Raw genomic sequence first — 72,089 nt, forward strand, 5'->3', positions numbered from 1 at the left:
AAATGGATTGGATGGACGGATTTGCAGTGGCCGGGTTGACAATTATTTTCTTAGATGCTATATCAGTTAAAATATGTTCATTCGGTCGTTTACGACATTCGGAAGATGAATTAAATAAAGAGGGATCAGGGATATTGTTAAAAATCCCAGGATCGGGGGGATCAGGAGGTCGATCGACCTCCATATTGAATTAAAAAAAAACTTATTTCTAAACTAAAATAAATTTAAGTATACTAAAAATAATAAATAACTAACTACAAATACTTACAACAACCAGTAATGAGAGTAAAATACAATGATTATAAAAAACAGACTATTTTTACAGTACATTAACGAAAGAAATAAAAATAAAACACCAAAATCTCTCTAATACGTGTGTTAGCCAAAACCACTAAGGCGCGAAAACGCGGTCTTATACCTCTATAAAAGTTTGATAGCTTCACCGAGTGCAAGTCACTCCAAAACAAACACATGCAATTCGCACAGTAAAATTTCAAAGCTGTCAAATGTCAAGACATTCAAGTTTTCCCAATTTGAAAGAAAAGTAAATAAAAAATATCTATACTTTGGATATAGCGAATAACTTACTATTTTCTGTAAGGGTTGATGGTTGGGTATATGTGATGTAAATAGAAAATCTTTTTATTTATTTGTATTTAAAAATACTGTTTCAAAAATTTCTTAATTGATATTCAAAAGATAATAAACGACTCGGTAGCTATCAAGAAAATTGTCAAAAAAAAAAATGCCAAAATTGACAGCTAGATGGATCTTTGAAGAATCTGGAAAAATAACCTTTTATAAATAAAAAGCTGTAGCCTAACTTTATGGAAACTACTTTATGTGGGATATTTAAAAAGACTTAAAGTGAAAAATGCACACAGCGAGTGCTTTAGTGAGGAACACAGTTCTCTTTAACCCTGCTTTAAGACCGACTTCTCAAATAGCTCGGAATGTTACAAAAATTGCATCACATTTGCGCCGCAGGCCGGTAGAAAAGACGTTAATTAACAATATTAGGTCCTATGCAACAGCAAATGCTCGGATATGTAGTTACAATAATGATTTTCTGCTCATTAAATCAGTTAGTATTAACATATTATCGTAAAACAATTTTTATGTCATTTCTTCTTTTAAAGATATCTTTATAAGAGTATTTTATATGAAACATTGTTTTTTATTTATAATAAACGTTAACTCAGTATTTTTTTTATATATTTATATGATTCCGTGCACAAAACCGTTTTAAAAATGTTAAAAGAAATACTTTTTATATGTAACTCCTATGACTCCAGGTTAACAGCCGGAGACAATATTCAACTGGCAATAAAAATGACACAGATGAAGAGGAGCCGATAGTTGATGCGAAAGAAGAGACTCCTCTGTTCTCCAGTCAACTGCCAGCCACTGTGGCAGTTCCAGAAGTGTGGCCACAAGTGCCAGTAATAGCTATAAATAGGAATCCTGTCTTCCCAAAGTTTATTAAGTTGATAGAGGTGAGTGTCCTCTGATCATATATGAGTGTATATATATGTGTATAAAGCATAGTACTAAATTTTTTGTATTATATGAAAAATTAGGGCCAAAGTATTAAATGTTGGATAAGTTGCTAAAACACTAGCTATATTCATTAGTCTAAGAATTACGAAAGGGCATTCTTACAAACAGTACAAAGTAAGCTAAAGCTGAGAATCTTGCTACTTGAAAGTAAATTGGTAGTCAGAAATGATCTTCCACACACTAAGAATGAGTAGCATTCAGTGAAACTCAAATATTATTAAAAGGAATGAAGTTAGTGGCTTTATAAAGGAACATTTGGGTATTTTGTACATTTTCTGTATTATTATTATTATTTAAGAAACTGGTAATTCTTTTTCTGGTGAGTTTTTTTTCTGCTGGTCTTCTTTACATTCATCTTCATTCCTTTTCTTACCACAAGCTCCACTCATAGCAGTTACCATCTCCTGCAACTCCTCGGCCGAAGATGCAAGTAATAGTTGGTCATCAGCATAGAGAAGACATTTGATGAGTAACTCATTCATTCTCAACCCACTTTCATTCTCTTTTAAATGTGTCAAAAAATTGTCCATGAACAGATTAAACAGCCACGGTGATGCTTCACATCCCTGTCTAACACCTTTTTCGATATTAAACCATTCAGTGTATGCCCCGTTTATCCTCACACAAGCACTAGAATCCCTATAAAGAGATTGTAATGCTCGTATGAGAATACTGCTCACACCATTCACGGACAAAGCTGACGACAATTTATTCCTCATCACTCTATCATAGGCCTTTTCTAAAGCCACGAACGCGCAATAGACTTTTTGTTTTTAGCCAAACACTTTTCGGCTATGCACCGCAAAGAAAAGACCTGATCCGTACACCCCATTCCCTTCCTAAATCCCGCTTGTGCATCCCATACTTTTTTGTATATTTCATTCACACCCCTCTCAATCAACACTTTTACATACAATTTACCGACACGAACGCCTCCTCAGCGTCATTGGTAAATTGTATGATAATTGTATAAAAAAAAAATATATAACTTTTTCAGTAAATATTATTTTACAGATCTCAAACCCAGCTCTAATAGATTTAATACGACGGAAGGTGAAACTAAACCAGCCATATGTCGGTATATTTCTACGGAAGAAGGAAGATGACAAATCGGACGTTGTTTCAAATTTGGATGATTTACATCAAGTGGGAGTGTTTGCACAAATACATGAAATGCAAGACATGGATTATAGGTTACGTCTTGTCGTCATGGCTCACAGGAGGATAAAGATCACGGGGCAGTTCATTGAAGAAGAAATCGAGACTGGTCCAGCGGGTAAGCTTAGAATTTTGATATAGTACTGTGACAAATTCCTATTTTTTTTTTGGGTCATCCCATTAATCAATCGATGATGTTTTTAAGCAACTTTTGATCAAAAATCCCCTTGGTTATATGTGGTGGGGGTTAAGACTACTATATCCCACCCATAGCTTCACGAGTTCTTTTTATGAATTATGACTATGATAGAAAATTTATAAAAAAAAAATAATCATATTATGATTTAATTTCTAAGATTTTTTAAAGGTTTATTTATAAAATATAAGTTGCATAATGATATTTAAATTAGATTTAAGTTGTTGTTATGTTTTCTACTTTATTGATCAGTTCTCTGAATTATATTTTAAAATCATTAACTCTTTGTGTATCCAAATATCACAAAACTAGTTTTATTGAATACAATTTTAAATACATTAAACATATTGATAGCTTAAATGTACACTATAGTAAAAAAAAAAAAAAAAAAAACAAAATAATTTCTGCTCGAATTTTTGATTTTAAATGAATTTAACCTTACTTGCAAATAATCTGACAACATTGCAAATATTTCGATAACATTGCAAATATTTCGATACACACTTGTTGGCTTGTATTTAAAAAAAAAACTTGCAGCTTCAATTCTGAAATATATTTACAAAAAAATTTCAGAAATGAAGCTCAAGTTTCCTATATTTAACGTCGAATTTAACGTTACCCGTGAAGAATCTGACGCCGAGAGACGGAGGAGGAAACATCGCAATACGAGACGACAGCAACAACGTAACGACTCCGATTCAGAAACGGAAAAGGAAACAAAGAAACAACCTCCCGATCAAGTCATGATGGTGAAAGTTGAAAATGTCATGCACGAGAAGTTTCAACACAACGAGGAGGTCAAGGCTTTGACGCAAGAAGTTATCAAAACTATACGGGATATCATCAATATGAATCCTTTGTACAGGTAATAAATATATAAATAAATATCATATAACATACACACACAGTACGTCTGTTCCTATGGTAAGCAACTTAATGCTTGTGTTACAGGTAACAGCGGACTGTTATAACTATATACATATTTTTTTTTTGATAAATATACATAGAAATAATACATATATAAATATGTAAATGCAAATATTATATTATACCCAGACTCAGGCGGGAATCGAATCCGCAACCCGCGGCACAGAAAGCAGGGCACTACAAACTGCGCCAACGGGCTAGTCTAACAAACAAAAGTACGAATTTAAATTACATTGACAAGTAACGAAATGAGAAATCAAATACGTATTATTAAGGATGACTCAAAAATCATCGGATCTAGAACAAATTTAAATACATAGTTTACGATTAAATAAAGAATCATCACAATCGGTAGTAAATACTATGAGGTAACACAAAAAAAAAAAGAAAAATATAGTCGAATTAAGAACCTCTGTTTTTTGAAGTTGTTTAAAAACTAATTGTTAAATATTGTTACAAAAACGGCTGCACCAATTTGATCTGAATTTTTTCCTTTTTTAATACAAGGTTCTTACGAAATAAAACAGAAACAATTATTTGAACTTCAGGAGGTTGTCTGTTTGCAACACACAACAACGTCCGTCGGGCCAGCTATTACAGTTATATTTAACTAGCTGTGCCTGTGGTTTCAGCCACGTTAATTTGAGGATAAAATCTACTAAAATATGTAGCCTATATACTTTTTTTTTATGTCACTAGGTCGGCAAACAAGCATACGGCTCACCTGATGGTAAGCGATTACCGTAGCTTATAGACGCCTGCAATACCAGAAGCATCGCAAGCGCTTTGCCGACCCAATCCCCAATCCCCCCAGGAGCTCTGGTCACCTTACTCACCAACAGGAACACAATACTGCTTGAAAACAGTATTATTTTTCTGTGATCTTCTGTAAGGCCTTATAGCCTTTCTTGGTAATTGGGCTATCTAACACAAAAAGAGCTTTTTAATTTGAGCCAGTAGTTCCTGACTTCACACTTTCAAACAAAAATTCACTCTTCAGCTTTATAATGTTTAGTATACATGTTTTTAATAACTATTATTTTTTGTCAGGGAGTCCCTTCACCACATGTTGGCTCAAGGGCAGCGTGTGGTGGACAACCCGGTGTACCTGAGTGATCTGGGAGCCGCCCTGACCGGAGCGGAGCCCCACGAGTTGCAGGCTGTTCTTGAGGAAATGGATGTAAGTCTTGAACCCATCGGTTCCTGGGAAGTACATTCAAGTCTCGTTGCTATATTGAGAAACGATTGGTTTTTCTTATGAAGCATTAAAAGAACGAAACATGTCTTTAATTGTTTAAAAGTACTCTCAAGGTACACAACGAATCGTTCTCAGAATATAGGAACTACAGCATTAAAGTAGAAAGACATGCACATTTGTCATCGCACTTATTTTGGCCTGTAATCTAAATTTGGACGTAACGCGACAGCAATTTTTGATCACTGGCATGGACCAAGAATCCTGGTTTGTGAGAACGGGCAAGACTCCTCTGTGTTAAGGCTTTGTTCTCTGCTCATGATTTGCCTTTGACTTGTTTGCATTGTAGGCAATAAATGGACAATTCTTTCGAAAGCCCCAAATACATCTTTCAAATCCTATTAGCTACTTGGCAATATGATAATTTATTTGTTTATTCATAAGTCAACATCAAGTAGTACAATAACAAATACAAAATTTACAGAGTAGACATCGGTTTTTAGATAATTGCCTACTTTTATGATCTTAAATTACTAAGAATATCGTCAACATCGAAATAAGTCAAATTAAAAATTATCCATTTAGCATACAGTAACATGTACAGTACATGTTTTTCGCATTTTATCTGACGTTTCGGATACTTTACAGAATCCATAGTCACGGGAGAACCATGGAGTCCTAAGTAGTAGTCCTAGTGTAGATATAATCCCAAAAAGTAGTTTTATTGTAATGAGTGGAATACTCATAAACATTAGAAAACAATACCTGGCAATAGTTTGACGGAGAACTCTCTTCCTATTGGTCCGTTGAGTGTCGAACGTTTTTAAGTATTTGTCAATGTCAATATTTCTTAAATACAGATACCAAAACGTCTGATGATGTCGCTGTCGCTCCTGAAGAAAGAATACGAATTGTCGAAACTGCAACAGAAGATCGGTAAGGAGGTTGAAGAGAAAGTGAAGCAGCAACACAGGAAGTACATCCTTCACGAGCAGCTTAAGGTAAGCCAATTGATCTTGACATCAGTTTTATTGAAGTATTTAAAATTAAAAGAAAAAGTAATGGAAAATATTAACAGCTAACAGCTATTTACATTAAAAGATATCTTGAAATTGAAATAGTTTTGGAAGAACAACAAAGAAAACATAATATGAATGGTATTGAAGATTTTGTTGATGAAGTATATTTTATTAAACTACTACTACTACAACTAGCCCGTTGGCGCAGTTCGTAGTGACCCTGCTTTCTACTCCGAGGGTCGTGGGTTTGATATGATATTCGATAAGTTTCTTTATTGAAAAAAAAAAAGTATATGTAGCTATACCAGTCGGCTGTTAGCTATAACACAAACATTAAGTTGCTTACTTTAGGAACAGACGACTGTGTATGTATTGTGTAGATATTTATTTATGTATTAAAGGCTATCCCGATCAAAATATATGTATTTGTTTAAAAAACACCATATTGATCTGTATCATTAAAAATACATGTACCGAAAGAACTACTAACTACCATGAAAAAGTATGGCAAAGACTATTATAAGATTCATAAACCAAAAAAAAAATATTAAGAAAATGAATTTGTAATTCCATTCTCAAATTAAATAATTTCCTGCAGGTGATAAAAAAAGAGCTAGGTCTAGAAAAAGACGATAAAGACGCGATAGGAGAGAAGTTTCGCGAAAGGCTCGCAGATAAGCAAGTACCGCAGGCCGTGCAGACTGTCATAGACGAGGAACTGAACAAGTTGAACTTCCTGGAGAGCCACAGCTCGGAGTTCAAGTGAGTGCAGGTCTTTCTGGAATTTTAGACTGTCTGGTATTTTTATTAGATATAGAAATTAAATTACGTTTAAAAATAATAATTTGAGCTGAGCTTAAGTAAGTTAAATTATACGAAATGTAAATGAAATTGCATTATATCAATATTGTCTCAGGAATACATCATTTCATTCTAAAGATGTTAAAAGTTAAAAGTGACGAACTGTTGAATGTGCGCTTGCTTTAAGCTAACTTCACCATTACACAATAACGATACTCGCAAGTATGACGTATTTTCGACCCTGAAAACAACGTGTTAGAGACGACCGTGATACAATATTTCCTGGAAAAACTCGTAGAACAGTTCATTGATTGTTTGTTAATGGTTATTAAACTAGTATTTTGTAGGCCACAGCAGGAGATATCCTGCTCGAAATCTGGAGCAGTCCGACTGTGGTAGTACTTCGACCTTACAGAAGATCACAGCTAAATAATACTGCTTTCAGGCAGGGTTTGTTTCCTGTGGTGAGTTAGGTGACCAGAGCTCCTGGAGGTGATTGAGGATAGGGTCTGCAATTCACTTGCGATGCTTCTGGTGTTGCAGGCGTCTATAAGCTACGGTAATCGCTTACCATCATCTGAGCCGTACGCTTGTTTGCTGACCTAGTTATATAAAAATAAGACATCATGTTGCTTCATTGAAGGTCTTGATAGATTGGATGTTATCATTGATTATTGAAAAATAATTAAGAGAAGAATGTGGAAACGTTAATCTTTCACTAAACATTTTCTAATTCCATATACCATATTGTTATGTATTTGTATGTATTTATGTATGTATGTATGTATGTGTGTATGTATATATATGTATATGTATGTATGTATAAATGTAAGGTATGATATGTCTGTGTGTATGTATTTATACTTATAAGTTTGTAATACATTACAGTTATTCAACTATTTTCTCAATATTGTTATTTCTTGCACTGTGTCCCCCGCTATATGACACTCTCTCTCATGACCATTGGTTGACTGGAAGAGATCTCTTCTAGGGATAAGTCCACCTTTGCCATCAACTATATATGTAATTTTCTGTATATTCTGTTCTTAAGTGCAATAAAGTATATAATTATACCTCCCTATACAAAAGAAATTTTGTAGTTTCTTTTAAACACGCTTTTCAGCAGTCATTGGTTGATTTGAGAGATTAGAAAGCTAAACGGGTTTCGTTTGCAGCTGTAAAAACTCTCAAATACTTCAAATTTGTTCTTAATAACAGTGTAACACGCTGCTACCTCGACTGGCTAACCTCACTACCCTGGGGTGTAACTTCCGAAGAGAACCTCAAACTCGAAGATGCCCAAGTTATACTGGACGAAGATCACTACGGTATGGAAGATATCAAGAAGCGGATATTGGAGTTCATAGCTGTATCTCAGCTAAAAGGCAGCACGCAGGGCAAGATTCTCTGCTTCCATGGACCTCCTGGTGTTGGAAAAACTAGTATAGGTAAGAGAAAAACAATTTAAACTTAAACCGAATATAAAAATCATATCAAAAATTTCGCTCTAGCGGGTACATCGTTCCATAGCTTAATTGGCTGCCGACACGGTCAGTTGGAGACGCGGGTTCGAACCTCGCTGGAGCGGTCAATTTTTGATATGATATTCAAAAATGTAACACAAAAATAAAATCGTAGATATTAGAAAAACAATTTAGAAAAAACGAGTGTACTTTAGACCACGCTGCTGAAGTAAAACTTCTGCACATAGGCCTACATCGATATACGAAACGTAACTGGATATGAGAGAAAGGAAATGTGCGCTCACACCGCTCTCTCGCTTCGCCCGATCACACTTTTCGTAACGCCCTCGTCTCGCATTCACCAGCTTACTCAAACGTATAGGAATCATCAGGGACATTGAGTTCAAGGTGAAAGTGGGGATCACTCTGATAGTTTTGTTGAATTTAAATGTAAATTTAAAAATAAATATAATATAGTATTTAGTACTCGTTGAATATTTATATCCATGAAATGTTGAAGTCAAGTTGAAGGCCAGCTTCTATCTGTACTGATAATTATTCTCAAGACCACTTTACCACAATTCCACCCCTAACAACGTTTTTTACTTACAAAACTCGATTGTAAAGTTTTTGTTTTTTTAAAGACAAATTTTAAATCAAATTTTCTGAATTTAAATTATGTTAGGCTCGTTTTTAAGTAATTTAATTGTTTCCAATTTTGAGTTAAAGCTAAAAAAAAAAACTGGTAAATTTTGTTCTAAATGTCTAAATTTGGAGATGACTATCTCCAGAATTATGATTATTTATACTGATCATTGAAATCAAACAGAACAATTCTTAAAGAAACAAATTATACAACTAATTAAATTGTCTTATAATTGTTAAGCATTTTCTTATCTTTCCATATTATTTCTGTTTCCATACTTTAAACTACAAATTTTTAATTCTTTATTTCAGCCCGTTCAATTGCAAGAGCCCTCAATAGACAGTACTTTAGGTTCTCAGTGGGAGGGATGACAGACGTGGCTGAGATAAAGGGCCACAGACGGACATACGTAGGGGCTATGCCTGGGAAACTAGTGCAGTGCTTGAAGAAAACTGGCACCGAGAACCCTCTAGTACTTATCGATGAGGTGGATAAGATTGGCAAGTAAGTTGGGCAAGGTTTTGACCAAATTTTTTTTACAGAAAGACCAATTTATATTCCTCTTTTATAACCATAAAGGAAGAGGTTCTTTCTCAAAAAGAAGACAGATAACACAGCACGCCAATTTTCTCGACCATTATCAAAATCATATATTATTGTTACATTGAAATTTTCCTGTATAATTTAATTCTTAGCTTGCTTGATTGCTTGCTTTTGCACGTCGTTAATTTGCTCTCAACTAATAAAAACTGTTAATCATAGAGGTGTCCATGGTGATCCATCGTCAGCTCTGCTAGAACTTCTGGATCCAGAACAGAACGCCAATTTCTTGGACCATTATCTCGATGTACCCGTGGATTTATCTCGCGTGCTCTTCATCTGTACTGCCAACGTTGTGGATATGATCCCCGAACCACTGAGAGACAGAATGGAGCTTATTGACATGTCTGGTAAGTTGATCATTTGAAATAATTGAATTTGTGCGTTAGTTATGGGGTGTATAATTTGTTACCTAATGGGGCAGATTGTGGCATATCATAACTAAATAATAAAACATAAATAAGTCGTAACTTATGCTCATATATCTATTGGTCGATTTAAAAACAATCATTCTGTCCCTTTTGCACCCGGCTAATCTTATAAGCATGACAGAGAGAGACAGACCTAATTTAAGTAATGGGATTTGGGCTTTAGTCGTGGGGTATAAGAGATTCCTCGATAAATATCTTGATTTATTGGTCGATATGCCAGAGATAGGTTCATTTTAACTAATGGAATCAGAACTTTAGTTTTGGGCCAGAAGATATTCTTTAACAAATATTTTGACTTACTAGTGGATTTTAAAAAATCAGTCTATCCCTTTCGCACGCGGCTAATCTTATAAATATGACAGGAATTCCTTAACAAATATTTTGATTTATTAGTGGATTTTAAAAAATCTGTCTGTCCCTTTCGCACGCGGCTAATCTTATAAATATGACAGGGATAGTTTTGCTTGGACTCCTTTGTTGGGTTTGGTATTATGAAATGTAAATATGGTTGTCTGACATATTACACAAGCTTACCTGCAGAACTTCGTACATACGTTTTCTTTTATCCTGACAATAACGAACACAAAAAATGTATTATCCAAATTGATCCAGTCATTCGCAGGTTATGCGCGTACATACAATTCATTGTTATTTGTCTAGATCCATCGCTTCAGCCTGTAATATCCCACTACTGGGCATAGGTCTCTTTCCCCATGTAGGAGAAGGATCAGAGCTTAATCCACCACGCTGCTCCAATGCGGGTTGGCGGATATATTCCCTACTATGAGTAACGATCGCTATCAGGTGTACGTACTGACCGGAACCGGTGCCGACGGCTTAACGTGCTCTCCGAGGCACGGTGGGGAGACCCACAAAGACTGTACAAACACCCAGACCACGGCAAACACCTGTATGGCCAATACAAATGTTTGTCATGTGCGGGGATCGAACCCGCAACAGCCAGCGCATCAGGCACAATCTATAGCTGTGACCGTTGCGCCAACGCGGCGTAGATTATCCATAATGATATACAAATATTCAACAGAAATTTGTCCAAATCGTTGGTTTTCGACAAATTTAGTTATCTGGTTGTCATTTTCAAGTTTTTATTAGTCATTGTATCTATTAACACAGCGTTGTTTGCAATTATACCAGCAATTACTCGTGAAACAAATGTATGAATGTTATTGATAATTTTTATGGTATGCAATTTTTTTCCAGGTTACGTAGCAGAAGAGAAGCTAGCGATAGCCCAACAGTACTTAGTACCCACAGCTCGTAAGAATAGTGGACTATCAGAGGAACAATTAGAACTGACTCCGGAGTCTCTTCACGCACTTATCAAGTCTTACTGCAGAGAAAGTGGAGTCAGGAATCTGCAAAAGCATATAGAAAAGGTAATGTTATTATAGTTTTTAACCGACTTAAAAAAATTATGTTCTCGGTTCGTGATTCTGGTGTACCGATTTTGATGATTCTTTCTTTAAATAGAAAGCTCTTGCTTCTATTGTAATCCTATTAAAATTGTTCGAGAATTGACGAGTACTGTTTGTTATATATATATATATATATATATATATATATATAACTAGGTCGGCAAACAAGCGTACGGCTCAGATTACCGTAGCTTATAGACGCCTGCAACACCAGAAGCATCGCAAGCGCGTTGCCGACCCAATCTCCAATCCATGAGCTCCGGTCACCTTAATCACCAATAGGAGCACAACACTGCTTGAAAACAGTATTATTTTGCTGTGATCTTCTGTAAGGTCGAGGTACTACCCCAGTCGGGCTGCTCCATATTTTGAGCAGGAAATCCCTGCTGTACCCTACCTCAGTTATCCCTAATAATAAGTTTTTAAGTGTCGTTTTTTCGAGTTTCTACGTTGTATTAGTTGTCGATGTAATTAATTTTTTTTTCGTATGAGAGCAAACACAATTATATGAACAATTTTCTTAATTCTTTCGTAATTGGTTCGAATGTTCATTTCACTTGTTGTTGTCGTGCTTTCAACGCTTATGAAGGCATTTAGCGATTCATTTTTATTTATATAGAAACTTGCTGACCCCGCAAACGTTGTTTTGCCATATATGTTATTAACCCCCCTTTAATCCCCACCCCCCCATTATAACTTAGCGGTATAAAAAATAGATGTTGGCCGAATCTCAATCTAAAAATCGATCCAGCCATATCAGAAGAGTGTTGTAGCTAACGTTGTGTTATAGAAATTTTATATATAAGATAATTGTATTGCAGGTAGCGCGCAAAGTAGCGTACAAGATAGTAAAACAAGAAGCGGACAAGATGGTGGTGACTGATGAAAACCTGTCGGAACTTGTTGGGAAGCCGACGTTCAAACACGACCGCATGTATGACGTCACTCCCCATGGAGTCATCATGGGTCTCGCCTGGACTGCCATGGGTAAGATACATTATTGAGGTTGTGCACAGCGGAAAATATCCTGCTTAAACTCTGGAACAGCCCGACTGGGGATGTACCTCGACCTTACAGAAGATCACAGCTAAATAATACTATATCAAGTAGTGTTGTACATCCTCTCACCATCTAACGATCGTACGCTTATTTGCCACCTTAACAGTATAAAAAAAAAGCTTAAAATGATTTCTAAATTATGCTAGTGACCAAAAAAAAAACGAGTGTGCTTTAGATCACTCGACTGAAGTACAACTTACGAAACGTAACTCTCTCTTTCTATTTTCATTAACTTATATCTTCCTCTCAACTTCCATTCCCGCTCGATCACACTTTTCGTAACGCTCTCGTCACGCATTCACCAGCTCATTTCCCAAGTCATGGCGTGCGTAGAGAAGTTTTACTTCAAAAGACCCACAGACGCAAGACTTGAAACAAATATTATGTACTCGTATATAATATAAAAGTGTGATCTGATCGGGAATCACATCTACCATCGACACGTATATTGATAACTCGGCGGACTTGTGGATAATTAGCCATTCCTTCTAAACAATACAAAATTTTAATCAATTTTAATACCAAAAAATAATACTAAAACAAAAATAATTCCTCACAGGTGGCAGCACACTCTACATCGAGACAGCAGTAAGGAATCCCATGAAGGAAGACAAGCCATCAGTTGGTTCCCTGGAGCTGACGGGCCACCTCGGAGATGTCATGAAGGAATCCGCTCGCATAGCCCTCACAGTTGCGAGGAACTACCTCGCTAAACACTACCCTGACAACAACTTCTTGAACACCAGGTGACTGACTCTCTAACTTGCCGACCACTCTTTCCGGTTAGTCCTTGTGGGTCTCCCCACCTTGCCTCGGAGAGCACGTTAAGCCGTCGGCACCGGTTCCGATCGGTACGTACACCGGATAGTGGTCGTTACTCATAGTAGGGAATATATCCGCCAACCCACAAACCGGCAGTGGAGCTGCGTGGTGGATTAAGCTCTGATCCTTCTCCTTCATGGGGAAAGAGGCCTATGCCACTAAGATTTTACAGGCTGAATGTTTATGTCTATTCTTTGACGATTAGCAGGAAAGTGGACATAGGGTGCCAATCAAACCACCAATTGCAAATTCATGCGACGCGAATTCATAAGATTACATAATGAAAGAACTTTGACAAGGAGATGTCTATTGACTACTATATGTAAAGATGCCTGATGATGGTCCAATAAAGGATCGAAACGTCGCATGAATTTGCAATTGGTGGTTTGATTGGCACCCTATGTCCACTTTCCTGCTAATCGTCAAAGAATACTTATAACAAATGGACACAACGATAAATAATGTTTATGTCTATGTTTCATATATCCCACAGCCACCTCCACCTCCACGTCCCCGAGGGCGCCACCCCCAAGGACGGTCCCTCCGCTGGAGTCACCATCGCCAGTGCGCTGCTGTCACTAGCGTTGCGGAGACCAGCTCGAGGCCGACTGGCGATGACGGGGGAACTGTCTCTCACTGGGCGAGTGTTGCCTGTCGGTGGCATCAAGGAGAAGATTATCGCGGTGAGATACCAATTCCTCTCAGTCTTATTTGTCTTATTGTCGTACTAACTCATTTTCTGTACCACTCTCGCTCTGTTTTACTCTTACACTGCTTCTCAAACATTTTCATTCTAAGATACACTCACTCACAGACACCTCTATACTCTCAGGCTTAGAATCACTCTCAGACACCTCTATACTCTCAGGCTTAGAATCACTCTCCGACTCCAACCAGCCTCTCAGATTTTCCACCACTCAAATATCACTCAATACTCTCACTCTAACATCCCACTTAGTTTCAATCTAAATCTCAGTTACACCCTCAGTCTCAGACCTATACTTTCTAGCTATCCATCTCACTCTTAAAGTCATCCTACACTATCTCACTCTCAGACATTCTCTTACTCTTATAGTTCCTCTATCACAGTCTCCCCTCACTCTCAAACTTACCCTAATTCTCAGATTCCATCTCACTCTCAATTGGTTAAGTTTTTAAATTTTTCATTTTATCTTCTTTCTTTTACAGGCCAAAAGAGTGGGTGTGAATTGCGTGATATTACCAGAAGAGAACCGTCGAGATTTTGATGATCTACCCTCATTTATCAAAAATGACATTGACGTACACTTTGTCACCGAATACGAAGATGTTTTCAAGATAACCTTCGAGGATCAAAAGGTCTAGACTTGTCAATAACGAAACCTAGATGTAGTCAGGCATTTATGATTATAATATTTTTTTGTGTATGAAATATTGGTTGAATTTGTATGTAGAGTTGTTTTTTGTGTGGTATTTATTTAGATATGGTAATATTGTTTAAGTAATGTAATTAGTTGATCAATATAAATAAATGTGAAATGCTAAATGTGTAGCTAAGCTCAAAGTTCGACGGCTAGAACAATTCGTCTTTTTTGAAAGTAATAAACTATTACTGCTGTTTCTAAAAATAATCACTACACGAAGATAATAATAATAATACACTTCATTGTACACCAAAAACATAAATAATAAATTACAAAGAAAGATTTTAACAATATATGACATAATATAATAAGATAATATTTTTCTTAGTTATTTTTTTTTAGTTATTTTTTTTAACATTACAATAATTCAAGTTAAAGATTCTTTTACATCTACGGGACATAGCGCGATTGTTATTATAAAACTCGATATCGAGTGCTAATAAAAGCCTTAAAATCTTAAAAAATTAAGTTGAAAGTTATCGCTTAGTGTTTATTGAGGTCTCAAAAAATCAATTTTAATAATTTACAAATCAATAAATAATTTTTAAAAAATGTATAAATTACAATCGTTATCAATTTAATAAAAAGATTTAAACCCGGTTCCGTATGTATAACGAACCGTTTATTTTTAAACACAATGTCATCAAAATATAACAGTGTAAGCAAAACGAAGCGTTTTATGAATTTAGAAACCGAATGTTTAGCCTTCAATCATTATAGTTTATACAGGTAGTGTAAATACAATGACATACTGCCTTTGTAGGTTAAAGAATTATATTTCCTTATCTTATAGATGTAAACTATTAATTAAAATATAGATAATTTGTAGTTATTATTATATGTAAGTTTATTAGTTGTATGAATGCTGTGTAAAGGTATACATTTTTATAATTTACGTTCATTTAATCTATATTTTTTTTCAATCATATATGCAAGATCCTTTATGTTGCTATAATTATTGAAGAACGGGATTATTTTCATTTTGCGGAGCACGATATTTCGACATTAGCTAAATGAAAATAAAAAAAGGTAAATATCCCGTTTTTTAATAATTTTAGCAATATAAATAACCATGTAAATTTAAAATCTTATCCTTTATTTTGTTAACACTATACATATGTAAAAAACACAACCTAATAATTAATCACTTACAGTTAATTGCTGTACGAATCATGTTCGCATGGAGTGGTGCAAGTGCATTTTTACCCGAAATTAAGTTGTCTAAATTGTTCAACTTTATATTAAAAGAAATATGTAATGTAAGCTGATATACACGTATTTTACATATTTTTTATTGAGTGTATGAGGGCCTGTATGAGAACGGAAAATCAATAAAGATTTTTATTCACCACAGCCTTATATATTTTTATTAACGAATTATAACAACACACCACAGACTAAAAAATAAAAATTGAGTTAAAGTTAAAATGTCATCATGGTTACTTGTCGATGTAATTGAAGTCGGTTTTTTTTCGTTGGCCAGCAAACACAATTATGAAACTTGATGCACGATGTTGAGCGATGCATTGAATTATATTCTCGATATTCTGTTAATTATATATAAGTATGTGAAACATTGTCATAATTGAATTTAAAAAAAATGTTTCAATTTTTTTTATTTCATTTTAACACCTAAAATATTCTTCGTATTATTCTTGTAATTATCTCACAATCATTTATATACGACCCCTTTTTTAAGGTAAAAAAAAAATTCGGAGTTCTTTTAGACTAGCCTGAAAAAACTACTAACTAAATTCTTGTGTCAGCCCTAAGTTAACTTTACAATCTAAGCTCAGCGACGATTAAGGGAGCATCCATTAATTACGTGAGCTATTTTTCGTTAGTTTAGACCCCCCCCCTCAGGTGAGATTTGCCCAGACCCCCTCTCCCCTTACGTGAAATTGACGCTGAATATAATAGACATTGACGGAAATAATAAAATTCAAATCAAAAACTAAATGATTGTAATAACCATGAGATTTTAGCGGGCAAAATGAACACTCAAAAGATTTTTTTCAATATATACAATATTTTATATTATTTGAAGTTGATGTGAGATTTTCGATTATCTCCCTCGGTTTAAATGAGATTTGGTGATATTTTAATTGGACCCCTCCCCCCTATTCTGAGCTGACGTACTTAATGGATGTCCCCTGATACGCCAATGTGGCGGTTAGTACGAGAAAGTGGGGCAATAGGGTTGGTGGATTATTAGAATATTTTTTATATTTCTATTAACATGAGTCATTCATTCATTACAGCCTATACAGTCCACTGCTGGACATAGGCCTCCACAAGTTCACGCCAAAAATAACGTGAACTCATGTGTTTTGCCCATAGTCACCACGCTGGGCAGGCGGGTTGGTGACCGCAGGGCTGGCTTTGTCGCACCGAAGACGCTGCTGCCCGTCTTCGGCCTGTGTATTTCAAAGCCAGCAGTTGGATGGTTATCCCGCCATCGGTCGGCTTCTTAAGTTCCAAGGTGGTTGTGGAACCTTGTTATCCCTTAGTCGCCTCTTACGACACCCACGGGAAGAGAGGGGGTGACTAAATTCTTTAGTGCCGTAGCCACACAGCACACCACACCATTAGCCACATTAACATGAGTAATGCAATAATATTTAATAAAAATATGTTGCAGGAGAGAATTGGTGGATTGCAATAAACAAAATTTAACTTCAAGACTGAAGATCATCTCGTCAGTGATGCTCCAATAAGGCTCAAGTTTTGTTTCAACAAATTTTATTTTAATAATAAATATCTATGTTAACATTTGTCTTTAATTCTAAAATACGATTTACAACATTATACGATATTACAATATTTACTAAATAATATTAATTACTAATAATAATTATGTGAAATTTCATTTTTTCAAAAGTTTTCTGCCATCTTCAAGAAGTTGCAGTAACACAGGGTAAACTTCGTCATATGTAGCTATTTGATTCTGTCGAATATGATTCTGGTATCTTTGTAAAGAACCAGCAACAAACTCTAGTCTGTCTCTCTCGTTTTTATGAGAATCAAGCCACTGAATCAATCTCTGTATATTCCAACCGGCACATGTATGCGGAGCTAACAATTGTTGACCACCGTGAGCGAATAAAAACATCATTACCAAAGAGTGTGGCAAGGCAGCTCCCTCATGCTGACTTTTTGCAATTTCTTGAGGAGTCTTTTCTAAAAGCAGATATAACGCCTTTAATTGGCGATAATGATCGCCCAACTCTGAAATGTCGTTCACCAAAGGCGATAAAGAAATCTCCAAGTGTTTACAGTCAGCCTGAAGTTTTGCTCGGCCATACTTGCTCAAAGGTCTGACGTTACACACATGTTGGATAAATCTCTCGATACAGGATTTAGAAATGTCTATGCAACATTGGTTAAGAGCTAATTTGTCATGGAACATGGAGAGATATATCTCTTTACATCTAGACACAAAGTGTTGCAACTCTTTCATATACGGAGAGCATGACATGTTCTTGGTATTTGGTTCATCTGCTTTTATTAAATCAGGTTCGTCATGCATTGTCACGAGAATCAAATAGAGAGAGTTCTTGATGGATTCAGTGAAAACATTTAGAACTGGTAAACTTGAAATGTCTTTTAAACTGTTCTGGACTATTTGGACGCTCTCTTGTGGTAGCATTGAATTCATATTCGCAAGGACCCGTTTTATTTGTGATGAAAAGTAATGCAGTGCATTGCAAAGATCGGCGTTCTTTTGTTGTGAGCTTGTCGGTGCCTCAATTATTTGTGCAACATCATTTTCCATTGAGAGCCTCTGTTCAGCCTCAACGTTCATTTGTTTTATGCTCTTAGCTACACTGTTAGCTAAACTTATACTCAGCTGCTTATCTCCAAGTGAAATACTTAGAGCTTCGGTTATGATTCTAATTGCATTATCAATTTGGTCCATTGTTGGCACTTGGTTCAAATGCCACATACTTCTGACAGGTTCTAGAAGCTTACCTAAGGACTTGGACAAGAAGGAATTCTCCCACTTTGTTAAGCAGGTTCGATTCATTTCTAAATTTTTACATTTTAATTTGGAGAGGAGATCATTGAAACACTTAAGAAGTTTCGGGAAATCAATTTCAACAGACTGGTTTACTGTAGATGAACTTTTCTCCAATTCATTGCTAAAAATCATTGACAGCTCGTTCCAGAAGTTTCTAGCAATATTCTTGAAGTTGCCGATAGCATGAAGTTCATTCACAACATTTTGTAACATAATAACTTTCATACAACTGTTATAAATATCATTTTTGAAAAGTTTGTCAATGTTGTCCCAAAGTTTAATTTTAAAGTCTTGTGCATTCATTATGTTTGCTTTGCCGGGTGCAGCACGGCCAGAGCTTGATTTTTTAATTTCTATAGACACCATCTGTACATTTAGAGCATTAGCTATCCCTTTCCTCAAATCTTTTAGTATTAAATTTACTGTATTCTTTATTTGCTCCTCAGTGCATTGTAAGTTGTGGAATACCTTAAAACATTGGAGAAGTTTTGTTTTATCACCAACTAACAGACTGGATTGTAATAGTTCTGTGGAGTTCTTTAATAATTCTTTTTTCTGTTGATCAACTTGTGTTAACACGTCTTCAAGTACTGTTATTCCTTCAAAATCGTAATCCCCTATCAATTCATTGAGTTCAAATAAAATCATAGCTTTCTTTGCCGGATTATCTTTGACTGAACTAAGTTTATTCCATAGATTAAGTATTTTAGCTGTGTGTCTAAGTAAATTACATGTGATTTGAACCCGTTCAAGCATCACTGTTTGATTTTCTAACTCGTAAAAAGGATTGTGTACACGTTCTTTGATTTTATCAGCCCTCTGTAGTAAAACTTGTACTTGGGATCGTACCGATGCTAACATAGTTTCAAGATCGGAGATATTACTTGCCTGAGTTAAGAGATCATTGTGTTTGGCAAGAACTTGCGTTTCCAAGCTTTTCGTTAACTTGTCGATTCCTTGTGTGAGCTTGGCGACTTGTTCAGTGACTGATAAGTTTTCGCCAACTAGCGGTTTGACTGAATCCACTAGGAACTTGCTATAAAAGTCATCATTCTCTATTTCTATACAGACGTCCTTGGCATCCATTGTGGAGAACAACTATTTCTTTGTTTATCTGTTTACTTTCAAATTATAATTGTATTTAATTTTCTAAGCGGCGAAGTATAAAAACATTGAAAAGGAACATCACTTCTGCAATGAGTAACGTCATCTTTCATGTCATCTTGACAGTTGACAATTTTGTATGAACTGTCATAGATAAAATATGGGAACTGCTAAATTGACTTTAGCCATAGAGCTAACACTGTTTATAATCAGAATATTAACCTGTTGTAGACCGGACACCCCCAAGCGAGAGCTCTAGTAGTCTCTCGCGGGGTTAAATTCAACCCCAGCACCACCCAGCACTCAGTCTACCGCATCGCCCGCACGGCACTGACCTCGCATTCCCCGCGTAATATGATTCGATAAGCGAAAAACTAATCAAAATTGAAGATCAACAATGCAACGATAAAACTAAAAACAATATTTTTGGGCAGTAATATCCAGAGGGAGAGAAAGTAGGATATTTTTTTGAAAGCAAAACTATACATATTTTCTCTTTCTTTCTTCTAAACGGTTAGAATAATGGCAACATTTATTTTAACAGGTTTTTGTTTTAATTTCCACTGAACTTAAATTTGACCGAAATGAATTACGTGTACACATCTAAATTCTGTGTAAGGACCTGAGCTCAAAAAGGAAAAAGGATTTGAGTTTAATCCACCACGCTCCTCGACTGTGAGTTGATGGATAATTTCTTACATGATGTATGAATAGCGATCGCTATTCAGTGTATGTGATAATAACAGGATTGAAGGCTTTATGTGCTCTCCAAAGCATGACGCGGAGAGCCATAATGACATACACTCAGTCCAGAAACACATATTTGTACAAATTCAAATAGCGTGGACAGGAATTGAATCAGCGCCCACTGTTGCTTTCGCACATGTTCTTCAGAACTTTAGTTGTTAATCTATTGATCCTTATGGTTTTGTGAAAACTAATTATTACAACTTGGAAAATTTAAAAAAACACCCAAAGGTCAATTGGGATTAATAGCATTTTATTTGTTCCCAAGATTCTGTGTAGTGAAAACAACACGTTTTTCATTTTTTTATACATACAATTGTTATTTAAAAAATTATAATAAAATGGCACTTAAATATTAAGGAAATTAAAAAAAAACAACATTTTTTGCCAATTTTATTTATGTCGATTAGCACAGACGACTGTTGTGCCGCTTTCACAGATATTTAATTATAATAAAATTACCTACTATTTCAAACAATTGTGCAGTAGCATCAGACATGGTATAAATTGGAAAAGTTGATAAATGAAAACTAATATTAATATTAATAGTTGTACATATTTCGTAAAATTCATCGTAACAAAACTATAAATATAATCACTTAATTCATCTTTCAATGGCATATAATTATTAGGCTGACATCCCATTAGCAGCTTCTAAATGATCCAGTGTAACACATCACTAAACTAAGGTACACAATATTTATTATAACTTAAACCTATAAAAAAAAACTGACAAACCGTAAAATTAAATGTTTGTAGAAAAATTCGTTTGTTTTCATTGTACCTATTTTCTATGTGATTATACGTATTTGTATGGCGACCAAGTCGACCGAGATGTACGTAATTAGATTAATAGGAGTTTACTCCTTAAGAAACGATATAAACTTCGAGGTATTACATAAAAAAATATAAGGAGTGAGATCGTGTGAAAAAGTGACACGACTTGCCTTGATAGTAACGTTTTACCGCGTAACGTTATCTTATTTAAGGAGCAAGCTCCAGCGCGTATCAGAGCTGACACGCACACTTTTTTTTCTATTAAAATTATATTTGATTTAAAAAATTGTTATTAATTAAAAAAAAAAAATCTTACCATATTTTCATGGCATGTACTTTGCTTTTTTATTAAAATAATATAAGTGTGGTGTATAGTGTAAGATATTCTGTTTAACTATATAATTATGATAGAAACCACTGTATACTGCGTTGGCTTCCTTTGTAAATAAATAAATAAATATTAATAAATTTTAATTTTGTTGGCATGGAGCCGTAAACAAAACATTGATGGAGTACAAGATAGTCATATATGGGGCTGTGCGCTTTTTTTTATATAATTTTGATAGCTATGTTTTCTATTAATTTTTTAAAACTGTTACCTATATAGATTTATTTATTAATATCTAAATAAAATCATAGTTTGATACTACGTAAAGCGGAAGAACATATTTTAAAATCATTCAGTTTCATACTCGCTACTCGTCTTCAAACAGACATTTAGGTCAGACAATACATGAGTTTGGTTAAATAAAACCATAGTTTGACATACCTTTGCTTATATTGGAAGTATAATGTAAGTCATCAAATTATAGTATGGCTAGACAATAAATAGAACCGCGCAAAAAAAAAATACATTTTTTTACTTTTCCTGTAGAACAAGCAAAGCCTGTACCTACGTGTAGCTGTTACATCATTAACTTAATAGATAATTAAAAAAAAAATCATTTTAAAAACAATTTTATTTCTATTTTTTTAACTATAATAATTTTATCTCGTATGATACAAAACTGTATAGATCGATTATATAAAAAATTAAACAGTATATTATAAAACAGTATTATTTGATATTGTCAGATTATATAATTTAACCGTACATTTTTTAACTTTATTTATGATGATACAGAGTAATATGAATCGCTCTAATTAACAAATTGTTTTATTTTTATTAAGACCGGCGCCGGCCATAACAGAAGTAATTGAAACGAAACAACCGCATTATTTTGCGAATACTATTTTCAGAGTAAAGGCAGTTCGACGAATATCTGATACCAGTTAAGAATTTTTCAATTAATAATAGAAAAACAACTTTGAAAGTTTAATGTTGGTATATTTGACGCTTCTTATAAAATGTATGACATTATGAAGGTTAAATTGTATTGAAATTTTATTTCATGGGTATTATCGGAACACATCTTTAGTATGAAATCGCCTTTAAATATTACATAAAAATGGCAACACAGTGGTTTATATATCTATAAAATATTTGCATGCCATTTATATAAATATACAAAAAAAAAACTATCTGTTGACTGCAATTTCACAAAACTGAAGCTTGAGGCAGAATTTTCCATAGTTTGTTATTCAAGAATACAACAAAATAAATTATTTTATGAATTAGCATCCAATATTTTCAACGTTAATTTTAATTAATGATATAATTAATCATACCAGTTATGTATGTTTGTTTTATTATATTCTGTCGACATGTAATACTACCAACGTACAAGAAATAATGTACTGAATTTGCTAAATGTACATATATAATTATGTTGTCTCATTTCGTTATCTTTAATACCTGTGTATTCTTCATGCAACTAATATTTGTTGAAAAGTCAATAAAATTTTAATTGGAGATCGTACGTATCGTATTTTAAATGAACTATTTGAAACTAACATATCGAAAAATAGACAAAGGCAGTGAGTTGGTTGTACGAAAATAACCCCGAGCTACCTTAAGTTTACGAAATAACAGAAAACTAGAATTATTTTATGTAGAAGATCGCGCACAACCATCGCTTTAGCACCTACCTCTTTTAAATACAATGATATGAACTTACGGTCAGTTAAAAACACAAAATTGCACCTCTAGTGCAAATATTACGAAGAATTACATTTGTCTTACCATAACTATAAAAACACAGCACTGTTGAGAATTTAAATTTGTTTTTCTATTAATTTTACAGAAGTAAATGTAATAATTTGTATTTAATCATTTTTTTTAATTAGGGTTAGAAACATAGCGTATTTTCAATTTATATTCCTCACATATTAAAATACTAGTATTTTTATAAATAGTATTAAAATTTCACAATTTGCTAAATTATAATTATTTTTAGTAACCAGTGGCAATGTGGCATTGTAAGGTTACTGAATAAAAATAAAAAAAAAAAAACAATATAAAACCATAATATCATAATTTTGACCATAGATAAATAATTTAGAATAGATGAAGATAAAAAAAAAGCATTTAACTCTATTCACTTATTACTCACCTAATAACAGCTGTATTCAGCGCTTAATATTACTAAATTGATATAGCACTATCTAGTAACATATGAAATGAATAGCAGAAGCTTATATCTATTTAAAGTGTCCCCATCTTGAAAAATTCAATTAGTATAAAAATACACGAAAAAAATCTGTTAATCTTAGGTAACATACGGTCCTTTTCAATATTATTATTATTTGTGCAAAATAGTAGCGAGTCTAGTCAAAACACAATCATAACATTATTTAAATTTATTAAAAACAATATAATTATCATTAAATAAAAGACTTATCATTTGATAAGATTGTTTATAACAGTCAAAATAAAAACTGCAATAATTTACGAATAAAAATATGGTTAAAATATTATTTTGTACATTTTCCACTAATGCTGAATTGAATTGTTGCTGAATAACCACTGACCTACTTATAGCAACAAAAACAATGCCATTACATTTAACCTTAAACTCACGTCTTCCATTCTATTTTGTAAGTTAATTAATTTATAACTGAATAATGTAACATTTCTTTGTTTTAATTCCGTACTTTGTTAAGTTTTATTGAAACGGACCGCACGTTATAATTTCTTGAGATTTTTTAAGTTATCATATCATTGTAGTGTGTTATATTTGAATTTGCTATACAATATTTATAATTGTGATATTTTCTATGAACGATGGATAACTTTGTTAGATCAAATAAAATTACGTTATATATACAAATAGGTGTCATTTAGTTACTGCATTTGTCATAAAAAAGTGTGAAATAAAATTTAATCCACAGTCTTATACACAGGTCGTGCAACTACAGTAGTGGGGGTACGTCGGCTTAATGGTTTACGGCCGCCAGAGGCATGACTATCGATGGGTGTGCTGTAAAGCGAAGACAGAATAGCATTCTGTATCTTTTTCTATCAAACGAAAAGCATTTATGTTTTAAAATATAACCAATTACAATGAAACGTCACTCAGTATGACCAATTACAATGAAGCGTCGCTCAACCGGCGTGTGCAGTGCGCACCGCACCACGTGACCATACACACCGATAGCAGTGACCTACGGCGGCGTTGACGCGAACGAAAAGTTATGACATTATCGTACTAATCTCTCACCACTGAAATTGGGCTTAGTTGCATGACCTATATATAAGACCGTGATTTAATCACATAAAAATATTAGTTTTGTTATTACTGTGTTATGAAAAATTAAAATCTTTCTTAACGATAAATGGCACTGGTTTTTACAAGGAAATTAAATGCAGATCTAAACAAGACCATTCTGTATATAATTTTTTTTTAATTATCAACATTTGATAAGGGAGCTATGAAAAGGGAAGCTCCAAAGTCTCGAAGTCAAATTAGAAATATCCATAAAACTTATCTTATATTTAAATAAGTGTACATTTAAAGGGACGCCGGGTGCCTAGTTTGTTCCCTCTCCTATACTTCTTTCCGCGGCTTTCCTTGTCTTTGCGGATTTCTCGAACTAGCGTATAGAAGGCATCGTCTACCCCCATACGGGTTTTCGCTGACGTTTCTACGAACGGTACACCGTAACTCCGCGCCACCTGAAATTTAACGAATTCTTCCTTTAAATAGTTACATACATTTAAAGACAAAAAGCATTTTTTGAATTGTAGATGTTTCATAGTTACGGAGCATCCATTAATTAAGTGAGCTATTTTTCGATCAGTTTAGACCTTACGTGAGTTTGACGATAAAAATATTTTAAACTAAATTTATTTTTATTATTCGGGAAAATGATAAGCCATTCAGGGACACTAGGTATAGTTAATTTAAATTAAATAAAAATTAAAGCAAAACATAAAAAAGAACACTTATAGAATATATATAACTTATCCATGGAGACTGTACTTTTTTGTGTAATATTTTATATTTTTTTAAGTTGAGGTGAGATTTTCGAATATCCCCCAATTATCCCTCGGTTTAAATAAGATTTGGTGAGATTTCATTGGACCTCCTATTCTCAGCTCACGTAATTAACGGATGTCCCCTAAGAAGTTTAATTTCGGAACTGTTTATGTTCTGCTTGTGTGATTCATAATTATACACATCAAATAAAATTGTAACCGACATGTGTAGGTGTATGATATATTTATAAAAAACAGAATAAAACTTAAGTGTATAGAGTTAAGAAAAAAAAAAAAATATCTGTATGTTTATTTATTTGTCAAAATTATATGCACCTTTATTAAATTATATTATAGGTTTCTGTACAGAATTGTATTTAAATCATAAAATAAACTCTACACAATAATTTTTGGGTTAAAAGTTAGCAATACATTATAATCTTTTATAAGAAAAGGCTTTGTACAACAGATGTCTTGAATTAAATCTCAAAACATTCGTTAACAACGAAACCTAAAGTTAATAAAGCAATTTAAATCTGACTAATTTCCTTACTTGCCTTTAATCTAAACTTCCTAGTCATACATTGATAACACACAGAAACAAAGTAATTAATGTTATAATTATTACACTTTGTGTTCAAACAATTGTCGCATTGCAAACAATAAAATTACTGTCCACAGCTGATGCATCTTCAACACTCAACTGATCATGAGTCATTCTCACGATTACATATATTTTATTATTTCCTATATATTTCTAACTCTATTCTAAATCTATTTATATAATATGACATGTTTACTATATATTAAGAATATAAAGCTAAGGAGTTGATTTCTTGATTTATTTATAAATTAAAATAAGAATGTCTGACTCAATGTGAAACTTTTTTACATACAAAATGTCTATATAATAACAAAAAATGTAAAATACAAAAAGTGTAGTTGATACTTGTAGACGTAGAAATGTTTAACAGTTATATTTTATTTATACTTCACATTATTTATTTTAAATAGAAAACAGAAAACAATAAACTCAATTGAGAAACTAAAGATTTTGGGTTCACAACTGCAAATAGAAATATGCCATAAATGGTGTGGAATTCCACGGTGAAAAAGAATGTACTATAAGTTTTTATTCTTTGGATGCCGATTAAGCTTTGAACATTCTCCAACATTGAGAAAGAGGCCTATGCCCAGCAGTGGGATGTTATAGGGTGGATCGTATATTAGAAATTACTATTTTATCTCTATCATATTATGTAAAGTTTGTTTTACAAATCACTGATAAGAAATGGTAGGTTTGATTTTTGTATGTTATACTGTGATAAACCTTTCAAGGACAAGTCTTAGATAAATTTACATACTATATATATCTTTTGTATGTATGCCTTCTGTGTGTGTATGAATGTTAATGATTTCTTCCTAAACACTGGACCAACTTTGGTTGCTTTTTTTTTCATTTATTTATTTATTTATTTTATATATTTTTTTGATCCCCAGATGATATAAATTTACAATTTGATGTGATAGTATTGCAAATAGATTCCAGGAGAATTTTTGAGGTTGCTCTGTTTTTTTTCCACTAGTATTTTTGTAAATTTATAATATCATAATTGAGTTATAAAATTATTGTTCTCTATTCTTATATTTATTTAAGTAAAATTAATGATACCATTTTTATAGTTCTAATGAATAATTATATAATTATATTTATATTGGAATGAAGTTCCTTATTTTATACACACAGTTTTATTTCTAAAAGCATAGGTAATAATTTTAATAAGAAAACAAATAACAGTGGAATTAACGTTCAAAAGACTAATTTTTATTGTTTTTAAAATACTTAATTATGTAAACAAAGAAATTTCGATACAAATAAATTTAAACAAATATATGTCCTGTTTTAAATTTCCATGGTTCTTAACATTATTTGAATTGGTTTTATCGGAATTTATACCATGTACCTTTTTATCTTTGAGGCTCCGATATTTCGGCGCAGTTGCAGGCGCCATGGTCACGGAAGAACCTACATACAACCTACCTACGGTACATGGAATAAATCCCGATTTATATTACTTAATTAGTCTAGCGTTAATTTGGACCAATTAATTACAATGTTGACATATATTTTTTTATACTATTGAATATTTGTAGGTAGAATATTGTCTCAATTTTATTAATGTAAATATTTTTTCTAATTAGGTAATTCAAAATTATACCATAAGGTAACCTATAACCTATAACTTTATATATAAATATAATCTTCCTAAAAAAGGTTTAAGGTCCTAAATAGACTTCATCAACCTTTTAAAAACTTATTATAAAGACATATAAACATATAAACTGGTTCATACATTTATATTAGCCCATTGGCACAGTTGGAAATGATCCTGCACACTGATCCAGAGATTACTAGTCCAATTCCTGCCCCAAGTCTGAGTGTAATATTTGTCGTTATATATTTATATATGTATTACTTCTATGTATATTTATAAAAAAAAATTGTTATAACAGTTGACTGTTATCTGTAACCTTATAATAATAGTATTACTTAAAATATTGTATATAAATGTAATTAAAATAAAAAAAAAAATCTTTATTAAGCATTAATAAAAATATATATAAATAATAAGAAGTTGCTATGATTGATTATTATTTTGGATTACTATGGACATTTTTTAAGACAGTAACTCTTGAGTGTTTTGTCAATTCTTCTTTGCAGAATCTACTATAATCGAATCGACTAATTTTATATTGTAAAATAAATATTAAGATTAACAAAATAATTATTTATCTGTACAAAAAAGTCTATAAAGTTAAGCACTGTGTTTTTTTTTTTCACTTTTTTTGTGTTTGTTAACTACTGAGTTTAGGAACATAAGAATGTAATGCAATAAGGCCTAATTTTTATATAAATTTTGTCTTGTCTTAAAACATGGAATGATTAGAAATAAACATACCAACAAAAGGTCTGTATTAAAATATTTTAAAATAAAGTATATACTTGTAATAAAGACTATTACTGTACATGGTTGTTAAAAATTAAATCTAATATCAATTATATCAGTGTTTGCTATAGAGCTCCTCTAAAACCGCTTGACTCGTTTGATTTTTATTAAATTTTTCATTTGTTTGGTAGATCTAAGAATAGGTCATAGGCTAATTTTTAACCTCTAGGTGATAATGGTATCCCTATCCATATGGGAGAAGAATGTTTGCCATATCAGCTAATATATCCCTACTAATATTATAAATGAGAATGTAAGTTTGTTTGGTTACACTTTCACACGAAAACTAATTAACCGATTATCATGAAACTTTGTATACCTATTTTTGGAGGTATGGGAAGTAACATAGGATACTTTTTTTGAAAAAAAATTCAATGCAAGTGAAGCCGTGGGTAAAAGCATTAGCTATATATATATATATAAAATATGTGACAAATTGATGTGTGATAAAGTCCAATTTTTTAAACAATGTAAACAAAAGACTGCAAACAAAACATACACAAACCAAGCAAGGGGTAGATGTCTTTGTTTATTTTACTGAATAGGAGTTTTAGGTAAATAAAGTTGTAACATATATATTCTAGTTCTAGCTAGCATTATAAATAATAATTGTATTTTAAAAGACCTATTCTTACCTATTTACTTTTTATAGATAGTTTTAACTTTTTATTTCTTAATATAGATCTACATAAAACTAATATAATAAATATATAAATATAAAAAAGAGTATTTCTAATAACATACATTTCAGTAACATATTCATACAAAATACTAAAATACCTAGGTAAGGTTGCTTTAATTGCTAGTTTGAGGATAACTTGTGTGACATGCTTAGAGATATCAATAATGAATTATATATTAAATATTAGTAAACAATCATACCTCGCGCGCCTGCGTCATGTCGACGGCCCATGCCTGAAGGTCGCACTTGTTACCTACTAACACCATTGGCACTTCCTCTGCGTCTTTAACTCGCTTGATCTGCTCCCTGTACGAGCCAATGTCCTCGAAACTCTTTGCACTGTTCACCGCGAATACCAACAAGAATCCTTCCCCAGTTCGCATGTACTGGTCTCTCATCGCGGAGTACTCCTCTTGACCTGCCGTGTCCAATATATCCAGGAGGCACGTCTCTCCATCTATCACCACTTGTTTCCTATACGAATCCTCAATTGTAGGGTCGTATTCGTCCACGAAATGATTCTGAATCAGCTGTATAGTTAATGCTGATTTACCAACGCCACCAGCCCCTACCACCACTAGCTTGTATTCGGTCATCTTGCGTCTTGATAGTAGGAATATTTTTCGTAACACCAAACGTCACTGTTACACTAAGAAACAACGCCCCAGACCGACGCGCCACACCTTTGATATTACTCACATCGGCATGGCTGTCACGACCTGTTATGTATGTTATTGCACTCACTGTACCCGTAAAACGGCTAATTAATGTATTATTAGAGTCAAATGCAATAAATAACAATGAGGCAGTTCACTCACCCTTTTACCACAGACTAAGTAGACTATATTTACACGTGACATGACAGAATGAGAAGTTAATTTATTGCGTGAGTTTTCATTTTTAAACTAAATTAATTTTAAATAGTTTTTATCCAGTTATAGTGTAAAATTGTATGAAATAACTTTAGAGTAAAATAGATTACATATTTAATCAATATTAAATAAATAATGGTTTTGTTGAGATACTGTAATCAGTTCTTAGTTCGTAATAGTTCACAATTAAATTTGTAGGTGGCGCTAAATTGTTACAATGAATATTCAAAGTTCAAAACTTCAAAAAAATAAGTCGAAATAAAGCATTGAAATTTACAATTCTAAGTCTGCTTTTACAAACCTAAGGCATTCGGTATTTTCAGCTTAAGAAATCGCGTGTTTTATATAAGGATTTAATTTGAACTTGGATATCTGCGTAGTATGTCAACAGACGATGCGAAGAATGAGGGGGATCCCGAAACTTTGGAGGAAGCGGGTATACTTGAAGCCGATGTTGGTGCGAAATTGTTAGTATTTTTTAACCGACTTCAAAAAAGGAGGAGCTTACTCAATTCGGCCGTATTATATATAAATTTTTCGTGTCATAATGTTAGTTAAAAATACTCCTCCGAAGCGGCTGGACCGATTTTTATGAAATTTTGTGTGCATATCGGGTAGGCCTGAGAATCAGCCAACTTCTATTTTTCATACTGTAAGTTGTAAGGGTAATATAAGGATTAAGGGGTTTAATAACATGTATGGCAAAACAATGGTTGCGGGGTCAGCTAGTTTATATATATATATATATATATTTTATGTATGTTCAATGTTCGGGGATAACTTTGTCGTTTACGAACCGATTTTGTTCATTCCTTTTTTGTTGGAAAGGGATATCCCAAGTGTGGTACCATGATAAGCAAACCAGGAGCTGATGATGGGATTCCAGAGAAATCGAAGGAAATCCTCGGAAATCGTAGTGACGACTAGTGCGTCGGTTAATTTTTTTCGTCTACTCACGTTGTATTACTTGTCGATGTAATTGAAGTCGGTTTTTTTCAACACAATTATAACATCATAACGTGATTTAAGCAGTTTTCATATGCTATATTTACATTTCTTTTTTTAATTGCATTTTTCTGTGGCTTTACTACAATATTAAAATTTAATTTTTCAAATCAAAAATATTAGTATAAACTATCTGTTAACAATATAAACATTAAAATTAAACAACATAAAAAATAACAAAACCTTTTTTTTTCCTAAGATTTTGATAATCCCTATTGGATAACATCTATTGTTAGTGATCCTTTCTATATTTCATATACCTCATTCTAGATGCTATGCAGCTATGCTAATTTTTTGTTTTGCGGACCATTTGGCTCCCCTTTGTGAGTAGTGCCCGGGGCATGATGCTCCTTTGCCCGCCCCTCGCTATGCCACTGATACAGCGGGATATGAGCTTTTGTGCTTGTGTTGTCTATATCCTACTCGGACAGATTCTAAGCAGTTAACTTATATAAATATAAGTATAAGAATATATAATTATGTATATACTAGCTGACTCGGCGAACTTCGTATCGCCTAACACAAACTTTATCGTATGGTATTAAAGTTCAAATTGACTTTTAAGTATTATCACAAATCTTTTGTATGGGAGTATAGAAAAGTGTTGTTTTTAGACTTTTTCAGGAATTTTTTTTTTTTTTTTTTTTTAGAATTTTTCTCTCCGTAAGAACCATCCTCGTACTTCAAGGAATATTTTAAAAAAAGAATTAGCGAAATCGGTCCAACCGTTCTCGAGTTTTGCGCTTAGTAACACATTCAGCGACTCATTTTTATATTATAGATTTGTTTCAGTGACCAACAGCTCGCGGGTATAGATCCCAACTTGAAGATCAACATGGACCCGCAGGCGCACCACCAACTCCGGCCTGAGATGATGTTCATACGCGAAGAGTTGCGGCAGGCGAAAGAGCAGACTTTAGCTGTGAGATTATTAGACTAGTATAAAAAACATTTTAATTTTATATTATAAGAGTGGCAAATAAACGTCCGCCTGATGGTAAACGGCCACTAAAGTCTACAGTACCAGGAGTATCGCAACTACGCTGCCAACTTTAACTTCATAATCCAATTAATTAGTTTGTGAGAAATGGGTCTTGGAGTATGTACTACAGAAATACTTTGTAACGTGATGGTGATCTGGCCGTTCCCATTTTTTAAGTTAAATTTATTTCCTAATCTATTAACGCCTCCTCAGCTACGAGCGTAACTCGTTTGTGACTCCTCTATAGCTACGAGTGTAACTCGTTTGTGACTCCTCTGTAGCTACGAGTGTAACTCGTTTGTGACTCCTCTATAGCTTCGAGTGTAACTCGTTTGTGCTTCATCTATAACTACGAGTTTTATGGTTATAAAATCGTCAACAGATTTTTTTTTAGTTCAATCAATTCTTTAGCAGTCTTTTACTTTATTTTAATTAGTACCGTATAATAAAGAATTGTATTGCCATTTAGAAATGCCAAGGCAGTACAAGCTTAGAAAATCATCATCAAAGGTATTAAAAATCTAATTATATAACAATTTAATACATAAAATAAAATAACACAGTAAAATATATTGATAACATGTTATTTAAACTTTATTAACTTTATAGAAAACCACACAAAAAAATTAACAATAAAAAACCGTAATGACTAGGAAGTAGCATAAAATTCACATTATATACATCGTTATTACTATACTAGTTATATCTCGCCGTTTTCCCGCGTAATTTCAATTTATTGTGAATATTGGGATGAAAAATAGTCAATATGTTAGTCTGAATCAGTAGTACTGATTCAGTACTATATATGTACCAAGTTTCATTGCAATAAGTTTAGTAGCTATTGCGTGAAAGAGTAACATCCATCGATATAAAATTTCGCATTTATAATACTAATAAGAGTAGCAGGGATACTTGTGGTAATATTAAAATAGTTGTATTTGCTCTCAAACGAAAAAAAAAGCCTACTTCAATTACATACATCGACAAGCACCTGATTGATATACCTTTCATACGTACAAAGCGCTTCGAATCATCTTTTTTTAAGCGCACAGCCAAGGAATGGAATTCCCTGCCGGCGTCTGTATTTCCGAGTTCATACAACCCGAACATGTTTAAAGCACGAGTGAACAGGCTTCTTCTGGGCGAACTCGCTCCATCTTCGACCTCATCTGTGCTCTAGAGCTAGACTGGGATCAAGAGTATGCCCATAACATAATATAAAAAAAAAAACAAGCAATACAACGCAAGTAGACGAAAAAATAGTTAAGTAAATACGCAATGTCAAAGATTACCCAAAAAGTAGTTATCAGATCTCGATCAAATTAAATAGGACTACTAAAAAGCAACAGCTTTCGATTAAAACAATAATCATCAAAATCGGTATACCCAGTGAAAAGTTATGCGGTATAACACAACGTATGTTGACGAAAAAATAATCAAGTAAATTTTCGTGATTAGATATAACTCGAAAAGTACTTGTTAGATTTCAATTAAATTTAAACGAGACCACATGACATACCACCTTTCGATAAAAAAAAAATTGAAATCGGTCCATCCACTCAAAAGTTCTAGGGTGACATACAAAAAATACAATCCAATAGCGAACCTCCACATTTTTTGGAAGTCAGTTAAAAATGAAGTGATTTTTTGTTTAATTATAACAAAATCTGTACCTATATGATTGAAAATAGATTAAATGATAGTTTAGTATTCCTGTAACAAATTGAATCGTTCATTGACGTCTTTTGAACTACTGAGTTTATCGAGTTTACACGTGTCTCTTTTGTCGCACAAAGGTATTGGTACTGTATCGGACTTCTGAGAAAAGGAGCTAATAATGCGACAGTCGTCCTTTTAGAAAAGACCTAAATAAATAAAAAGATGTAAGTCCGCCATTACGTGCGTTTCACGTATACAATTTGCACATGCTATTTATAATAGGTAATTGCATTTGTTCACAAACATGGGCGTATCCAGAATTGTGTAAGGATGGGGTATAAACAAATAAATGTAAAAACTCAATAACTCAATAATATATATAATAATAATCAATAAGTAGAAATCTAAAACCGTCAACAATTTATTTACCTTCGCTATCAAAACTATTTCAATCTAACCTAACCGAGTTAGGGTGGGTTAAATGCCCCACCTTGCCCTCTGTGAGTACGCCCGTGCTTGCAACAAAAAAAAAAAATGACCTAAGTTATTATACAATTTACAAAAAAGGAGGTTCTCAATCTATGCATCATAACTTTTTACTGGCAGTACCGATTTTGATGACATTTTTCTAATCGAAAGGATGTGCTTGTCACGTGGTCGCATTTAAATTTGATTGCGATCTGATTAGTACTTTTTGAGTTCCTAATAATGCGTATTTAATTGAATATTTTGACTACCTATGTTGATAGAAATTTCTTGTTGATAATATTGTGTGTGAAAATGAGTTAGTTTTTTTCGTTTGCGAGGTTGCGGTATTAATTTTTATATATGTATAAAAATATAGATGTGCTAATTAATTACAATGCTGTGTGGTTACGGCAGTAAAGAAGCAGCCCTTCCTCTCTTCCCGTAGATGTCGTATGAGGCGATTAAGGGATAATACAGTTCCACTGCCACCTTGGAAGTTAAAAAACCGACTGATGGCGAAATAGCCATCCCATTGCTGGCTTTCAAATACACAGGCCGAAGACGGGCAGCAGCGTCTTCGGTGCGACAGAGCCAGACCTGCGGTCACCGACCCACCTGCCCAGCGTGGTGACTATAGGTAAAACACGTGAGTTCGTGCCATTTTTCGCGCGAACTTGTGGAGGCCTATGTCCAGCAGTGGACTGTGATAGGCTGAAGTGTGTGTGTGTGTGTGTGTGTAAATTAATAACAATTTAAGCTAAATACGCTACAGCGACCATATAACCAATATATAGGGGAAAGGGTTTGTTACTACTTAATACATACTCGTATTATTTAGTAACCTAGCTAGGAGTACTGTGCTTAACCCACTGGATTTAATATTAAAGTGTACAAAACCTGTCTGTTGTCAAATTTTATATTATCAACATTGTCTTAGGTACGTCGGACGGCGCTTAAGAAACTCCTTATGAAGGACTTTTTGGAGGAAGACTGTGAGCTCAGGAATTTAGGGTTATGTTATGCCCCTCCCGATCCTTGAACTTAGAACTTAGAGAATAGACTTTGTATTTGTAACACTGTTTTTTTACGATGATTTCAAAAAATTTAGAATTGTTAATTTAGTTTTTAAATAAATGAAAAATTAAATTCGATTACGCGTTCCTACTTATTTAATTATTCAAAAAATAATAATACTAGTGTTTGCTTAAGACCGCACGGCAGAAGTGAAAACTTCATTAACAAACGTAATCAATATATACATATATACTAGGAGTCCCGGCAGACGTTACACTACCCGGAAAACAGCTACCAAATTTGACTGCTTACATACCAATCGGTAGCCACACAATAACTATAATAATCATTAATTAATTGACGATGACGACAATTGGTGCAGTGTTCACAGCACTGGCTGTCCCACTAGCGGTTGTTGGTTCGATCACACTAGAAATATCGTACAGGCCATACAGATATTTGTTATGGTCCGGCCGTTTATGTATTTATGATCGATGATGCTTGCCTAAATGTAAAGTTTTCTTTGTTATGGTTGCTTACCTTTGTAGTATAAAAAAAGTGTTAGACCAAAGTAACAATTGGTTACCTTTTATAATATTATATATTTTTTTTCAATATGCTGTAAACATACACTAATATATATTTAAACAATTAATCGTGATGTACTTTGTGATAAATAATAGTCTAAGAAGTTTCTTGAAGGAAAGCTTGCGATAAAGCTCGTTTTATTGACAGCGGAAGAGAGTTCCGCAGACAGCGTTCTTTGTAATTTCCTGCTTCTAGTTTAAATAAACTGCATCGAAGCTATTGAACATGGAATTGAAGCAATAATGAAGTCTCTCTTAAGAATCTTTATTTAATTGATGAAGTCGGTAGAGCTAGGAATAAGACTAGTAGCATTAAAGTAGTAGCATTAAAGTTTACATTGAAAATTTTATTTTATTAAACATTATACATATTTACAATTCACAACTTAAGAACTAAATATTTACAGATAGTTTTGGTATAAATCATGTCCGCGTGGAATTGTGCCAAGAATGCTGGCAGCATTTACCTGTTGAATCGCTATGCCGATTCTCTGGGCATAAAATGCACCAGCCCTCTTGTTACCAGTGGAGGCAATAAGGCGAGGAGTTATCTCATTTAAACATTTTTAGCACTGTTACTCCAAGGCCCAAGTGTTAAAATTTGTTGATAAAAATAGTTATTAATTCAGCTTGTAACGTCCTACTGCTGGTTAAATCTCTTTTGCTTCACATGGACATCTCTAGATGAAAGTCGGAGCTTAATAATAATAATAATTAAATAAATAAATAAACGCTTCACGCTCAACGGCCCCCAGTAAGATTTTCTCCTGTGTCGGGAGTCCAGAAACACACACAACACACAAGCACAACACCCAGACCACAACAAACATCTACATATATGGCCGGTACAAATGTCTGTCGTGAGCGGGAATCGAACCCGCGACCGCCAACGGAACAGCCATTGCTATGACCGCTGCGCCAACGCGTCGTCACTTTTAATAGGTACTCCACGCTCTACTGATAGTTTCGTATAATTTCCTTCAACGACTAACCAGTGTTTTAAGATTCAGAGCCCCGGCCCAAAAAAGTTGCCACTTCACAAATGAAGGGAATAATTGTGCTTACTCGCAAACGAAAAAAAAAAAATGAAATTTAATACTAAAAGGGTAGTCTAGATATCTGAACTGAACTGTACTTGTATAATGTAAACTGACAGTTATTGTGTAAATGGCATGTCTATATGGGATCGTGGATAATTTTTCCGTCGTCCGTGTGGTATAGGTACCTATAGTGAAGAATAATTATCGCTATCAGATGTTTGTGATAACAGCATAGCACAAACGTGCACACAACGGCAAACGTGTATATCACATACAAAATTTTTGAGATGACCAAGATCGAACCCTGTCCATCAGCGCAATAGCCAGTGCTCGGATCGCTGCGCTAATGTGTCGTCAACTGTCAAGCAATGTAATAGTGGCAGTACGGTCATTTCGCGTGTTTATGATAGAATGGTGGTCATTTTTGTATTAACACATATATTTTTTTCTTTTAAGTACTTGGTCGTAATCTAGTTAGGTCTACAGTTCTTGTTTAATAAAATGATCTCAATCACGTAGTACGTTGTGTTGCATTACAGTAACAAACCGTAATAAATCGTTAAGGATTTTCCCTTTACCAACTCTTTCAAACCCTATCAAACTCTTTAAAAGCTAAATATTATATCTGGCAAAGTATAAAGCCCACGACATACCTTGTAGAAAGGTTAATCTCTATCGGGACACTAGACATTAGCTTACTTCATTCCCAATTACTAGGTTGTTACTTGTTGTACAATTTTGGGTATATTACCCGAGTTTGTAATGTACCTAGTGTTGAAATGATATCATTTTGAGATTATGCAATTTTTGAATTGCATGTGGACTTTGCTACCATGACTTATCGCAAAATATTTAAAAATGTAGATGTCCTTGACGCTCCTTAACAAATTAATTTAATTATCTGTGACGTAATAAAAGTTTTTAAATCAAACATATTTATACGCTTTTATCTTATAAAAATAATATAATTAAAATAAGGCCATTTATATATGAATTGTGAAATCACCTTGTTATTAGCTTGTAGCGTAGATATATTGCGTTATTATAATTTCATGAAAATTTCAGTCTTTAAATATTCATGACCACTGGATTTTAATTTTTTTTGTCAAGCGCGAATTTGAACATACTATTTCTTTTTTTTTTACGCTATTTTAGTAATATTGCAAGCGTTAAGGGGGTGATAGACGTGGGAGTAAGTTCGTGAACTTGTAGCTCGACGACCTTTTTCGCTGGTGTGTCGATCCAAGTTTGAAATTTTCGCTCGTACGTGTGGCAGCACTGCGAGCCGCAAGCCGCCATTTTTAACCGACTTCCAAAAAAGGAGGAGGTTCTCAATTCGATTGTACTTTTTTATGTATGTTATCTCAGAAGTTTTGACTGGGTGGACCGATTTCCATGATTTTTATTTTAATCGAAAGGTGGTGTGTGTCGTGTGGGACATTTGATTGCGATCTAACAAGTAATTTTTGGGTTATATCTAATGATTGCGTATTTACTGGACTGTTTTTTCGTCTACCTACGATGTGTTACTTGATGTACTACTTTTGATGATTTTTAATTTAATCGAAAGGTGATGCTTATCATGTGGTCACATTTAAATTTCATCGAGATCTGATTACAACTTTTTGAGAAATTCGATAACGCGTAGGTATTTACTTGAATATTTTTTCGTCTACTTACGTTCTATTACCTACTTGTCGATGTAATTGATGTCAGTTTTTTTTTGTTTGCGAGCAAACAATTATGTTTCGCCAGTCCGTGGACGCGCAATACTTGTAGTGTAGGTATTTGTAATTTTTGTTACTTTTGATTGAGAAATTACTCTAAATGAAATATTTCAGAAATTCGTTTTTTTTTTTTGTTTTTTAAAATGTAATACGATACAATTCCTAAATAACACAAAGCTTCTTCTGTCGACGACATTGCAATACAGAATGAGTAAGCATCACGTGTGTCGCCGACGACGAGCACAGTAAGTTCGCGAAATTAAAACCACTTTGTTCGCATGTCGCTATGGTCGCAATTCTACAACAAAACGATTTACAACGAACCATATTAAAATACCATAAATCTACTTATTTATAGTAGTAGTGAAAAATAAATTATAAAATTTGATAAAAATGAAAATTTATGTAGAAATACACTTAAATATTCTGATTTGGAATCATAAAAGCACATAATTTTTTGATTATATTGAAATTAAAAGTCGTATATTTTAATCTGAATATCACGTGACCTAAAACACGACCCGCAATTGTATGACATCATAAGGGCAATAACAAAGTTCTGTGAGTGCTGTAAACAGCTTGTTATACATATCTATCAACTTTAACTTCAAGGAGTAGTAGTTGTACTCTTTCGTTAGTGCATGTCATTTGTACTTATTGGAACGAAGTTCCTTACGGCAGGCTTGACATTTGGCTGGGTGACAGAACTGAAAAAAATGTGATACTAAAATCGTAAGAAAAATATATAACGGAAGTGACGTAATATCAGTCACACGACTGTATAATATGACGTTTGTAAAACTAAAATATTACTAGTAAACTTTTTTTAAATTATTTATTTAATTTTATACTGTCGACAAAAATAAATAAAGACATATGTTTTTTTTATTTTACTTAATAGTTTGAATTATTATTATTATTATGTTTGATTTATATATATGACACTACACACCAACGATAGCTATTTTAATTCATTATTTTACACAAAAACACCAAATATTTGTAGCTGTTAACGTTGAACTACTATTGACGTTGACGTATTCAACGAATTCGTTTTTACATACGTCATACACAACTTTTGTTTTTAACCATATTACGTTACCAAAATGGCTGATAGCGTTTTCGCGGAAATAAAAAAGGTTTAAAATGTAATTTAATTGTATGGCATGAAAGCATGTTTATTTTGCCGAAATATATACTTTTTTTGTGGCTTTTTATTGGAAAATCAACACTTTGAAGTACTTTTTCAAACATAGTGGAATACCCTATTACTCCACATAAATTATCCATCCATCCTCCATTTTGTTCTACCAGAGATAATAACTAAAAATTGTTATTGCTTTTTTTTCGTAAATTAAATAATTATTAACATTCAGTTTCTAATCAACTCACGTATAAATACTTTTTTTGTTATTTTGTAAAGTGATAATTATTAGATATACTTATTTAGTGTGAATTATTCGCGCAGGTAGGTACAGTTAGTTTATTTAATAAAACTTTATTGCTTTCTAGAAATACTAGCCGAACCGTGCCCACTTCGTTGGGTGTTAATTATTTTTGTGATCCAAATATATAGTAAAGTTTTCATCTCGCTCGCATTTCTCCGACTTGATTCACCTATACTATTATTTTGCACTGAATTTTTTGTTTAATAACAATAAAATATAGCCTATATCACTCCTGAATAGTGTAGCTTTCTGCTAGTGAAAGAATTTTCATGATCGGATCAGTACTTGCAAAGATTACTCCCTACAAAAATACAAAGTTAGAAACTTTACCTCTTCATAATATAAGTATAGACAAATTACACATGCTTAAAAACTTGATAAAAATTGATTCAGTAGTTTCGGAGTTACATGCCGATAGCAGCGCCACCTACCGGGTCTGATTGAGATATTAATAATTAATAAATGCTAAAAAAATATTAATAATTAATAAATGCACAGACCCCCCCAGTAGGATTTTTTTCCTATGTTGGGGGTCCGGAAATACACACAATACACAAACACAACGCCCATACAACGAAAAACATCTATATGGCCGATACAAATGTCTGTCGTGAGCGGGAATCGAATCCGCGACCGCCAGCGTAACAGCCAGTGCTATGACCGCTGCGCCAACGCATCGTCTACTAAACTATCCTATCTTCCAAGTTGGACCAGATTATAGATGCTTACAAAATTTGATAAAAATTGGTTCAGTAGTTCCAGAGCTACAAAGCGATAGCAGCGCTATCTACCGGGTCCAATTGAGTTAAAAATTACCACATTTTCTAAGTTAGACCAAATTACAGATCCATACAAAATTTGATAAAAAGTTGTTCAGTAGTTTCGGAGTTACATACTATTTTACATACGGAGATTCCTACCAAATTTGGAGTCGATAGGAGCTATAGTTTAAAAATGGGAATTTTCCATTGTTAACGCCCCCGTAATGCCCTCTTGTGAGTGGAATTTCTTAAAATCCGTTCTTAGCTGACCTCTACTCGGTGAAAGAAATATTCTTACCAAATTTCAAGTCTCTACGCCTTATGGTTCCAGAGATATCGTGATGAGTCAATATATAGGTGGAAATCTCTTTTAAATATGTATATGTTGCAGTCAAAACTCTTAACCAGTCAAAAGCACTATTGACTAGCAAAATCAGTCAGAAGTACTTTTGACCGTTTGCTTTAGTCAATAATACTTTTGACTAAAATAACAGTTAAAAGTACTTTTGCCCAATGGAGCTGGTTAAAAGTACTTTTGACTAAATGATTCCGTCAATAGTGGTTTCGACTGGTTGTACCAGTCAAAACTCTTAAAATGTTAAGGTGGTCGATAAAAATAACGACAAACGCACATATAAACTTTTATATTACTCATTATTAGTGGAGAACGTGCTGATATTAAAACAAAAATGAGTGACTACGAAAAGAAAGAAGGCTTTTTGCAAAGAATTTTAGCGATGGAAGATATGAAAGATAGTCATTTCAATGTGATGACAAAAGAAATATTTAAAAAGTTTGCAATGGATGTAGAAGACGCGAAATTTGATGAAAAGGAAACACTATTACAGTACAGTAGACTACAACCCTTTAACACGTTGAAGTTTGTGGTATAAAAAAAATTAGTTACAAACACAGAACCTGTCAAATATTTTTGCTGGCTGAGGAAATCTACGGCATTATTGATGCTGCTCATATTTCTATAGGGCATGGTGGTCGCGATAGACTTAAGAATGAAACGGTAAAAAAGTACGCTAATATTACAAAAGAAATGATTAATATATATTTATCAATGTGCGAAGTATGCCAAAGGAAGAAAAGCAAGAAAAGGGTGGGTCAGGTTTAGAAACCGATCCTGCACACTGAAATGAACAGCCGCTGCCAAGTCGATCTGATTGACATGCAGTCGCAAGAAGATCGTGGGCATAAATTTATTATGGTTTATCAGGATCATTTGACTAAATTTATTCACATCTAACGAGTTAATAGTGCTTTTGACTGACGCTTTTTTGCAGTTAAAAATACTTTTGACGGAGAGCGTCAGCCAAAAGTATTTTTAACTGTGAATTTGCAGTCAAAAGTACTAATAACCAATAATTTTCAGTTAAAACCACTTTTGACCAACTTGTCCAGTCAAAAGTACTTTTGACTGATTTCTCTAGTCAATAGTACTTTTGACTGGTTAAGAGTTCTGACTGCAACATATACAATAGATTAGATACAAAACAAATAAGTATGCAAAAGCGGCCTTATTATCGCTTACGATCTCTTCCAGGCAACCTTTAGTATATCGTCCTAATGTTTGTTAAAAAATGTTTTTGAACTTATGAAAGATTTTACATTATAGCTTGTAAAACAGTGTTTTTAAAGTAAATTCTTCAATAATTACAGTAATTTCACACTACATTTGTTTCAAACTACTTTTATGTTATGGTATTTGATTCCATTTTAAATCACTTACTCACTTCAGCCTATCGCATTCCACTGCTGGACATAGGCCTCTCTAAGTTCGCGGTCAGACATTACGGCGCGAGCTCATGTATTTTGCCCATAGTCACCACTCTGGGCAGGCGGGTTGGTGACCGCAGCGCTGGCTTTGTGACACCGAAGACGCTGCTGCCCGTCTTCGGCCCGTGTATTTCAAAGCCAACAGTTCGATATCCCGTCATCGGTCAGCTTTATAGGTTCCAAGGTGGTAGTGGAACTTTGTTATCCCTTAAGTCGCCTCTTACGACACCCACGGGAAGAGAGGGGGTATATATTCTTTATTACTGTAACCACTAAGCGATAATATAATAAATAATCCACTCCATAAAAAAAATTATCAAGTACTATTAACACGAAGAATGGTTTCATAGTATATTAACGCTTATTAACGCTAATTTATTCATTATGGCAAATAAGCAACCATTAACCTATTTACCCGGATCAAGTTGAGCGGAAACCGCGAATAAAGTTCAAACAATTTAAAGGGTCTACGGGACAGTTTTGTAGGTTTAATACATTACCCTCCACGCAACGAAATAAATTACTCATGTTATTTTTGTAATTTAATATCTTACTTTTCATTCAACGTACATGTGATTATTATTTAATTATCACGATATTTGAAGGAAACTTATTTGAAAAATCACGTTAAAACCATTCACAGGGTGAACTGTAAATTATTGTTTTTAGTCAGTGGGTCGCGTCGGTGCTCGTCAGAACTTTATAACTTAAAAAAAATACAGTCGAATTGAGAACCTCCTCCTTTTTTGGAAGTCGGTTAAAAAAGGTCGTGTATCCAAATATTTTAAAATACTAGAGACTGGTATTAACGAACAGTCGGCTATGATGTCAAAACTCCACTCGTTATGTCCATGTACATTGTCTTATTTGTGTCATTCAACATTGTCTTTTTCAAATAATTTTTACGACCTCAGTTAATGTTTTAATAACTACTTAACAAATTGAAGCATACATGACAAAATTATATATCGATATACGATATTGTTATCATATTCGTATTTACCCTAGGGCCATAGAGGCCATGGCCCGGTTTGGCATTCCGGGAAGGGTGATGTAAGCCGAGTATGAGGGGCCGCGCAAGATAGTACTAGGGATGTAATAATTTTCTTTATTTTATAAAGAAAATATTATTTTAATATTGTAATATTTATAATATTTCGGAAAAAAACATCATGCTGTTTTTGTCCTTTTCCCTTCATTTATAGAGCGGCAACTTTATTGGACTGGGGTCTAAATCTTAATATACGCCACTGATTGTTGTACAAACATTGTCAATTTGTATAAATTTTTACAATAATTAACAGTAGTAGCCTGTTAGCGCAGTATAATAATAATAATTAATAAATAATTAATATTTACACAATACACAGACGGTCGTCTGTTCTTAAAGGAAGCAATTTAATGCTTGTGTTATAAGGTAACAGCCGACTGGTATAGCTACATTTTTTTTTCGATAAACATACGTATAAATAATACATATATAGATATATAAATAAATATATATATATATTACACCCAGACTCGGGGTGGGAATCGAACCCACAACCCTCGGAGCAGAAAGTAAGGTCACTACAAACTGCGCCAACGGACTTGTCAAAAGTATGGGTTCAATTCTCGCTTGTCTATCTGTAAGATTTATTTAATTATATATGTGTTATTTATGAGTACATTTATCAATAAAAAATGTAGCTATAATACCATAGGAACAGACGGCCCGGTGTATGTTAAAAGATATATATATATATATATATATATATATATATATATATATATATATATATATAATATTTAAGTAGCTTGAGTTTTATGAACCTTAATACGGTTTGAATCAGATATAGCCGGCAAAAGTTTGACATTTAGTATTGCCTTAGAGGTTTCTTAGAATTGCCAAGACATTGTAAATATTATTATTTAAAAACAAGTAATCCGAACAGCTTCTAATTAAGAATATATATTTTTAAATTTTTATTTGACTTATTTAAATACAATGCAAATTATTGACGTGCCACACTGAAGTAATGAAAATTATTTTATTGGTTTTTGGTTTAACTATTTATATACGAAAACAATTTGATTCAATTTAAATGCATAATTATGTTAATGTTTTAAATGTATTATTGTTTATTCTTAATTTAAATTATTAAAGGTTTGATTAAAATCTAATTCAATATATTATGTACAATTGTATGAGAGATTACGTTTATTCTTGAACTCAGTTTGTGAGGTCATTGACTTCTGTGACAGCTGACCGTTCTTTTATGATTCACGCCACATTCTAGTATTTTTGTACACTCTTTCTGATTCTAAGCTAACCTGACCTTGACCTTATTATTCTTTCTTTTTAAGTAATCGTGAATTAGTATATATTATATTGGAATATTTAGATTGTAAGCAGATGATTTTTATAATATTACAGTGACAGAACTATTTAGATTCCTCGTTGAATCTAATTCATTATAATGTGGATCTGTATTATATCGCTCAAGGACAACTCGACGCGTCAGTTACGCAATTTCATAAATTAGACAAGATGATAGATACAGTACCTCTACACACTACAGCAGTGCTATAGGTACTGCTAAACTTTTTTACTATAAAAGTAAAATTATAAGTCATAAATAGGGATGATTAATTTTTAAGAGCGATATGGTTCGAATTAACTAGATTTATTTTATCTTTATGAATACAGAATATTGATATTAATCAAATCTCACGCTTAGTCATTTTATATTGGCCATTATCTCGTGTGTTAACACTTTTAAAATTAATCAGTGTTGCTTCGACTTCTTCGTGCAACACGTGTTTGTTCGTTGTTACGCGTAATTAGTATTCGAATAATAAGTTTATGGTTGTTTACAATTGTGGTAGTTTTTTTTTTTTAATATTATTTCTATTTTTAATTAATTAGTATATTTATGTAAGTATTAAAATTATTTTTTGTTAATTTTTTTTTTAATGTTGTTACAAGATTTTAGGATATCGTGCGCATTAACTAGCGGTTATCTGAAAGAGATCGCTTGGTAGGAATGCCAGAAGTGAAAAAAATATATCGATATATCGATGTATCGATATTTATTAAAATATCAATATCGACGTCGATATATCGAAGAAAAAATGTCGATATATCGGTCAAATTTTCAAAAGTTTTCGTTTGCGTTTTTAAAATAATAGTTTATTTAGCTTAATATTATCCAATAGTAATTGTTATATAAAAAGTAAATTATTTTAATGTACAAAAATCTCAATAAAAATGACAGTTTTTTTTTATCAATATTCCTTTTTATTAGGCAATAATTTCAAAAATTTTAACTAATATATTTAAACCTATTTGTTGTATTAGGCAAACTAGTGTTTATCCGGTGGCGAAAGTAGAAAAATTAAAAAAAATATATCGGTTTGATACAATTTTCGATATTGGATATTTTTAACCGACTTCAGAAAAGAAGGAGGTTACTCAATTCTGCCGTATTTATGTATGTTCGGGGATAACTTCGTCGTTTATGAACCGATTTTGCTAACATTTTTTTTGCTGGAAAGGAGACATCTTAAGTGTGGTACCATGATAAGGAAACCAGGATTTGATAATGGATTCCCAGAGAAATTGAGGGAAACCCTCGAAAATCCGCATAACTTTATACTGGGTGTATCGATTTTGATGATTTTTAATTTAATCAAAAGCCGATGTTTATCATGTGGTCAAATTTAAATTTCATCGAAATCCAACTATTGGAGTAATCTTTGATAATAACATAATACAACGTAGGTAACGTTGTATTATTTGTCGATGTAATTGAAGTCGGTTTTTTTTCATTTGCTGGCAAACACAATTAGGTATGTGATATTTTAGTCGATGTATTGGATTTAAAATATCGATACATCGATATTGACGACGCGTTGGCGCAGCGGCCACAGTACTGACTGTTGTGCTGGCGGTGGCAGGTTCGATTCCGCTCACGACAAATATTTGTGTCGGCCATATAGATGTTTGTCGTGGTCTAGGTGTTTGTGCTTGTGTATTGTGTATTTCCGGACCCCGACACAGGAGAAAATCCTACAGGTCCTAACATGCTGCTCTATCTACGCTTACGCTATGCTTCAGCCTATAATATTTTACTGCTGGGCTATTATACACATGTAAGCTTATATACCCATGTAAGAGAAGGATCAGAGTTGAATCCAACACGCTGCTCCAATGCGAGTGGATAAATTTTCTACTATAAGTAACAATCGCTATCAGGTGTATGATAACAACCGGAACCGACGGCTTAACGTGCTCCCCGGCGCGGTGGGGAGACCCACAAGGACACCCAGACCACAACAAACATCTGTATCATTACAGCCTATACAGTCCACTGCTGGACATAGGCCTCCACAAGTTTACGCCAAAAATAACGTGAACTCATGTGTTTTGCCCATAGTCACCACGCTGGGCAGGCGGGTTGGTGACCGCAGTACTTGGCAGGCTTTGTCGCACCGAAGACGCTGCTGCCCGTCTTCGGCCTGTGTATTTCAAAGCCAGCAGTTGGGTGGTTATCCCGCCACCAGTCGGCTTTTTAAGTTCCAAGGTGGTAGCGGAACTGTGGATCTGTATGGCCAATACCAATGTTTGTCATGTGCGGGGATCGAACCCGCAACCCCTAGCGCAACAGCCACAAACCAGTGCTGTGACCGTTGCGCCAACGCGTGTCGGTCGCGTCAGTCGCGTGTCTGCTTTATATCTATATAGGTTAAAAAATAGTCGTTTTAATTGGAATTAACATATTATACATCGTGATAATTTTATTGAAATACTAGCTGCCCGGACAGACTTCGTTCTGTCAAAAGTTAATAGAAAAAAAAAATTGTATTAAAACCTTCCGTGGGACTTAAGGAATATACAAAAAATAAATTAGCCGAATTGGTCGAGCCATTCTCGAATTATGCGCTTAGTAACATTCATTTTTATTTATATACATTAATTGTTAAGGTCATACAGGTAATTAAGTAATATTAAATTTAGTAATCTTACATATCTTGACATAAACGTGATTGAGTGGGGCGTCGGTCCTAGATATGTGAGAGACTTTTTCTGATAATTGTAACATTTCGATATTTTTGCGTTGAAAAACCTAGGTCCGCTCGAACCGCCATCGGTCGGCTTTTTAAGTAGGTACCAAGGTGGTAGTGAAACTGTGTTATCCCTTTGTCGCTTCTTACGACATTCACGTTAAGAGAGGGGGTGGCTAAATTCTTTGCGGCCGTAGCCACACAGCTCGACTAGAACACTGCTCCAGATATTCAGCAGGACATCCACACTAGAATTCTTATATATAAAATTCTCGTGTCACAATGTTAGGTAAAATACTCCTCCGAAACGGCTGAACAGATTTTTATGAAAAATTGTGTGCATATCGGGTAGGACTGAGAATCGGCCAACATCTATTTTTCATACCCCTAAGTTAAAGGGGGGAGGGGGGATTAAGGGCGTTAATGGCATATATGGCAAAACAACGTTTGCGGGGTCAGCTAGTTTTATATTATAGATAGGTAAAATAGGTTCTGTTGTCAAAGACTATACTTCTATAATAATACACAAAAGAGTATAATTATGTACAAGTGTGTCAAATACATGGTAGTGTGTGTAATGTTTATTTATTGATTTAATGTATTTAAAAAAAAAATAGTATTCTGCACTCCTCTATATAAACTATAGTATTCGAAATTTCATACTCCTTCGTCCGCGCAATATTGCTAAGTTTTTGTCTCACGTATAGAGATTAGATTATATGTAGATTAGCTGACGAATTCTCTATTCTAAAAAAAATACTAATAAGTACCTACATCTATACTAATAAGTACCTACATCTATACTAATAAGTACCTACATCTATACTAATAAGTACCTACATCTATACTAATAAGTACCTACATCTATACTAATAAGTACCTACATCTATACTAATAAGTACCTACTATAAAGCTAAAGATTTTTTGTCGTTTTATTGTTTCTTTAAATCAGCTAATTTTAGATAAAATTATCATCATACCTACTTAGATACAATGGAAATAACAAAACGTCGGCTCATTATGGGCATGGCACAGCAATATACATAATTCGGTGTCTGTTCAAAGTCCAAAGGACAAGTCTGGCCTGGAAAATTTGCATTATGTCAGATAACCGGTTTCACGATTGATGGAGAATAAAAAATTATATATTCTCTAAGTAAAATATTTACGAAAATATGTTGACAATCTGCATTTTACTCGCCATTATTTAAATAAAATTTTCATAATATGACTTTATGAAGAAATTTATAAAGTAGGCTCTCCTAATTATTTTTTAAGTAAAAGCATATTTTTTTTTTTTTTTTTATTTATATATTTTGATCCACGGGCTCAAAATGCCCGTGCCTTTGTTTATCACGCATGCATTATAATACCGATTTGCGATTTTTCTACTTATTATACTACAGATCGACAGTCCTGTGACTGCCTAGTAAAACTAGGACGTGGTCCGACGCTGACGGTTTTTTTTTCCTTACTAAATACTGTTTATGCAGAAGTATACACATAATTGCTTTCTAATTTCTAACATTATTATTTTTCTTATCTATGTCTATATTTACACTTATTTGCCTAGTTATCATATATGTACACTTATTTCCTAGTTACCATATATGTACACTTATGTACTAATTACAATGTACACTTAACCTATGTTACTGTTAGTAAGGTTTTTTTTTTCTTATATATATATATATATATATTATTTTTTATATAGTTATTATTTGTTTATCTATGTATAAGTTATCTATTTCTGTTATTTACTTAAATTTCACTACATAATTATTTATTTATCTATTTATTTATTTTATTTTATAGGTACATCCACAGAATACATATGGGACATTATATATGATTCACTATTACATTATTATCTAATATGTATCCCATTACGGGGTACACAACATTCCACAATATATTAATGCCGAGAAGCAAGTATAATTAAAATTACTTCGCATAAAAAATTAAAAGTAAAGATCCTACTTGTTAATAATAAAATTCATTTAAAAAGGTCATTAATCAAATTTATATAAAAAGTAAAGTTACGATAATATTAATAATCAAACTTAGCTTAACTTAAAATAAAAGCATATTTGGAAAATGGTGGTTCCGTCACAACTTGTACCCTTTTTTTAATTTTATCGTAGAGGTTATTGGGCTATAGCTCCGTATTATCTACCCCTATTTCAGCCCTGACTTCTGCCATATTGGCATAAAAACATTACACCAATATCATATGAGTTTCTAACTTTAATTAAATTTGCGAGACCTTATCGTTCTGATTCAGTTTATATTTTTTTTAATATTGCACAGAGTGTGCAATCTGGATGGCGTGGCACATCATTTTCCAGTTTATATCATTTTGCGATATAATGTGAGTTGTTATTTTTACCTTGTTATTTTATAGTCTGTCCAAAAACAATTTTTGGTATGGTTTTATAATATGCTAAAATCTGGGTAATGTGGAATTCTAGTAATGGTTTCAGAGTTCCTCAAATAATAAATAAGTATATCTTTATAATCAGTCGCGTAAAAAATGTGTTTATATAAAAAAATATCAATGTTTAAGTAAGTGTCTATTTGATCAAAGTCCACAGCCTAACAACCGGTTCAAAACCACTCATATTTTTCAGACAACCTGTTTGATGTGGAAGCTACACGTACATGTTTGTAGTATAATTATAGTTGTCAGTTATATTGATTCTTATATACTAGTGGTCGTCCTGTGTTTGAAATTCGACCACAATTTAAAAAAAAAAAAATATTGAAATAAAGAACCTTTTTTCAAATTTTTTAATTTGATCACAGACTTTGACAATCAACAAAAGTCTATATGCGTGTGTGTGATGTCTTTTTTATTGATTTAATATATTTGTATGCATAATTAAAAAAAAATATTAGCATTCTGCACTCCTTCTCTATACATATAAACTATAAGTTTACGAAATTTCATTCTTCTCCGTTTGCGCAATTTTCCTAAAAAAGGGTACAAAGTTTTTGCTACGTAATAATATATAGTTGCGACAAAGCCCTGCGGTCACCAACCCGCCTGTCCAGCGTGGTGACTATGTGCAAAACACATGAGTTCACGTTATTTTTGGCGTAAACTTGTGGAGGCCTATGTCCAGCAGTGGACTGTATAGGCTGTAATGATGATGATGATGATGATAATGATGAATAATATATAGATTACGAGTAAAATCAAAATCACGTTTCATACTTATATTTTAAACTAACTGAAGCAACGAACTTTATACCAAAACAAGAAAATATTATAAAAAAAAATACTACGATTATGTCGTTTTTTTTTTTTAATTTTCTCACACAAATCTTCCCCTAACAATAATAAACACAAAACAAAATTTATCGTTCAATTTGTTTCAGTCGTTCGAAAGTTATCCGCGTTCATACATTTTGGCGATCCATTTTTGTACACGCGTTTAATATTGTATATTTGTACTGTCTCTACGTAAAAGAGGGTCAAAGAGATAGTCATAAGATATAAGATAAGTCAAATAGATATATATTCCTTATCTATGATATTATTAAACATATTTCATGGTAATTTATTTATATAATATATTTAATAGGAAGGTAATAATGTCTACCTAGGACCTACACCCTACCTACATTAGGATTAAGTGTTCCTTAAACATTATGACTAGGTAAGTGTTGCTGTGTAACACTAGGTATATTATCATGTTAAGTAAGTTTGTAATGGACTGTTCAAATTTTGAAACTTTTTAATTGATTAATGTCAAATAAATATTTACATTTAATTTTATTTTTTTAGAGAGAAGAAATAACAACTTTAATTAACACCAAAAAGTAATAAAACGAGAACATCGCATAATACGCATTAACTCAAACATTACTCGTCAAATATCACTTAAACAAAAAAAAAAAAAAAAAAAAAAAATATATATATATATATATATATATATATATATATATATATATATATAACTAAGGCTCAAGTATCTAATAAATAAATAAATCAATATCTACAAAATACACACACGGTCGTCTGTTCCTAAAGTAAGCAACTGCTTGTGTTATAGGTAACAGCCGACTGGTATACCCACATATTTTTTTTTTTCGATAAACATACTTATAAATAATACATATACATATAAATATATAAATAAATATTTATATTACACCCAGACTCGGGGTGGGAATCGAATCCACAACCCTCGGAGCAGAAAGTAGGGTCACTACAAACTACGCCAACGGGCTAAAAAATAAAAAAATTAATGATATGATTTTAAATGATATGTAATCTAATGGTTTTTCCGTGAGGCGTGAGTACGCGGTAGTTATCTATTATTATATGTTTATAGCTGTAGATAAGAGTATTTTTTACTTTAATATCAACCAACGATTACAATAATTGCAGCACAATAGCTGCGGTCATGTAGCGAGGTAGTCTAAGATCCCAACCTAAGTCGATCTTCACCGAGCTGATAATACTTTATAGTAAATTTAGTATATTATATCTAATATACTACTAAAAATGGGTTGTCTAAAATAATCCTGGACTGACCATTTATAATTACTTAATTTTTTTTTGAATTGAAAATTGCAACATCAAGATAAGATAATTTTAATCTGACTTGACAGTATGAAACGTATAAAATGTAGAAGATAATTAGCATGGACATACCTGTTTATACCTGGCAACCCAGTAGTTCGTCTAGGTAAATAATTAATACCATGGAGAATAGCTATGCTCCATGATTAATACAGTCCGGCCGCATGCGTTTCTGACAGATCGTGAACTTTGAACTGGCGTACAACTTACGGCAAAATTTTAAATATCTTTTATTTACCTTATTAATGAGTGATAAAATTAAAAATCGAATAAGTATGCCAACTTACAGTAAATGTATTAATTTTGGGCTAAAATTATTACAATTCCTTGATTAACAAATATAAAAACAATCCCAGTCAAATGGCGCTGTTTCAAGGTTGTGGTTGTTTAGGTAACCCAACGACTGCACATTCTATACGTTTCATACTATAAAGTCGGATTAAATTTTTTTACTGTCTTGATGTTGCAATTTTCAATTATATAATTGTTTTTTTTTTTTTTTTTTTTTTTTTTTTTTTATATATATATAATTAAAAATAGTCATTCCAGGATTTCTGTAGACAACCCATGTTTAATATATTATCTAATATACTAAATTTATTATAAAGTATGTTTCATTTTATTATCAGCTCGGTGAAGGTCGACTTAGGTTTGGATCTTCTACTAAGGTTATTTCTACATCAGCGCTGTGTGAATTTGTCTCACTATCTCGCGTCGGTGTGTTCCGATGTGTAGCGTACGTATCTGAACGAAAGATTATTCGTTTTTCGTCGTCGAATTTCGAACAACAGGCCAGTAAAAAAGAATTTACTATACGTTGACCAAAATAACGTCTATTTTTACTGGCCTACTAATAATTTAATTGTCGATTGGCAAATCAAACAACAAATAAATCGATTGGCGTATCTAATATATATTATACCTATGTAGTGCTGTGTTATCATTTGTATCATAGTGTTTGTGACGCACATGTTCTCGAGGACGTAGGTGTTTGTGCGTGGCGTGTGTATGGTGTCACTTAATGGTTTATTATTCCGAGTTACTTAATTTTATGTCCTTAACGAAAAATGTGCAAATAAAAAAAAGATAGTAAGAATATGCTGGGACATTAAATTATATTATTATTATTATTATATTATTAGATTGTATGATTCACTTTGTTTTGCCTTTTCGATGACCCTACTCTGTTTTGTTTTAAAATCTCCTCTACCCCAAGGTTGTCTGGAAGAAATCGCTTACCTAGCGATAAGACCGCCTTTGTGCATATTATTATTTTGTAAGTTTTTATTTCTTTAAGATACCTATGTACTTTAACTTTTATGCACACTAAAGTATATTTTTTCTTCTTCTTCTTCTTCTACATTCTTTAACCAAGTTACAAAAAAGGAGGAGGTTCTCAATTCGATTGTATTTTTTTTTGTATGTTATCTCAGAACTTTTGACTGGATGGACCGATTTGATGGTTTTTAGGGTTCCGTACGTAAAAAGGAAAAAATGGAACCCTTATAGGATCATTTTGTTGTCTGTCTGTCTGTCAAGTGCCTTTTTCTCAGGAACGCGTGGAGGTATCAAGCTGAAATTCATATCAAATACTCAGATCTACTTTCCTTTGGAACTGTGAAAAAATTAAACTTCTAAGCCAATGCAATCAAAAGATATAGCCGTTTATGCTGCAAATTTTCGACACTCGCAAGGGAATCAAAATCTACAGGTTACTTCCTGTGAACTCGAAATCTTGAAATTTGGTACGAAGCAACGTCTTATAGCACAGATAAAGGGAAAATTGCGAAAAGCATAAATTTTTAGTTACATCATATAATAATAAAAATAGCTAAAAAAACTTTTTAAGTTAAACGGTTTTATGTTAAACATACATTGCAATGTTTAAGATAAATGTACTAAAAACCAAAAAATAATAAAATAGATACAGTCGTGGGAATTATAAACATATGCATAGACTAGACTAAAATAAAACCGTGGGGCACGTCAATTGTCTACAATCGTTGATTAAAATGTTTGTTTTGTAATGTTACACTATAATTAGGCAGTTGTTCAACCGACAACGATGGACGTGTGATAAGTAGGGCTAGAATGTGGAAACAAGCTAGCAAGCTCGATTATAAGCGAGTTTTAGGGTTTCATAGTGGTGAGCGAGTAGTACTTTTATCATATGTTTTGTCGATAAAAGACAAACTACGAGCAGTGAAACGATTCCTCGCCAGCCAGCAGTGTGAATGTCCAACGATAAACTAGTTGAAACATCTCTTTTATTTACATGGAGTGTATAACTATTGGAATTTCCATGAGCAAGAAAATAGTAAGTAATTTCCTCACCGTCTGCGGGCCAACTGCCTATTTTAACGACGAATTAAACGATTCTTCTATCGCACATTAAGTCGATAATTTGTAGACAATTGACGTGCCCCACGGTTTTATTTTAGTCTAGTCTATGCATATGTTTATAATTCCCACGACTGTATCTATTTTATTATTTTTTGGTTTTTAGTACATTTATCTTAAACATTGCAATGTATGTTTAACATAAAACCGTTTAACTTAAAAAGTTTTTTTTTCTATTTTTATTTTCTAGTTTTTAGTTTTTATTTCGCATTCTGTTTAATTCATTTAGTGCTTCATTATTGCAAGGCCCATCTTAAATATTGAGGTTGTATAGTGCACTGTATTCTTCTTGTCAAGCCCTTTTATTTGATACCCATATTGGTGGGATTGATAAAAAATTGTTATCAGACATTTGGTAGCGGCGGCCAGCTTAGATTTCAATTTTGCATAGTAAATTGTATTCTACTTGTTGAGACCTTTCATTTGATACCCATGTTGATGGGATTGATAAAACCTAAGTTATCCGCCATTTTGTAGAGGTCGCCATCTTGGATTTTAATTTTATATAGTACATTGATTATACTGGTTGAGCACTTTCATTTGATACCCATATTGATGGGATCGATAAAACCTACGTTATCCGCCATTTTGTAGCGGCCGCCATCTTGTATTTCAATTTTTTATAGTATATTGTATTCTGCTTGTTGAGCCCTTTCATTTGATACCCATATTGATGGGATTGATTAAACCTACGTTATCCGCCATTTTGTAGCGGCCGCCATCTTGGATTTCAATTTTTTATAGTATATTGTATTCTGCTTGTTGAGCCCTTTCATTTGATACCCATATTGATGGGATTAATAAAACATAAATTATCCGCCATTTTGTAGCGGCGGCCATCTTGAATTTATAATGATAATGAATAAACATAATTGTATTGTCACCAAAATCCAAAGTGTATACAAAATTTCAGATTAATCGGTTGACAGGAAGAGGGTGAAATTTGAATTACTACTAAATTTGACCCAAGAATAATAAAAAATGAAACAAACGGGGTGAGCTAAATAAAACCGTTTAAAAATATTTTTAATCATTTTGTTTGTACGGAACCCTCGGTGCGCGAGTCCGACTCGCACTTGGCCGGTTTTTTTAATCGAAAGGACAGGTAACAAGTACTTTTCTAGTTATATCTACCTATTACTATACCTATTTACTTGACAAAGTTTTGTCTACCTACAACCGCAAAACTTACACTGGGTATACCTAATTTTTAATATAGCGCATCGAAAGCTGATGCTTGTCTTCTAGTCCTATTTGATAGCATCCAAAATCTAATTTGATTGAGATTCGATAACTAGTTTTTGAATAATCTTTTAAAACGCATATTTACTTGACTATTCTTTCGTCTACTTACATTGTATTACTTGTCGATGTAATTAAAGTCGGTTTTTGTCGTTTGCGACCAAACACAATTATTGTTTAGTATAGTGTTGTGGATTGCTAGAAGCTTTACATTTATATGGTAAAATTATCATTAGTAAAAATTGAAAAAAATAACACCAATAAACTAATTTATAACGATTATGAATTTAGTTTTTATACGATCTTTCATAAGTTCTAGTTGTTAATTCCGGACTCTCTTAGTCGTAATAACGATTTTCAGATATTTTTATCGAAGTAAAAATTAATAATTGAGCGGAAACTTCTCACTAATAGTGGCTTAGGTCTTTTTAATAAGCCAAGATTTCATGTTTAATCCAACATATTGACCTATTATGAGATGATTTTCTTACAAAGAGTAACAATCGTCATCAGATACTTGTGGTTACAACCGGTGTCGATGACTACGTGCTCTACGAAACACGGTGGACAAAAATATTTTGAAAAACTTTTGTAGAAATACAAATACGTGATTATAACATCGACTTATTTAATGGAGCCTTCATCAGATCCATTACTATAGGACAGTTGAGGACGATGTGATATTATAATCATTCAAATTGCTCACTCACAAAAAAATAATAGCATTTTTTGCATTTCAGATATTCTCTGAACGACATATTGATGTGATCCGTGTGTACGTGAAATAGAGCTCAAAATGCTGTGGCAGATAGCGTTAGCCATTTTAGTCTGCATGATATTATGGAAATTATTTAACACAGAGCATAATGACCTAGACAGTGTTCCCGGTCCGGCAAAGTTTCCCATAATAGGAAGTGCTATTATATTTTTTGGTTTGCCTCCTAGTAAGTACATGTCAATTATTATTTTATATCCTTCAAATTTTCATTTAAGGCGACTAAATTTCAGTTTTTAGTATATTTATGTCCCACTGCTGGGAAAACTGGGAAAAGGCCTTAAAGGAAAAAAGTTATCTGTACCATTTGTTATTTTCGTTAATTGTATACTTACGTACACCCGTAAATAAATTACTTAATTGTTAGTTCTAAGTTTTTTTAATGCATAAATAAATAAACGAAATTAATTGTTTTCTACCCAATTGTGATATGTTAATGCCAAAAATATTAAAATAAAATATTTATTTTTTCAAGATAAGGTGTTCGAGGAGCTTCTTAAATGGCCGAAGAAGTACGGAAAGCGGGTAGTAGTCACCGCTCTGTATCGTTACATTCTCCATGTTTACGATATTAGAGATATTGAGGTAATATAATATTTTTTTTAAAAAAAAAACGGGATATTTAGCATGTTATCATTACGGGTGCAGCGGCTGCGGTTACAGCGGAGTTTTTTTTATTCGACTATGTCGGCAAACAAATGTACAGTCCACCTAATGGTAAGAGGTACTGTTAGTCTATAGACGCCTGCACCACCAAAAGCTACGCAAACGCGTTGCCTAACCCACCCCTGACCCCCCAGAGAAGCGCTGGCCTTTAAAGGAACACACACATTACTTGAAAGCAGTATTATTTGGCTGTGATATTCTGTAAGGTTAGGGTACTTCCCAAGTCGGGTTGCTCCAGATTCTGACAACATTATATGCTGCTCTACCCTACCTCAAAAAACTTGCTATAGTGCCGCAAATCAATCATAGCGATAGCATCGATGAGAGTTTTATTTAAAAGTTATATTTTTATAAATATACAAAAAAAAAAATGTAAAAAAAATGATAGAAAAATATGGATTCCGATCCGATTTCACGTAGTTTGTCATAACCGATCTTATTGCTAATAAGATACGGAATATATATATGGAATAATAATAATATATACGGATATATAATGAAAATCGTTTTCAAAAGTACTCTTATTTCCGAACCACTTTTTTTTTAAATATTTATTTTTCGTTTTTTTAATCCGCCAATTTTGTCCAATCCATATGAAGCCTTTTTTAATATTTTTGTTTTTTTTTTTTTTAATTGTAAAATTGGTCCAGTCTGTAATTCACTAAAGGAAAATATTTTATTTTGTATTTGTTTTGACATAATTCTAGAGATTACTCATTTCTTGCAGATTGTGCTGTCACACTCTCGAAACATAAAGAAGAGCAAGCCATACGTCTTCATTGAACCCTGGCTTGGAACTGGCTTATTAGTTAGTACAGGTAATGAGCGCTAAATTTAACTTTCAATTAAGGAACCGCGATAGGAACCGGGGTTTAAATGTTATTGTGTTTGCACTCAAAGAAAAAACGATTTAGTTTTATTTCGTTTTTAAAAGAAATCCTCAATTGAATAAGCATTATTACAGATAGCTCAACCCGTACACGTTAGATCACGCTTTATGAATAATTCAGCTTTTAAATAAAAAATAATAATCCGATCTGGTGTAGTGGTGTGTGTGACATGTCGGCGCCCACACACTGGTGGTTTGCGGTTTCTATTCCCGCTCATGATGGATATTTATATTTTTAAAAACATTTCTTGAGTTATAGTAATATATGAACGTATGTAATTGATTATTGAAATCTTTAAAATGAAAAAACAAAGCAAATTCAATTCGATATCTAATACCATTAAATGAGCAATTCTTGTATATATGTATATAATCTGAATCTAGAAAACGGCTCCAACGATTTTAAGACTCATTTTTAGAAAATATCGATTTATCCCTGTTTTTAGGCAATGAAAAAATGGTTACAATATCATTATAATACGAAGGTAAATGTCTCTAAAGTTGTAATGGTTAGGATGGAAAATCGGCAGACATCCTCATCAGCAGACTCTCTCAATTCAAATCCTCGTGTCTACAGATGGATTACTTTTTTCCCCTTTTTTCTAATTGCACTCGTGATTTTTTATTCAAATACCGAGATAATATTTTTATTATTATGTGATTATATTATGATCGAAAAATATTATTATGTATCAATACGTAATTTGACGTGAATTGACGCCGCGTTGGCGCAACATTCACAGCCACGGATTGTACCTGTTGCGCTGGCGGTTGCGGGTTCGATCCCCGCACATGACAAACATTTGTATTGGCCATACAGGTGTTTGCTGTGGCCTGGGTGTTTGTGCAGTCCTTGTGGGTCACCCCACCGTGCCTCGGAGAGCACGTTAAGCCATCGGTCCCGGTTGCGCAACAGGTACCTACAATCCATGGCCTACGCGGCGTCACATATCTTTAATATACTCACTCGATCGTCTGTTCCTAAGATAAGCAACTTAATGCTTGTGTTATGTATAAGAAACAGCCGACTGATATAGTTACATTTTTTTTTCGATAAATATACTTATATATAAACAATAAGTATATATTACACCCAGGGAATCGAACCCATAAGTCCGGAGTGGAAACCAGGGTCACCGCACTCTGTGCCAATAGGCTAGACGGTATTGACAAAAGTTTTCTACATTTTAGGATCAAAATGGCATAGACGAAGAAAAATTCTGACCCCAACATTCCATTTTGATATTCTCAAGAATTTCATGAATGTTTTCGAGGAGAAGACTAAGAACCTCGTGGTGGATCTGAAGCAGAAGGTCAGCGAAGGTTCTGGTGTGATCGAAGTTATGCCCTTCATCAGTGACTTCACGCTTTATACCATTTGTGGTGAGTTCTTGTTACGGAAGTATATTAATGAGGTCGCCTAACTCTTTGGAATCTTAATATGTAAAGTGATCGGTTAGAGTTCAATTGTTGCTTTAACTGTATTGCGTAAATTAACATATTCTCATCATTTTAGTTTTTTATTTTCATATTTTTTAATTCGATATGGCATTAAATTTAAAAATTAAATTGTTTTGTTAATTAAATAGTAATATTACTGTAATAATTATTTAATAATTTAAAGTTTTGATGTCAGATTGTTTTAAAGTTATGTGAAATGAAATCGAATTATTTTGTAAATATTTGTATACCGCAGTAGTACTAGGCTCCCATGGAATATCGGCGTAAGTACTGTGGATTACTAGATAGGCTATGTATGTTGAGAAATAAATCACCTACCTCTTCTATATCTTTAACCAGTAATGATTGTAGTTCCTCTGGTGCTGCCAGGTAGTTAGGACCAGAAAGTAAACGCAGTCCCTTAAGACCGAATAAAAATTCATCATATCAAAGATTTCCACTGAACGACTAAATCGTTCCATAGCTTAATTGACGCTAAGAGTGCGGACACAGTGAGTCGAAGGTGCGGGTTCGATCCCCGCTGGAACAGTCGGTATTTTTGATATGATATAAAAAATTATTTATAATTTCCTCGTGTGTGGGTACTACACAAAAAATAATACAAACAAACCAGAAGGTAAAAGTCAATAAAAAAATTACACAAGGAAAATAATCTAGGTCAATCGTTTTGAATGCATTTGAAAAGTCTAACAAAGCTATAACAACATGCTGACATTACAACTTATAATATTACTACGTTATATCCATGAATATTTATAAAAACGAATTGTTTTAGTATGCGCATAAAATGTGGACAACTGTGCGATTTAGTTTCCTTTGAATAATGTTATTCACATACAGCTTAAAGTAACAGAAGTTATAAAAATAATCTTTATTTTAGAAACCGCAATGGGGATTCGCCTAGATTCAGACAAATCTGAAGCAAAATTGAAGTACAAGCAAGCGATCATTGACATTGGCCCACTTGTTATGAAGCGGTTAACGACAATATGGCTTCACAACGACTTTATATTCAGTTTACATCCAATCGGAAAAAAGTTTGCCGAATGTTTGGACAGTGTGCACTCCTTTGCAGACACTGTTATCATGGAAAGGAAGAAATCTTATGAAAATGACAAAAAGGAAGTTGCAAGCGGTGATAGGAAACAGCGTTTGGCTCTCTTAGATTTGCTTCTAGAAGCTGAGAGTAAAGGGGAGATTGATTTAGAGGGTATAAGAGAAGAAGTAAATACCTTTATGTTTGAGGTAAGTACTAGCTCTAAAAAACAACAGAACATCATAGTAAAGCCAATAGTCTCCCCTTACCCTTCTTCTGTTACAGTTTTTGTCGTTACATAAGTTTTATTCATAACTAGCGATCCGCCCCGGCTTCGCACGGTTGCAAAAACTATCAGTGTTCCTCTACTATATTATGCATGTATTATACATTCAAACCCCTGGAATCACTCTATTTACTAAAAAAAAAACCGCATCAAAATCCGTAATCCGTCCTAAATACTACATTTTAGACACACATAGGACAACATTTAGGTGCTCAGAGTTTTTTATGAAGAAGTTGTCTTGATAATTTATTTCTTAAGTACGACACGCATTTTGCATAAGTCAAATTTCTCTCTACTCTCTTTGAGAAAAACAATATTAGTCCCCAAATCGTAAAGTTGTTCGTTCGTTTCTTATTATTAAACAGGTACTCAGGGATAATTTTCCATGTCAAATTCCTAAATAACAATTATAAAAAAAAAATCTTCCTCCTTCAAAAGTTTCATTTTCGCTATGTGTCGAAAATTATTCGAATCTTCTGATATACTCGTAGTTAGATTGTTGTTTCGGATAAGCGACAGTTTTGGTTATAGAGCATAATAGCCTCGTTTCTTTACTTAGTAAATTTTTACTTAAAACAAAGTATATTTTCTTGCAAAGTTCGATTTAGAGTTATTGTTTACTGTTTGGTTTAAAGTAACAAATATTTGTACAGACCGGATATTTCTTGGGTCTCTGTATTCGTATTAAGAATGTTCCACACAGGATATTTATTCTACAAGGAGACGTTGACTTTGAAGCCTTTTTTATAAAAAAAAAATAAACGTAAAAAAAAACGAGTGTGCGTTCGACAAAACGATTGAAGAAAAACTTCTTTAGTTCCATCTAACTTGTGCCTCCCTCTCAACTTCCGTTCGCCTCGTCCGATTACACTTTTTGTAACGGTCTCGTCACGCATTCACCAGCTCACTCCCCAAGTCAAGCGTGCGAAAAGAAGTTTTACTTCAAAAATTAATTCACGTATTATTGCCACCACTGGTGACAAGAGGGCTGGTGCATTTGTTTGCCCAGAGAACGGCATAGCCCTTAAGCTGCCAGTATTCTTGACACCATTCCACGTGGACATGATTTATATCACAATTATTTATCTGTAAATAATTAATTTTTAAGTTTTACTTTTAATTTGTAAGTTAGCTTTTACCCGCGTTTTCACTCACATTGATATTTTTTTTAAATAAAAAGTATTTTATGTTACTTCTAATACCGCCAAGAATAATGTGTACAAAGTTTCATGATGATCGCTTGAGTAGTTTTCGCGGGAAAGCGTAACAAACAAACTTACATTTACATTTATAATATTAGTAGGGACTGTAGAATTTGGTAATACATTATTATTATTATTATTTACAATATTAATAATAATAAAGCTTTATTTAATATTGACAGGGTCATGACACAACTGCAACGGCATTAACATTTGGACTGATGCTGTTAGCTGATCATGAGGATGTCCAGGTGAGAGAAATTATTTTATTCGCAGTTAAAAGTAAAAATTACACATCTATATTTTCAAATTATAAATAGTTTTTTTTATTTAGAAAACCAACAGCTTATACATACAATTTATCATATCGCTTCAGTCTGTAATATTCCACTGTTGGGTATAGGCCTCTTTCCCCATGTAGGAGAAGGATCAAAGCCTTATCCACAACGCTGCTCCAATGCAGGTTGGCGGATATATTCTTGCGGAGAATTTCATACAATTCTTGCGATTAAATTAGTTTAATCACTACTTAAATTTTAATTTCTTTTCGTGCAACTCGGCGTATGAGTAACGATCGCTACTCGATACCGACTAGTGCGGGTACTACAAAATGTTTGTATTAAATTATTATATTTAATGAAGGTAAATCAGTTCCGCATTAAATGTTAACTAGCAACAAGTCTTTCCTTTGGTTCCTATATTTTAATTTTATTAAATACTTAAATATGTATGTATCAATCGCTATCAGGTGTACATGATAACAACCGGGACCGACAGCTTAACGTGCTCTCCGAGGCACGGTGGGGAGACCCACAAGGACTGTACAAACACCCAGACCACGGCAAACATCTGTATGGCCAATACAAAAATGTTTGTCATGTGCGGGGATCGAACTACTACTATTATGGAGATATCGTTTGAAAAAAAAGAATTCAACAGTCACAATCAGTTCATACCGATACATAAAAAAAATAGGTAAAAAAACTTTTTAAGTTAAACGGTTTTATATTAAACATACATTGCAATGTTTAAGATAAATGTACTAAAAACCAAAAAATAATAAAATAGATACAGTCGTGGGAATTATAAACATATGCATAGACTAGACTAAAATAAAACCGTGGGGCACGTCAATTGTCTACAATCGTTGATTAAAATGTTTGTTTTGTAATGTTACACCATAATTAGGCAGTTGTTCAACCGACAAAGATGGACGTGTGATAAGTAGGGCTAGAATGTGGAAACAAGCTAGCAGGCTCGATTATAAGCGAGTTTTAGGGTTTCATAGTGGTGAGCGAGTAGTACTTTTATCATATGTTTTGTCGATTAAAGACAAACTACGAGCAGTGAAACGATTCCTCGCCAGCCAGCAGTGTGAATGTCCAACGATAAACTAGTTGAAACATCTCTTTTATTTACATGGAGTGTATAACTATTGGAATTTGCATGAGCAAGAAAATAGTAAGTAATTTCCTCACCGTCTGCGGGCCAACTGCCTATTTTAACGACGAATTAAACGATTCTTCTATCGCACATTAAGTAGATAATTTGTAGACAGTTGACGTGCCCCACGGTTTTATTTTAGTCTAGTCTATGCATATGTTTATAATTCCCACGACTGTATCTATTTTATTATTTTTTGGTTTTTAGTACATTTATCTTAAACATTGCAATGTATGTTTAATATAAAACCGTTTAACTTAAAAAGTTTTTTTACCTATTTTTATTTTCTAGTTTTTAGTTTTTATTTCGCATTCTGTTTAATTCATTTAGTGCTTCATTATTGCAAGGCCCATCTTAAATATTGAGGTTGTATAGTGCACTGTATTCTTCTTGTCAAGCCCTTTTATTTGATACCCATATTGGTGGGATTGATAAAAAATTGTTATCAGACATTTGGTAGCGGCGGCCAGCTTAGATTTCAATTTTGCATAGTAAATTGTATTCTACTTGTTGAGACCTTTCATTTGATACCCATGTTGATGGCATTGATAAAACCTAAGTTATCCGCCATTTTGTAGAGGCCGCCATCTTGGATTTTAATTTTATATAGTACATTGATTATACTGGTTGAGCACTTTCATTTGATACCCATATTGATGGGATCGATAAAACCTACGTTATCCGCCATTTTGTAGCGGCCGCCATCTTGTATTTCAATTTTTTATAGTATATTGTATTCTGCTTGTTGAGCCCTTTCATTTGATACCCATAGTGATGGGATTGATAAAACCTACGTTATCCGCCATTTTGTAGCGGCCGCCATCTTGGATTTCAATTTTTTATAGTATATTGTATTCTGCTTGTTGAGCCCTTTCATTTGATACCCATATTGATGGGATTAATAAAACATAAATTATCCGCCATTTTGTAGCGGCGGCCATCTTGAATTTATAATGATAATGAATAAACATAATTGTATTGTCACCAAAATCCAAAGTGTATACAAAATTTCAGATTAATCGGTTGACAGGAAGAGGGTGAAATTTGAATTACTAAATTTGACCCAAGAATAAATAATAAATAAAAAATAAAACAAACGGGGTGAGCTAAATAAAACCGTTTAAAAACGCTTATCATAGAATGTTAACTAACACATTACACGTACATAAATATATAAGTTATTATTGAATTGTAAATGTGGCTAATGGGATCACTTTCAAACCAAAAAGACACTTAAAGACTAATTAGTAAATTATTTATTTTTACTTAAACATTTTGAATTTATTTTTTGACTAAACGTAATTATTATAAAATTTATATAAATATACAAAAGTTATATCGAATAACTAGACATGTTACTTCTTAAAGCGATTTTCACGGAACCATAAAATATGACACGATTCAATCTAAACAAATAAAATAATATTCCAAATTTAAAGTAATTCAAATTTAATACATTTAAAACCAAACAGATCAGAGTTGACATTAAAAGAGTATGTATAATCTGCGATTACCAATCAACAGTTATAACGTACACATACGGTCATCTGTTCCTTCGGTATGCAACTTAATACTTGTAGCGCCTTCTTTTGTATTTCTTTTGTTTTATATTTGTAATATATAATTTTTTTATGAATATACATAGAAATATATAAATACAAATATTCACTCAGACTCAGGAGGGGAATCGAACCCGCAACCCGCGTAACAGAAAGCAGGGTCACTACAAAGTGCGCCAACACGGCGCCAACGCGCTAGTCGAACAAACTGACGTGCACGTTTTAAGTAAAATAGCGATTGTAAAATAAAAGTAAACGTAATAATGAAAATTTATTGTGACTAACAGAAGATTTTTTTTTTTATAATTAATACGTATTAATTTAAAAAAGAAACTCAACCATTTATTGAAGGTTATTAAAAGTTGTTTTACAAGACGACGTAAAAGTAACAACACAATATTTTCATATTAATTAATAACGTTTTAGTGAAAATAATGAACAACGATTTTTAACGTATCACGTTTTTAACGTCAAATTAAATATTATTTTCATGAACATGAGTCTGTGAGAAATATTATTATAAATTAGCTATAGTCCCGCGACTTTGTCTGTACTGCCTTATTATTTGTGTACATAACTATAGAACGGCTTATAGATTAATAACTTTACTTCTATGCGGTGTATCGAGATGAAATCTGCTATACATTTTAAGTTAGACCTCTATGACCGCGTCAATACCTAAACCGCATCTCAGAGATCTGTATATTTATTTTTATGTAGGGAACACTGAATGTATTCACCGTTTCTGTTCAATAAAGTTTTTTTTAAAGTAATTTGGTGTAGTAGATTTTTCGTCTTATCGAAAAAATATATCCAGAAAGATATTCTAAAACTATTTGTTTTAGCTTCTATAGCTCTCACAAAGATTCCATTGATTTTTGCCTTACACGAGAGGGATATTTCCCTCGTGTACAAACATCGGCCGTTATCATTTTTTTTAACCGACTTTCAAAAAAAGGAGGAGGTTCTCAATTCGACTGTATTTTTTTTTATGTATGTTACCTCAGAACTTTTGACCGGGTGGACCGATTTCGACAATTTTTTTTTTAATCGAAAGGTGGTGTGTGTCAATTGGTCCCGTTTAAATTTATTTGAGATCTAACAACTACTTTTCGAGTTATATAATACGTTTTTACTAATAATGCGTTTTTACTTGACGCTTTTTTCGTCGACCTACGTTGTATTATACCGCATAACTTTCTACTGGATGTACCGATTTTGACAATTCTTTTTTTGTTAGAAAGGGAATATCCTTAGTTTGGTAACCAGGATCTGATGATGGGATCTCAGAGAAATCGAGGGAAACTCTCGAAAATCCGCAACAACTTTTTACTGGGTGTACCGATTTTGACTATTTTTTCGTGGATCTACATTGTTATGTATATAAATAGTGAAGATAAATAAAACGCCTCTTTAATTCTTTTTACGTTTAGTATCATATGTCCGTTTTCTCGTTCGAAAATATTAAAAGAATATTAAGTTGTAGACATAGGCATCCGCATTTTCGCGCCAAAAATGGCGTGAACTCATGTGTGTTGCCCATAGTCACCACACTGGGTAGTTGGGTTGGTGACCGCAGGGCTGGCTTTGTCGCACCTAAGACGATGCTGCCCGTCTTCGATCTGTGTATTTCAAAGCAAGCAGTTGGATGGTTATCCCGCTATCTGTCAGCTTTATAAGTTCCAAGGTGGTAGTGGAACTTTGTTATCCCTTAGTTGCCTCTTACGACACCCACGGGAAGAGACGGGGTGGCTATATTCGTTATTGCCGTAGCCACATACAAAATATCAAATCAATAATAAATAATTGTTAAATTCAGGAGCGTATTTTAGAAGAGGTGACAAGCATATTAGGCGATTCAGACCGGCCTCCAAACACATCTGAACTCGGCGAGATGAAGTACCTCGAGGCTGTGATCAAGGAAATACTGCGCATCTACCCGAGCGTGCCGTTCATTGGTAGAGAGATCACCGAAGACTTTATGTTGGGTAAGGCCCATTTGAATATTGCAGTAATTAGAATTTAAATATTCTTTAGTATATTTTTATCCAAGTGAAATACAGATTTGAGCTAAAATTGTACAACATTTTTTATGTAAAGGGGGTAGCAAAGTGTAAGTAACCTAGATAAGCGTTTTGATCTTCTGGAATGTTGAGGAACTTTCCGAGATTGGCTGCTTAAGATTTCGAGCAGGATATACCTCAGAAAAGTCTACTATTGATGCGGCAAGACATATTACGCTTCTTAAAACTTTCTAACTTAAGTTATTTTATTCACTAATGTCAGGTTTATCTAAAATTACGAATCGTTATTAGTGCACAATATGATTCGATGAATACCTAATATTTTTTTATTCGACGTTGCTTGTTTCGGTTTACCGTCGGTCATCAATCAAATTTATCGGCACCGACACATATTGATCGCCCCTGACTTATCAGCTTAATATCGTCCAACATGTAATAATTTATAGGTATGCTATTATACACATTGATAATAAGGGCCTGTTTTACTGATTGTGGAAAACGCTATTTGATGAATAACGGTATTCGACAGATAAAAGTTTTTGATATATTTTATTATTTTTTATAATCGAATTTCTTTATATTTACGATAGATTGCTATTCGCAAATATTATGATTGTGAAAGTTGTATTAAATTAAGGAGAAACGGGCCCTAATGGCGTATTCTACCTCCAGCGGTTAGTCTATTTGTAAATTATTTGTAGGAAAATTCTATATCAACAACCGGTCTTTAAGGCGAGTTTATTTTGAAATAGTCTGTAATAATTGTAGGTTGTAATCTTTTTCGAATTAAGATTTTATTTATTTCGGTTGCATCAGACACAATCTTTTTGAAGTGAAACTTCTTGAATCTTTAGGCGCATGAGGGTAAAATTTTTACGGTTGAAACGTGCAACGTTTTGATGAAACGGCAACGTTTTTGCTAATGTTGTTTTTGATAAGTAGAGCCATCTAGTGTGTACTATAGAAACCACAAAGGTTGTTACATTAATATCGATAGTATTACATTACATACAAAGTAGATGGCACTCGCACAAAAATCTAAAGCTTTAAGATTTATATAAATATAAACGAGACTTAAAAATTAGTTTGCCAAAGAAGTTTCACTTCTGAAATGTTGACTTTGTACGCACGCACTTTTTTTTAATAATATGGGCAAACAATTAATATAGTATAATAGAATTAAAGTAAGGAAAGAAATTCAAGTGGACTTAAGTAGGTAATTATAAAAGGTATTTTCACTATCATATTAATTATTGAAACTTGTTCCGGAATATTCTGAAAGCTTCTTCGTATAGTTTAATTAGTAAAAGAACCGTCGCGTTAATTTTAACGTACATTTTAAAAATCTACTCAATGTCTCAATTCTTAGGTACTTCTGTGTTAAATATTCTTTTAACTAAAACGTAAATATGTAAATATGTACTTAGCGTAAACATTGATAGGTAATGTAAATAGGTTAATATAAAATGAAGAGATTTCATTAAATTCAGCTGCCTCAGCTTATTTAAATCCATAATAATATTAAAAAGCTATAAATTCTGTGAGTTTATTTGACAGTTATAGAGGTTGATTTTTTTTTTTATACTGAACCGCTCAGATTAATAAACAAAAGGTTTGTTTTTGTTTATTAATCTGAGCTGAACCGCTATTTTGTCGTTAAAAGGTACATTGTTCGTAATTTTCATAGATTATATTTTATTTTCGTAATTCCAAGAAACAACTACACTTGTTAAACTTTCTTTGACGTAATGGAAGATATTATGAAAATTAAAAAAAAAAGTTTGTGCCCCAGAGAAGCTGGCAGGTCAGTGGAGTATGTGACATTCATTACATACTAGATTTTTTTAGCTACTTAGCCTTTTCCATTAATATATAGCCTTTTTATACAACTAGGTCGGCAAACAAGCTTACAGCTAGTTGGATGTTAAACGATTACCGTAGGTTAGATGACTGCAACGCCAGAAGCATCGCAAGCGCGTTGTCGACCCTACCCCCAATCGCCCCCAGGAGCTCCGGTCACTTTACTCACCGCAGGAACACAATACTGCTTGAATGGAGTCTTATTTAGCTGTGATCTTCTGCAAGGTCGATTTACCTACCTAGCCTTTGTCGATCAATGTAAACGAATCATTCTCCTGGTGATTTTTTTACATAATTCCATATATAGCTTTTATACATAATAGCTTTTTTTTTTATTTGTCCATTACAGACAAAAAAAAAAAAACTAAAAAAAGTACTTACAGATATCTGTAAAATATGCAAGTTTAAAATGAACATAAAATACATTCGTCCGAGTACGACGAACATTCAATTATAATGCCATTAATATTGTGATTCAGAGAGAAATTTAAATGTGATATTTACATATTGTATTTATGTGAATTGAAGTGAATTTATTGTAAATTTTGTAACGTTTGTTGAAATAAACAGAATCCATTTATCTCTTTAAATAATGGTGCCTGTAATGGTGCGTGTTTTATATTATATATAACTTCTTCTAATACTCGTAACGTCTCATATTTATGCTATAAGTTGTAAAACGAATTTTATATTTACGTTAAATAAAAATGAATAGCTCGCTTCATCCTATCACAGTCGACTGCTGAAAAAGTTTGTGCCAAACATACCCGGTTCTTCGCAGTCCTCAACCGGTCGCCACCCGGCTACTTTCGTTTTCTCGCGGATAGTCTCATTTCTGATCATATCTTTAGAGATCTATTCTAGAGAGTCCCCAAGCATAGCCCGTTCCATTACACAATGAGAGACATTGAACTTGTGAACTAGTCGTATAGTAGTCGTACTCCCTTCGTCAGTGTCCAGATCTCGGCACCGTATGTCGAGAATAAAAATAAATATTATTACTGAACTATTCATAAACTGTACAGGAGAAAGCTTAGAACCTACGTCAACAGTATAAGTTTTCAGTTATTGCGGATAATTTTGATGTTGTATTATAGTAGGCACTAACCAACGACAATCCTGGCCGTCGGCACGATGCAAGAGCAACTGTGTATAGTAATTTTATTTTTATGCTACCCACACATGAGGCATGAGGAATACTAGCGACCCGCCCCGGCTTCGCACGGGTGCAATGCTTTTGCTAAATATACTACAGAATGTCTTTATTTATAGTGTGAAGCTAGCTTATAGCATGGTTATTAACATAATAACAACAACATTCAAATATGCGTATTTAGATTACACGTTGTTACAGAGTGCATTGAAGAAATAAAGGTTCACTGCTCGTTCCCTGTAGGTGATAGCGTATATATATATATAGCTATATGAGATAGCTATATGTTGACGCGACTTCTTAATAATATTCGTGCCAAATACAGACAAACAGACAAAAATTCTAAAAACTATATCTTTGGCTTCGGTATCGATTGTAGATCACACCCCAAGTATTCTTTAAAAAAAATATTCAATGTACAGTTTTGACTTTCCTACCATTTTATTATAAGTATTTATATATTCCTGGTTCTGACAATGTTCCTTATTACGTAACTACTATTACGTAAAAAAAGAATTATCAAATTTAATGCAGTGGTTGGGAACTTATGCGCGTACATACATTTGAGCGTGTAAGCTTTATTTGTATAGATGTAATATGCTTAGTTAGCACTGGTGTAATAAGGTGTATAAAACAAGGAGGTAGCATTATTTTGAACTTGTTACCATAATCAGATCCTATTTTTTTTTGTTTTAATTCCAGATGACATCAAGGTAAAGAAAGGAGCCGAAGTTGTTGTCCACATTTATGATATGCAGAGGAACGAGGATTTGTATCCTGAACCGGAAGTGTTCCGTCCAGAAAGGTTTCTTGATGGAGAGTCGAGGCATCCCTACGCTTACGTGCCCTTCAGCGCTGGTCTTAGGAACTGTATAGGTGAGTGCTTCCTATAACACATTCTTTGTCTATTTTTTATTCAATTTGAATAATAATATAACTGTTGCGTAAAGCTTCTTTCTCTAAGAGTAACGATTGCTATTAGGTGCCCATTATAGGAACCTAGCGTGGTGGGGATACCTTAATGTGCAAAAACCTAGAGCAAGAATAAACGTTTGTACAGATACAAATATCTGCACAGAGCAGGAATCGATCTCGCGACTAGACGCTACACTACACCAAAGGAGTGGCTGGTATAAGTAATTTGAGAAACACCTGAACCTAAACCTAATGTTTCTTTTTAGAAGTGAGATTATGTGACTTCATTTGTTTCAGGTCAACGTTTCGCAAAATTGGAAATGAAGATTGCTCTCTGTGAAATTATCCGCCACTTCAGACTATTGCCGGTCATGAAGGACGCACGACCCACCCTCAAAGTGGACCTAATATTGAGGTCCAATGACTCAATATTTGTTAAATTTGTACAACGATAATGAAGATGGTACATGCAACATTTGGCATGTGATGTCGTTAGTCTTATTCAGAACTCATTAGAGTTCATCACTATAAAAAGTTTAATAATTTTTTAGTTAAAAATATATAATAAATGTTGATATGTTGTGGTTTTTACTATCATTTTTTATTTTAATAAGATATTTAACTGACCTGAAACATAAGGGATAAGTGTCAAAGCGAAGCAATCGACAACTCGATTGTAAAAGTCATGTATTTTTGGTACTCTTGATGAATAGTATCCGATTTATGCTTATTTTTCATCAGTAAATGAGATGGATATTGATAGCACTGATTTTTATTAAAG

General features: G+C 33.2%; 5 protein-coding genes and 1 long non-coding RNA gene across 6 annotated transcripts; 3 read left to right on the plus strand and 3 right to left on the minus strand.

Moving 5' to 3' along the window:
• The first annotated feature begins 762 nt into the window (after positions 1–762).
• Positions 763–17,488, plus strand: LOC123659190 (lon protease homolog, mitochondrial). Its single transcript, XM_045594444.1, has 16 exons — positions 763–1,084; positions 1,296–1,496; positions 2,575–2,836; positions 3,542–3,779; positions 4,892–5,021; positions 5,897–6,037; positions 6,654–6,817; positions 8,075–8,304; positions 9,277–9,469; positions 9,728–9,915; positions 11,218–11,393; positions 12,254–12,419; positions 13,051–13,237; positions 13,807–13,996; positions 14,502–14,651; positions 17,358–17,488. Exons 1-16 carry the CDS (start codon positions 875–877, stop codon positions 17,379–17,381), a joined length of 2,850 nt encoding a protein of 949 aa, XP_045450400.1. The 5' UTR covers positions 763–874; the 3' UTR covers positions 17,382–17,488.
• Positions 17,442–19,936, minus strand: LOC123659191 (conserved oligomeric Golgi complex subunit 5). Its single transcript, XM_045594445.1, has one exon. The coding sequence runs from the start codon at positions 19,821–19,823 to the stop codon at positions 17,583–17,585; it is 2,241 nt and encodes a 746-aa protein (XP_045450401.1). The 5' UTR covers positions 19,824–19,936; the 3' UTR covers positions 17,442–17,582.
• Positions 19,937–22,124: 2,188 nt separating this feature from the next.
• Positions 22,125–23,510, minus strand: LOC123659192. The gene is made up of 2 exons (XR_006743996.1): positions 23,161–23,510; positions 22,125–23,111 (listed from the first exon to the last, which is right to left on the minus strand). It is a non-coding gene; the product is annotated as an uncharacterized LOC123659192 (long non-coding RNA).
• A 1,606-nt stretch (positions 23,511–25,116) lies between these two features.
• LOC123659167 (GTPase HRas) lies at positions 25,117–30,249 on the minus strand. Its single transcript, XM_045594423.1, has 2 exons — positions 29,613–30,249; positions 25,117–25,419 (listed from the first exon to the last, which is right to left on the minus strand). The coding sequence occupies exons 1-2, from the start codon at positions 30,006–30,008 to the stop codon at positions 25,240–25,242; spliced, it is 576 nt and encodes a 191-aa protein (XP_045450379.1). The 5' UTR covers positions 30,009–30,249; the 3' UTR covers positions 25,117–25,239.
• Positions 30,250–30,501: 252 nt separating this feature from the next.
• Positions 30,502–35,549, plus strand: LOC123659168. The gene is made up of 3 exons (XM_045594424.1): positions 30,502–30,751; positions 32,082–32,211; positions 35,336–35,549. The coding sequence occupies exons 1-3, from the start codon at positions 30,666–30,668 to the stop codon at positions 35,435–35,437; spliced, it is 318 nt and encodes a 105-aa protein (XP_045450380.1). The 5' UTR covers positions 30,502–30,665; the 3' UTR covers positions 35,438–35,549.
• Positions 35,550–56,536: 20,987 nt separating this feature from the next.
• On the plus strand, positions 56,537–71,885 carry LOC123659037 (cytochrome P450 4C1-like). The gene is made up of 9 exons (XM_045594313.1): positions 56,537–56,983; positions 57,290–57,399; positions 58,208–58,298; positions 59,561–59,752; positions 60,711–61,075; positions 62,537–62,605; positions 67,176–67,344; positions 71,096–71,269; positions 71,606–71,885. The coding sequence occupies exons 1-9, from the start codon at positions 56,836–56,838 to the stop codon at positions 71,761–71,763; spliced, it is 1,476 nt and encodes a 491-aa protein (XP_045450269.1). The 5' UTR covers positions 56,537–56,835; the 3' UTR covers positions 71,764–71,885.
• The last annotated feature ends 204 nt before the right edge of the window (positions 71,886–72,089 follow it).

This window comes from Melitaea cinxia, chromosome 13, assembly GCF_905220565.1.
Source record: "Melitaea cinxia chromosome 13, ilMelCinx1.1, whole genome shotgun sequence".
NCBI lineage: Eukaryota > Metazoa > Arthropoda > Insecta > Lepidoptera > Nymphalidae > Melitaea > Melitaea cinxia.

Excerpts from the sequence above, each read along its gene's own strand:
- LOC123659190 (XM_045594444.1), top strand. The coding sequence starts at position 875 with ATGCACACAGCGAGTGCTTTAGTGAGGAACACAGTTCTCTTTAACCCT. Across the intron at positions 9,916-11,217 it reads GGAGCTTATTGACATGTCTG|GTTACGTAGCAGAAGAGAAG; the intron begins GTAAGTTGATCA and ends ATTTTTTTCCAG. Across the intron at positions 13,238-13,806 it reads AACAACTTCTTGAACACCAG|CCACCTCCACCTCCACGTCC; the intron begins GTGACTGACTCT and ends TATATCCCACAG.
- LOC123659191 (XM_045594445.1), bottom strand. The coding sequence starts at position 19,823 with ATGGATGCCAAGGACGTCTGTATAGAAATAGAGAATGATGACTTTTAT.
- LOC123659167 (XM_045594423.1), bottom strand. The coding sequence starts at position 30,008 with ATGACCGAATACAAGCTAGTGGTGGTAGGGGCTGGTGGCGTTGGTAAA. Across the intron at positions 25,420-29,612 it reads ACATGACGCAGGCGCGCGAG|GTGGCGCGGAGTTACGGTGT; the intron begins GTATGATTGTTT and ends GTTAAATTTCAG.
- LOC123659168 (XM_045594424.1), top strand. The coding sequence starts at position 30,666 with ATGTCAACAGACGATGCGAAGAATGAGGGGGATCCCGAAACTTTGGAG. Across the intron at positions 30,752-32,081 it reads GCCGATGTTGGTGCGAAATT|TGACCAACAGCTCGCGGGTA; the intron begins GTTAGTATTTTT and ends GATTTGTTTCAG. Across the intron at positions 32,212-35,335 it reads CGAAAGAGCAGACTTTAGCT|GTACGTCGGACGGCGCTTAA; the intron begins GTGAGATTATTA and ends ACATTGTCTTAG.
- LOC123659037 (XM_045594313.1), top strand. The coding sequence starts at position 56,836 with ATGCTGTGGCAGATAGCGTTAGCCATTTTAGTCTGCATGATATTATGG. Across the intron at positions 56,984-57,289 it reads ATTTTTTGGTTTGCCTCCTA|ATAAGGTGTTCGAGGAGCTT; the intron begins GTAAGTACATGT and ends TATTTTTTCAAG. Across the intron at positions 67,345-71,095 it reads CACCGAAGACTTTATGTTGG|ATGACATCAAGGTAAAGAAA; the intron begins GTAAGGCCCATT and ends TTTTAATTCCAG.